The sequence below is a fragment of the Melitaea cinxia genome, chromosome 10, assembly GCF_905220565.1.
Source record: "Melitaea cinxia chromosome 10, ilMelCinx1.1, whole genome shotgun sequence".
NCBI classification, from domain to species: Eukaryota; Metazoa; Arthropoda; class Insecta; order Lepidoptera; family Nymphalidae; genus Melitaea; species Melitaea cinxia.
The window spans coordinates 1139333-1211421 of NC_059403.1; the positions used below are offsets into that span (position 1 = coordinate 1139333).

General features: G+C 33.5%; 2 long non-coding RNA genes across 2 annotated transcripts in view; both read right to left on the bottom strand.

Moving 5' to 3' along the window:
• Positions 1-6633: 6633 nt before the first annotated feature.
• LOC123656815 lies at positions 6634-24239 on the bottom strand. The gene is made up of 4 exons (XR_006743604.1): positions 24229-24239; positions 21614-21624; positions 12386-12390; positions 6634-6763 (listed from the first exon to the last, which is right to left on the bottom strand). It is a non-coding gene; the product is annotated as an uncharacterized LOC123656815 (long non-coding RNA).
• A 46632-nt stretch (positions 24240-70871) lies between these two features.
• The window catches only part of LOC123656832, a 2491-nt gene continuing 1273 nt past the window's right edge, over positions 70872-72089 (bottom strand). The window contains exon 3 of the long non-coding RNA XR_006743607.1: positions 70872-70939. This is a non-coding gene — a long non-coding RNA (uncharacterized LOC123656832). The remainder of the gene's footprint in view (positions 70940-72089) is intronic.

Sequence of the window (72089 nt, forward strand, 5' to 3'; positions counted from 1 at the left end):
CTTCGCCGTGATATGCATATCCTTTCTACTCTCTTTAACATCATATGTAACCCAAACTCTCCTTCTTATCTTCGATCCCGTTTCCACTTCCTACCCTCTCCTAATCGTTCCAGGCGCCCTGGCATTACACCAAAGCTGGATGTACCAAAGTGCATTACCAAATTCAAACTGAATTCATTTGCGGTACGCGCCTCTTTACTCTGGAACAAACTCCCAGAAAGCATTCAAAAGAGTCCTTCCCTTGTTTCCTTCAAACGTAAATTAAAGGAGCATTTTATATCTCAACTCAATTTACAATCATCTACTTAATGAATATGTAAGTATATAACCTATAATATTATATCATATATTTGTATTTATGTGTGTACGTATGTAACGTAAGTAGTGTGTGTGTGTATAAGTATATGTATTATATCTATATGTATCTATGTAAGTGTATGTATTTATACCTGTAAGTATATAATATATTACAGTCATTTAGCTTTTACGTTATTAATTCTTGCACTGTGTTCCCCGCTATATGACACTCTCTCTCATGAACACTGGTTGACTGGAAGAGATCTCTTCTAGAGATAAGTCCACCTTTGCCATCAACTTTTTGTATAATTTTTTATAATTTTTGTATAATTTTTCTGTACATTATTTTTAGTGCAATAAAGTATATAATATGTATAATTTTATATTCTATTGATAACAAACGGGATCGACGGCTTAACGTGCTCTCCGAGCCATGTTGGGGAGACCCACAAGGTCATACATCAAAACCGGAAAGAAATGTTTGTACAAATACAGGGTGTATTTGGGTGTATTCCCGATTGGGAATCGAACATGCAAACCATAGGTGTTTTAAGCGATTACTATCACGACTACTCTAGAGCGGTTGTTAAGTATTTTCAAACATAAAATACTTTATGAGAATAATGTGTTTCAGTTCGCAAATATAAACATGGAAAATTAAGTTTTCTCTACAAAATAATAAACTAACTAGCGCACGAATGAACACGACCATACGTGACCTTACCAACGTAGAATATATTTTTTAACATCGTTATTACATACCCACCGTAGCTTCAGTAAAGGTTGGAAATTGCTTCTCATAATATATAAAACGTCTATTATATCCTTGTCTCACTTCACGTTACAAATTCCCAGACTCATCAAATTAAATTGACAGTAACACACATGCGGGAAATTTCGTTTGAGAATATTTTGGTTACACTGCTTTTATTTTTTTATAACTTCCCTTTTTAACCGACTTCAAAAAACGGAGGAGGTTACTCAATTCGACCGTATATATGTATGTTCCGTGATAACTCCATCGTTCATGAACCGATTTTGATAATTCTTTTTTTTTTTTGTTGAAAAGGACATATCCCTAGTTTGGTACCATGATAAGGAAACCAGGATCTTATAATGAGATCCCAGAGAAATTGAGGGAAACTCTCGAAAATCCGTATAACTTATTACTTGGTGTACCGATTTTAATGATTTTTAATTTAATCGAAAGCCAATGTTTATCATGTGGTCATATTTAAATTTCATCGAGATCTGATTACAACTTTTGGAGTAATCATTGATAATGCGTATTTACTTGACTATTTTTTCGTCTACCTATGTTGTTACTTGTCGATATAATTGAAGTCGGTTTTTCTTCGTTTACCTGCAAACACAATTATTAACATATAAACTTCTTTACATAAATTGGAATATGTGTATGTATGTATAGAATAAAGGAATGACTTTACTGAATAATACAATAAAGTCGCTTTGTACTGACTGTTGCGCTGGCAGTCGCGGGTTCGATCCCCGCTCACGACATATATTTGTATTGACAGACATTTATATTTGTCGTGGTCTGAGCGTTTCCGTTTGTATATTGTGTGTGCCTCCGGACCTCCGACACAGGAGAAAATCCTACTGGGGACCGTTGCGTGCAAAGCATTTATTATTTATTATTTTATGTATCAAAGTACTTTTTCTGTTCTTCAATTACAATTATTATAAAATTTCATAATAATATTTGAGTCAACTCTTTGTAAAATATATACGATTGCTAGGCAACCTATTAAGGTCTACGCATTAAAGCCTCTATCATCCGAAATAGTGTTTATTATACCACTTGATGAAGTCGTTATATACTCTTATGTACATAGAGTAAATCTATATTTTTTTTTTGTAAAAATTACACCCCATAAGCCACTATTTGTCTACATCGATAAGTATCATAATATTAATATGCATAATTATGTTTAAGTAATATTACAGTTTGAAAGATAACATTAAATATTACAGAATGGTTTTGTTGCAAATGCTGCTTGCTCCTGTCTGGTCTTGTTTGCTCGTTAAAATTAAGATCTTTTTTTGCTTGGACGTCAATCCAGTTTTCTACGGAAAATTACAGTAACATAAATTAAATTTTGCTATAATATGACATTTATGCAACTAATTCATTAGTCAATGGCCTTACCGGTGTATTTCTTACTCATATCTTAACTTAAGTATTTAATTTTTCCTTTTTTTTCATTAATTAATTAAAACACTAAAAAATATTAACACAATTTTGTTTTTTTTTTTTTTGTCAAGAGAGTTGAGATGTTTTTTTTTTTTTATATTAAGTTTTATTATTGAATTAAAACTTCTTGTAGCACGCTTGACTTGGAGAGTAAGCTGGAGAATGAGTGACGAGAGAGTTACGAAAAGTGTCATCGGGCTAGGTGAATGGAATTTAAGAGGGAGAACAAGAGAGAGATTCGTGTCGTATATCGTGTGGTCTAAAGTGCACTCGTTTTTCGTCTAATGAAATATTTGATTAGTACGATTTATTTTTGTGTTACCCACACATGAGGAAATTCTAAACAATTTTTAGTATCATATCAAAAATCGACCGTTCCAGCGGGGATCGAACCTGCATCGCCGACTTACCGTGTCGGTGCTTTAGCCAATTAAGCTACGGAACGATGTAACCGCTACATCCAAATTTTTGATATGTTGATTTTATATTCGGTCTAAGCAACCGTGGCGCCGCTGGAACGATGCAACGGTCGATTTTTGATATGATATTAAAATTTGTTTTGAATGAAATATTTATTGAATTTTATGTGGTATTGAGTATTTGTAAATGTACGCCGAAATAGCTTGATAATGTTCTGCTTTGTAAATCGTAGTAATTCGAAGGCTACTGAAACCAGTCAGACACTTAGTAAAGTTGATTATCGTCGTCAGAACTTGGAGCGAGAGCCGAAAAACTTACAACGGTCTTTCTCAGATGGTACTAGAGAGATTATTGAATTTAACCAACATAATCCAGCAAGCGCCAGATGCGGCCGTCGCTCTTAAGGAAATGATCGTCCATTCCTCTATTTACTCTGGAGCGAGCCCGGATAATGGTGTATTTATTAAATGGAAAGATCTTATTAGCCACCTTTGAACCTCTGTTTTGTTTCGTTCTGTGTTATATTGGATTAAGACCTTTTATCGGGAAGGCTCTCTCAGTTTGACCACAGATATTTTGGGCTTTTACTCGCTAAGTTTTTGTTAATTATATTTTGGAAGCTTTCTAGTTATTTCAGTTATCTTAAAGTATAACAGAATTAGCCTTAAGCCTTATTAACTGATGAAAACGCCTAAGTGAAATATAAATTATTTCTTTATAAATTTGTATTCGGCTCTAAACTCACGTTTTTCCATTCACCCTTTTGTATGTTTTAGGTCTAGAATATATAGCACGATATATTGCCATATAATACATAATTCTCCTGTACTAGTTTTTTTTTCGTCTTGAATATTTTAAATAAATGCAAAAAAAAATAAAATGGGCTACGGGGACAAGATCCAAGAACTGTTACGCTGTTAATGAATATTTATAAAAAACATTACCAACAATTCAATACACTCCAACGTTAAAATTGATAAAACAATAACGAAAGATAAATTAAAGCTAACAAGTACCTATACAAGTGTACGTACAAAATGTGGAAGAAAACGATAATGTTAGACAAAGCTATATAATAATTTATCAAATCATGTTAAAAGTTCTGACAGCACAAATATTTTTAAATCAAAATTAAAAAAATAATTATATACAAAGTAAATGTAAATTTTCGATTTAGCGTTCGAGTGGTAAAAATTGTGAACTTTATGTTTTTGTGAGAAATAAAATTCTTTACACCCAAATTGACACAAAGTCTGTAAATGGTTTTAATTGTCAGTTAAGGAAAGGCTTATTCCATATAAGGTGAAATGATTGTAAGTTTAAATTGCACCTGATTTAATTGTAGCTTTACTCTATTATAATATTTTCCGAGACATGCAGATCTCTTCGCAATGTTTCAAATCCAACCATGTTATGAATTCATAAACACATCACGCACATAATAAGCTGAGAGAGATTTAACAGCTGAATAAACAAAAGCATATCATTCCTAACGTGACAAGCAAGAAAACCGAACTAGCTGTGTTGAATTTTCAGTTCCTAAATTGTGGTTTGAAGAGTGATCCATTTGTCCTGTTTATTGAAATGAAATGAAAGACATTTATTTGAGACACACAAAAAAAACAAAAACAGCATATCATTATAAATGTACACGTAAATGTACCTAATTGTATTAAACTGATGATAAGTTTTCCAGCTGTAAAGGAAATTATCGTGTGAAGATTTACATAAATATATCAAAACCAAAATCGAAATCAGCTTTATTCAAATGGGCCTAATCGTCATTTTACAAATTAAAACTTTAAAAATATATTTTTTTTTAATAGTAAAGCTACCACCGATCCGAAATCCTTTTTTAATCTCCACAGAGAACATATTTTTAAAAATCTAATTTCGATAATTCGAATTGATTCGAATAATTGGAATTCAAAATTATAGAATGAAGTGTGACGTCACTCGAACTTCCTACGTTTGCGACAGAAGATAGAAAAAAAACGAAATCATTTAAAATTAACTTCAGTTAATATTTAAAATTATAACAGTTTTATCCTATAAACGATGATTCCACTTCTAAATGTTAATATGGAATGATTGCTTTAACAAAATTATAATTAAAAGTAAATCTGCGGAAACATTACGCCATTGCTGCATTAACACTTTTATGCAGTAAATATAAATTAAATGAAATGCAGCGTAGACGATCCCCATATCATAGTACCATGTAACTCTTGTGTAAACATGTTTTTACTTGTTAATCCGAGTCGCAGTGAAAGAGCGAGATAGCGCTATAAGTGATGTATCGTGTTGTCTTGCTTCCATCATCTTAAACTAGATAAAAACGAGTATATTATATACTAGGTAGGCTGAAGATAGTAAATCGATAAATTCTATTCTTGTGATCTACTGTACTTAATACGATTCATTCTCAGATTGTTGTACGCTAGTCTTGACAAGGTCCAGTTAAAAGAAATATGGGACTGTAGCAAAAATTAATAACATTCTGTAAAATAAAAATATGTTATTATACATTCATGTTTTTATACCGTAGAATTTAAGTGTGTTAACAAAAAATTAAAGTTATTTTAAGCATTTTTTTTTAAATAAAACCAGTATGTACACCAAATGTTATAAAACAAGAAAGTTATGACTTATTTGTTTATTATTTGTGTTATCTAGATCGGAGAGAAAAAAGTCTAATGAGAATCCCAGAATACGATTCCAAACTAAAAAAATAGACTAAGGGCCTGTTTCACCTTTTGGGGATAACGCTATTTGACAGATGACGGTATCAACAGATAAAAGTTTTGATATACTATTCTTTTTTACGATCGAATTCCACTGTATTTAGAAGATATTTCTATTCAAAAATATCAATCTAATAGTTGTGTTTATTAATTGAGGAGTAACAGTTCCTATTGACGCATTCAACCTTCTGATGTTAAAATCTATTCGCAACTTATTTGCAGGATAAAATTTATCCACAACCAACCATAAATAAACCTTGTAAAATATCTACAATTAATTGTCAAATCTTTTGTAACTAGGTCTTACTCGTAATGTGGGAAACATTTCTATATCCTAGTAACATTTCTAAAACCTACATTTCATATTATTGTAGTTATTACTAGACGAGGTTGGAATTATAAAGAAAAAAAAGGGATTCGATAGGCCGCCCGATTTACTGGACCAGTAAGAAATTTAATATTGAATTGAGTTTCGAAAGAATCGTTATGTTGTAGTGATACGAGTTGTCACTTTAACAACAGCAATCGTGTATTCGATTCCCGCTCAAAACATATAAATTTGCAAACATTTGTTTCTGATCTCAGTAAATCCCTATGGGTTAACCGACTGTGCCTCAAAAAGCAAATAAAGCCGTCGATCTCGATTGTTATTATTGACAGCTGACAGCGATCATTACTCATGGGATGGAAATTATCCGCTAAATTTAGTGAAGCAGCGAGATGGATTAAGCTACCACCCTTCACTGTAACATAAAGATGAAGCTGTGGGGTTACAGGGTGATTTAGAGTTTTGATATTTGGCAGATAATTTAACATTTCTTTAACGTTACTCTATCCGTCCTAAGAGTTTTTTTTTGTTTTTCTTTTATTTTGGTATCGCAGGTTAACCCATTTACGGGTGATATCCAGGACGCCCGGGTAGGCAATCCTAGACCATATGTCGGCTTCAGCACTTGGGGGTACAGTACCGACCAAACCCTTGCGGGAGCCTTCAGCCGCTTTAATTGGAGGGTCCCGGATATGTAGGCAACAGAATCCCTCTAGCGACCGGCTGGTCTCGGCGAAAAGGCCAGACTTCTCCTCCGTCCTAAGAGTGCTATTATAGCCTTCATTAATAAACATCTCGTCTACAATAATAGTAATTTTCTAAATAGCATATCTGGATTACCGATGTGGATACTATATTTTATAATCGTCTCCAAAATTACCAAAAATATCTTTTTCCTACTAATAAAGACTTCTCAAGTCTGAGCTCGACTCGTAATTTCTTGAGTGATGAGTCTCTCACTTAAATCTTGCTCAAGTGATTTGCGTGAAAATACTTAAATTGATTTCGTAAACATTGTCGTTCGAAATGTTTGCATTCGGGTGTTATTTAAATTAATTTCAAACACTCAAAATGTATTGCTTATTAATTATGTATACAATTATATAGTCGTTTGTTATAACAATGAAGTGTTTGTAGATTTTATGACTAGCCATAACAGTGAATTTCCGTGTAGTTTAAATTACTTTTCGTTCATGAAATAGTTTCTATAATAATGTCAATGTTATCAGATATTCCTCGCGTTTGATATTTGTTAATCAATTCGATTCAGTTTCGTTGCTCTACATATCTATGTTTGGCTAGCCCGTTGGCGCAGATTGTAGTTGCCCTGTTTTCTGCTTCATGGGTTGTGGGTTTTTTTTTATATCACTAGGTCGGCAAACAAGCGTACGGCTCACCTGATGGTAAGCGATTACCATAGCTTATGTCTATAAGCATTTATTAGTTACGCTTGCAACACCAGAAGCATCGCAAGCGCGTTGCCGACCCAATCCTCAATCCCCCCCAGGAGCTCTGGTCACCTTACTCACCAACAGGAACACAATACTGTTTGAAAACAGTATTATTTAGCTGTGATCTTCCGTAAGGTCGAGGTACTACCCCAGTCGGGCTGCTCCATATTTTAAGCAGGGAATTCCTGCTGTGCCCTACCTCAGTTAAAAGTCAGTCGGTTTTATTTATATTTGTTAATATAATAAACACGTTTCAGGTGTACGGAAAAACTCTTTCGAGTTTATATTTACACCCTCAAACATAAACTGACACGTAAGAATTTTTATTGTCTGATGAATAAATTAAAAATAAATGATATATATAATTATGTATATTTATCGGAAAAAAATGTAGCCATATGATTCGGCTATTACTTACAACACAAGCATTAAGTTGCCTACATTAAATGGCTACAAAAGGCTACGTCTGTATGTTAAGGATATTTAATTTTAAAAAAGATATTAATAAAGATTGAGTATACTATTTTATAAATTGAAATTTTTGTAAATCTTATCGGTAGTTATCATTAACAGCAAATATAATTGTTTGTCAAATATACTAAGACGCTATTTTTACGATCGGTTATAACCATCTCTCTATATCACAGAAATGTTTGAGATATAAAAATAGACGCAATAATATCTTAAATATAAAATTCTCGTGTCACAATGTTAGTTACAATACTCCTCCGAAACGGCTGGACCGATTTTTATGAAATTTTGTGTGTACCAGTTAGGTCTGAGAATCAGCCAACATCTACTTTTCATACCCCTAAGTTATAGGGGGGGGGGGATTTAGAGGGTTAATAAAATATATGGCAAAACAACATTTGCGTGGTTAGCTAGTATTTAATAAAGTCGTCAAATACATAATTTTCTATATACCTATTAATATAAATATTACTTGTTAAGCATTTCTACGTTACTACGTGTATGTTCAAATGACTGTTTTGATGTAAATCCTTTAAATTGGCGTGCAACGATGTATATTCTATCTATTTACAACTATTATTATTTATAATAAATATAATATACATTATATTATATTTATTATAAATAATAAATATAACATCCAATAAAATACACACACGTTCGTCTGTTCCTACGGTAAGCAACTTAATGCTTATGTTATTATAGGTAACATCCGACTGGTATAGCTAAATATTTTTATGAATATACATGAAAATAACATATATAATTAAATACAAATATAACACCCAGACTCTGGCGGGAATCGAACCCTCAGGGACGAAAGCAGGGCCATTACAAACTGCGCCAACTGGCTACAAAAATCGAACTACTACATAAAATCATCGAATCATCGAACTACTAAATAAATACAACTACTAATAAATGGAAAGCCGGTTTTTTTGCTCGTTTATACTGCGCCAACTGCTAAACTGATCGGAATAACACTTATACCATAAGATGCAGCGTGTTTCGGAGAAGGTTTAAATATATGATATGTTGGTGATTACTTACCATGTAAAATACATGGACGGACAGAGATCGCTAGCATAAAATAAAATAAGATGACATTTCATAACTTGATTTAAAATTGTTTTGCAACCAATGTTCAAGATATATTTCAGATACCAATATTATAATATTGTAAAACACGGAAACAGTAACATTGTCATAACTTATATTCGAAAGATAATCTTCGAAATATAATGCAAATCTGAAAGCGGATACTTATTGGAAATATTTCAATTCAGATGGAAGAAATATTAGGTGTATGAATAAAATTTTTACGTAAATGAGACAAAGGACGTCGGATCCATCCGAAGGATATCTCTTGCGTGCTAAATCAAGTAAAGGATTGGAATATTTCCGCCTTTATAACCACTGCCTTATTTGCAATTGACACTAGCTATGAATTCTAAATGTGATTTTCGTGTCCGACTCAATTTCAAGTACACTGTTCAGTTTCAAAGGAATTTCTTCTTTACCTATCAATCACGTGTTAAAATTTTGATATCGTTTTTCAAACTTGTAATTATTATGTATTGATTGACTACTATAATAAACAAAAAAAAATCAAGTACTTTATCTGAGTACTCGTACCTCACAAATTTTCTCTTTTCAACTCCTGGAGGGGAAATGGGGATAGGATCGGCAACGTGCTTGCAATGCTTCTGGTTTTGCAGATGTCTATAAGCTACGGTAATCACTTACCATCAAGTGAGCCGTAACTGATTAATTTACATACCGAATCAGTGACTTCACTTTTAACTATTATTAGTTTATTATTATTATTACAATTTTAATTTTGCAAATGTCGATTGCTTTTAAAGTTCATTTAAATAAGGTTATTTTTGATTTTGATTTCTAAGTACGATATGTAACAAATTTAAACATTGTGTAGAATTAAATAAAACATAAAAACAGCTTAAAACATTTACGTCTTAACAGTTTGTAGTACATATACACTGTAAATAATATGAGATAGCAACAGTATTTCATCTACTCAAAAGAATAAATAATAATTTACATTTCTGTAGCGTTTCTTTAACTAAAAGAATATTTTTATAATATTTTTTCCTTGTTCAGTATTAAAAAAGACTGTTTATAAGACGACAAGTTTTATTTATCATCACTTTGACGCGAAGTAAGAAAGCTAAGCGAAATTAGATTGCGCCACCGCTATGCCGTTCTTCTGAAGGCTTTCTCTTTGAAGTGTCTGTATTCGATTTAATTTCTAACTCAGTCTCAGTAATTACGTAATTTATTACACTCTAGTTTAATATTTCATCATTCATTTTATTTAATAAATACTATAAAAATACGGGCTCATTTTAAAAAGAAGTTCGTGGTGCTTAAGTTATGATATACGAGTTCATTTAACAAACAAACAAGATTACGGCGCCTTTTCGAGCGTCAATCTAATGTCGGGTTACTATAAGTTTTTTCGAGAATATTGCGCGCTCTGTTTACTCGCTGGCAGCAACTAAATAATCCGTACATCCTCCGCAGATGTAATCCTGACATGCAATCTCCGGTGCCATCAATCAGGGAAGCGAGACAGATATACTCCGAGGGACAAAGAGGTAGAGCTACATCTGCTAAAGCTGCTCAAATATCAGTTGTCAATTGTAACGCTTTAGACTAGATAGCCGCGTTTATGAATAAGGGCCATTTTACTAATTGTAGTTTTGGAACAATTGGAGGTAGAATAAGGCATTAGGACCTGTTAAGCCTCAATTAAGATGCTTCTAAATTATTTACATTCACAATTCCTACATATGCCATAAATATTATGGAATTCCATGGTGAAAAATAATAATCACTATACTATATAAAACAAAGTCACTTCCAGTTGTCTGTGCGTTAAGATCTTTAGAACTACGCAACGGATTTTGATACGGTTTTCTTTAATAAATAGAGTGATTTGAGAGAAAGATTTATATGTATAATACAACATAATATAGTAGAGGAACACTGATAGTTCTATAGGTTTCTCATATAATATCGTAAATAAACACATTTTTAGGCATTTATATTATATGTATTTATTTTATATTTTGTATCATTGCATTAGCATTGCATCCGTGCGAAGCTGGGGAGGGTCGCCAGTATTTCGTAAACTATTATCCATTGGGTACCGCTACTGTCAAATAGGGTTACCTGTAATCAGTAAAACAGCCCCTTAGACTGATTATCCAGCAGATAACGTGCCGCGTTTCTGACTAAGTATTAATTCGTCGCACGATGATGAGTACTACAACGGCGTTTCACACGAAACAAACACAAGTGTTAGAAATTTTGGATTCGCTCTCACTTTATATATACGATTATAACTTTGTATTTTCTCTAACAATAAAATGGACGTTGTGCTTGTTTATTGTGTGTAATTCCGGACCCCCGATACAGGAGAAAATCCTACTGGGGGCCGTTGAGCGAGAAGCGTGTATTTATTATTAATTTATTTATTGTTATTATCTTTAAAGTAATTCGAAATGTGCATTAAATAAATAATAATATCAAAACCAGACGGTACGATCAGGTGATTTGTAAATGTGTTTCACGGAAATAAGGCAAAATTACATCTAGGAAGAAATATGTCTATGAAGTTCCACTCAAAATAAGTAACAGATATATGTATGTATTTTAAAAAAGAGTTTCACCAGTTGTCGATAAAGCTTATCCTGCAAATAAGTTACGGATAGAGTTTAACAGCTAGAGGTAGAATATGTCATTAGGATCGGTCACTCCTCAATTATAAAGTACAACTTTTAGATTCATATTTTTGAATATTAATCTATACTAATATTATAAAAGAGACTAATATTCTGAAGAGTTTGTTTGTTTGCTAGTTTGCTTGCTTAAACGCGCTTCTCTCAGGAACAACAGGTCCGATTTCAAAAATTCTTGCAGTATTAAATAGCCCATTTAGATAGGCTGTTTTTTTTTCATTCAAATTAACGCATGGGAAACCGCGGGGCACAGCTATCTGATAAATATAGTGGAATTCCACGGTGAAAAATGATAATAATTATACATATTATGTGTTTGTCGGATACCGTCATCCATTAAATAGCGTTATACATAACCGGTAAAATGGCTCTGAAATATTTTAATCCTCTAGTTAATCATAATCGAAAGATAAAGCATACACACAAGAATCAGTCACGAAAGACTAACATTAATAATGAGTAATTCTTAGACGATGATATTTCCAAGTCGGTCATACCTCCGTTGGCTCGTTACGGGGATTTCAGGCGTAATTAATAAGGATCGTTAATCAAACACCCTCTAAGCGCCGAATGACGAGTAGGACCCAAGTTAATAATGGTGTATTTTAAGATTAACAAGACACTGCTGCGAGAGTCAATTATAAAATACCAAGTTCCTGTGGGATATTTTTTTTGTAACGTATTTTTTACGCGACGGCCTCTGAATTCATTTTTTAATATTTCATAGTATGAGTTATATTTTCTGCATTTTTTGTAATTTAAAGAGTTTAGATTTATATGGGTAGGCACGTACATAATTCATACGTCCATGACTATGGGTGTGTATTTAATTTTGGTGTCAAATATAATTTTTAATATTTAAAATGATCTATTTATTATTTTTGTTGAAGGTGTTTCCAACTTTCTATTATATTTGTTTTGTATAAAATAAGAATAATTATGTTACATGATATAGTATTTCTATAGAAAGTATCCCACGCTATTCCCCATACCTTATATCTTCATCATCTTTTACTTATTTATAAAACTTAAAAACCCGATCTAATTTTAATAGATTTCTAAAAATATCGCTCAAAATTTTCAATGTCACTTGAAAATTTTTCTTATTCTTTTTTGTCAGTCAGTCAGTCAGTTCACTCTATTGCAGTCCACGGCTGAACATAGGCCTCGTCAAGTTTGCGCCGGACATCCTTGTTTTTTGTAGTATTCATCATCATCATAATCACTTCAGCCTAATACAGTCCACTGCTGTCTACAAATGACTGCATTAGGCTTCCCGTCCATAGGTCTTCCCAAGTTCGCGCCAAAAGTGGCGTGAATTGATTTGTGTTGCCCATAGTCACCACGCTGGGCAGGCGGGTTGGTGACAAAGAGCAACACGGAGGGGAGTAGCCATGTACAGGCGTTCCCCTCTGTCAAGGTATAAGGCCAAATGGCCATATGTGTACAATAAAACTAGTTGCAGCCGCACTGATCACTAGACTAAATCTAGTTGCGTGGTTGAATCAACGCCCTTTAAAAAATGCCTAATTGTTCTGTTTTTTTGCTGCAAAAAGAGATCTGCCACGTCAAATTTACTAAAAGACGGCCTTTCATACGTAAGTATTTTTTAATTACATTATTACTGTATACTTCTTTTAAACCTTTTTTAAACTTAAAAATTACAAATGTTATCGGTCGTGTTCACTCGATTTGTTTACCAACACAGGCCGCTCGTCCTCATACAATATGCGGATCGGTCGAGCGACTGATCGGAGTCTATTTCCGAGAAGTCGCAATCACCGAGCGATAGTGTTGCTACCGGTTTGTTTGTAGATAGTTATCGATAAAAACGGCAAAGGCAAAAGATGAGAGAGACATTTTTGAGATTTTAATTTTTTTTTTTTTTTTTTTTTTTTTTTTTTTTTTTTTTTTTTTTTTTTTTTTTTTTTTTTTTTTTTTTTTTTTTTTTTTTAAATATATAGACTAGCGCTTGACTGCGATCTCACCCGAAGTCAAGTGAAGATGCAGCCTAAGGTGGTGCGCGCTTGCCTAGAAGATGCCTATTCACTCTTGATTTAAAGATACCTAAGTTATAGTTCGTTGGAAAAACGGAAGCCGGAAGGGCATTCCAAATTTTAGCGGTGCGAATTAGGAACGAGGAAGCAAATCGTTTAGTGCGAGATCGTGGGATTTCAACCACATAGCGGTGCAGATTCATGCGATGCCTTGCGGTTCGGTGGTAGAAAGGTGATGGTGGAATCAAATTGTATAGTTCTAGAGCACACTCTCCGAAATATAACCTGTAAAATACCGACAAACAGGCAACCTTGCGCCGATGTTCGAGACTTTGAAGTCTAGAGCGAACCAGCGATTTGTCACCGATGAGTCTTCTGGCGCGTCGATCCACAGAATCCAAAGCAGCGAGCTGGTACTTGGCAGAGCCATCCCATAAGTGGCTGCAGTACTCCATACACGATCGAACTTGTGCTTGGTAGAGAGTAAGAAGCTGTTCCGGTGTGAAGTACTGCCTGACTTTATTGAGGATACCAAGTTTCTTACCAGCAATTTTTGCCTTGGATTCTATGCATTGTCCGAAGTTCATATTAGACGAAATATTTATGCCTAGAAGATCAATACTATCGGTGATCGGAACAGATACACCCCGGAAAGTTGGGGCTAATGGGAATGGACTCCGTTTAGCAGTGAAAAGACACGCTTGTGTTTTGGAAGCATTAAATTTGACTAGGTTGGCGTCACCCCAATCGGATACCTCTTTCAAAGCCAAATTCATGCATTCAACCAGGGCCTCTCTATGCTCATGAGTTTCAGCCCCACCAGCTCGGGGACCGGACACGTATCTCTCCGTAACAGTGCTGTCATCCGCGTATCCAAAGATACCGGGCCTGAGGAGGTCATTTATGTGAATCAAGAAGAGGGTTGCAGAGAGAACTGATCCCTGAGGGACACCGGCATTAACCGCCATCAACTCAGACGAGGAGCCATCTAAGACCACCCGAAATGATCGTCCACTCAGGAAATCTGATATCCAGTCACACAAGCTCGGGGGTATTCCGTAAGCTGAAAGCTTGCTCAATAGGCTCTCATGCCAGACCCGGTCAAATGCTTTATTATTATTTAAATATTATGTTGCGAGCTTTTTTTAATAAACATAGTTATATAATAAAATTGCATTAAATTAAATATAATACAATACTCACAAGTATTAACACATTTTACTAGAATAACTTAATGTGAACTTCGACCATAATGTTTTATATAAAAATTTAACAGGTTTCCTAAAGATCCAAATTTAAGGGATACATGGATTTTTTTTTTTGTAATAACAGACTAACCTAGACGCATTTCAATACCACTAACTTTCAAGTGTTGGCGAACACTTCTATTGTTCGCCAACACTCGAAATTATTCGAGGGACCAAACCAACACTAACGCCACGCTGTTTTTGTCCCGTAAGTTTTTTTTATCTCATGTAAAAGGTAATCAAGCGTAAATCAGTCCACATGATATAGTTCACCTCAGTCATAGTAGTGAAATGAAGCTTAGATTTATCAACTTTGAAAATTAACAATGTTAAATCCATCCTTTCAGAGTCATCAACAATCATTCAATCTAGCAGATGACAGGCTATCATCTTATGATGCTATTAGTGCTATGTCCCTATTCCTGATTTGTTGACATCACCGTGTACATCGTCAATTCCTCAAAATTTGGGTTAACTTTAAATCGTTTATTGTAGACTGGCATTGTTTGGCACAACAACGTTGCACCGAAAAAAAACCCTTGCGGGACCTTCAGCCGCCTTAATTGGAGGGTCTAATTCCCGGATCTAACAACTTTGCACCAAACGTATTGTGACATAATTATAATAGTTAGACATATGCTGTCGCGACACTTTTTAACCGACTTCCAAAAAGGGAGGAAGTTCTAAATTCGACTGTATTTTTTTAATGCATGTTACTTCAAAACTCTTGACTGGGCGTGTTATATAAGCTACCTATACCTAAATTAGTTTTAAAAAGACTATTTTTGCTCTCGCCACATAACAGGCGGACCGATTTTGATGATTTTTAATTTAATAGAAAGCTGATGTTTATCATGTGGTCGCGTTTAAATTTCATCGAGATCTGATAACAACTTTTTCAATAATCTTTATTGTATTACTTGTCGATGTAATTGTAGTCGGTTTTTTTTTGTTTGCGAGCAAATACAATTAATGTAGATATTATTGTGTTCTACAAAGTTTTACTACATTATATATTTCTATTATCATTAGTTTTTGTAGCGCACTCAATGTAAGGAATTTTTTAGGTATTTTTTTTATCCTTTGGGTTACATTATTGGAGTTTTAGTAAGGATCCCTAATATTTTTGAAAATATAGTATAACCTATGTCCATTTTGTCCATTATGTCCATTTTTATAATAACATCTTACCTTTGTATGAATTTATCGATAAAGCATATCGACAGTTGTTACAACCACGGCTGTAAGCAACTTGTCAGTGTAGTTGCGGCGTGTCATTATACTGTAATGACACAGAATGTATCTATGTGTGTGTGAAAAATGTAAATGTGTTTTTAATTTATAATGTGTGAGTTTCGTAATGACAGACGATTATTTTTGTGTGGGGATTAGATAAAGTAAGCATGTGTGTAATTTCCCCCCGCAAAAAATGCCAGACAGTTTTGTATCGGTAAAAAACGCCATGGCTACTCCCCTCCGTGTTGCTCTATGGTTTGTGACCGCAGGGCTGGCTTTGTCGCACCGAAGACGCAGTTTGTAGTATTAATTAGTTTTAAATGTCAATATCTATAAATTTTGATTGAGTAGAAGAATAATGTGTTGTCAAAATGATACATATGTATATATGTGTTTTATTTTCTTGCCTAGAATCTTTTTTCTCTCTTTCTTTCTTTTTCGAATTTATATTGTCTTTAAAAATGACACAAATCGAGGCCAAACAACGATGAATTAAAATGACAAAATATAGTACAAAAAAAATCTAAAATCTAAATTAAAATAAATACTACATAGCAAACATAAAAATGTTTCCAATAAATAATGTCACAATTTTATTCCTTTTATCGCGTTCAAGTTTTTAATATCAATGTCCCATTCACAGAATGCAACCCACACCATGCACTGTTAACCTGTAACTTTCGTATCTCAAATAAAATCTCGAAACGGAAATACTTTGCATAGATCGAATACGAGAGAATTCCCGCAACAAAGAGGTTAGAGAGTTGTACCAATAAAATAGGACGATTGGATCGCGTTTGATGGAAGGGCCGCGGTGATCACGATTTCAATTTCTGTTTTCCGTTTAAGATTTTTGACGCGGAAATCTTATTTAATATATGTACACATGTAGAATAAGGGAAAGGATTTCTTCTGAAAGTCGTCTTTTGTTTTAAAGAAAATAAAATGTATTTATTTGATTTTTTTTTTTATTTAGGAATTTCGTATCTTAATGGTTCAATTATGAGTAACTAATTTAGTCTAAGAAAGTCTGTTTATGGGCGAGTATTTCAGACTTAATGTTTGGTTTGATGGGTTCAACAAGCCAATGTAAAAGTAACACAGATGCAATAGCGTTAAACACAAAGGTAAACATGATAACACTTCTGTAGTCTAAATGTTTATCTTTATTAAGAGTCTGCTTTACCAAATAATATATTTACTAAGTAATATGTGACGACTCGTTAACTTAACGGTCACTGCACTGGTGGAAACCAGATCGAACCCGTTAGAAGGCCGTTGGCGGTTGCGTATTCGATACCCGCACTCGGAAAACATTTGTAGTGGCCATACAGATGTTAGCCGTCATTTGAGCGCTTGTGCTTGTTTATTGTGTGTTTTCTGAACGCATGAGATAATCCTAGTGGGGACCGTTGACTGAGAGATGTTTATTTACGGATATTTAATATTTTTACCATTTTATTCTACCCTTACAAGTGTCTGATTAAATTTAAAAAATGTTATAGTTTAAATAGATACTTTGAAATAGGATTTAATTTGACTTAAATAACAATACGGCCAATAGATTAATTTTGAGGGGTAGCAACAAAGTAATTTTAACACGTAAAGGAATAACAAATAAAAACGTTGAAACTTGCAACATAGCACAAATAATTTATTTATTGCGAACAGTTTGCAAGCAGAAGATAAGACTTAAGTATTTTTGGACATGTCATTTCTTTTTTATTTTAAAAAATGAATAAATTTCATGAAATTATAATAAGCATTATATGGCAAATTATATTTAATCTTTAATTCAAATTTTGAAAAATTAATTTATTTGAATATCGAATTTTAAATTGAAATTGGAATATTTAATATTCCAATGAAAATAAGCTTTTGAAACGAATGTTTTTTCTAGAAACATATGTCCACAGACATGTAAGATCTCTGTTCTGAAATATAAAAACTTACTTTTATAAATACTCAATCCTGGTTAAGTTAGTAAAACGGTCGTTAATTATAGTTGAATAAAGAGTCTCAAATTACACAACAAGTAACACAATCGACAGTCGTGATTCGTGTTCAAACTGTGCACAAAATGAGCACGCCACTCTGTAATCTGTCCTGGGGTACCGTGTGCTGCATAAATTAGCTGTAGTTAAAAGCACCCTTTTAATGGAATGGCCAAATGAATGGGCAGCGTTGGAGAGCGCTTTCCCGAATTTCAGGCTCAAATCGCACGAGACTAATAGTAGGAGCTGGAGCGCTCACCGCAAGCATTTAAAATCGACGCGTTGAAGCAAAGCGTGCTTCAACGCGTCGTAATCGACGCTCGAAAATCGATGTTCAATTTGACAAACGTCGGTTCGATAGAATTAAACTTACTATAAACTGTGTGCGGTTTATTTTTTATTATTTTCACTCTACAATAAATATGTAGGTTTTAAAAATAAATTGATAAGAAAATTTAAATGAAACTTTATGCTATGTTTACGTATAAATATTTCAGAGCATGATTAAAAATAAAAATACTGTTATTTTTTTTTTTTGGTATAATAACCCTCAACGATTTTATCTAATAATACTGATCTATGTGGACAAATATACGTAGGCAATGTAGTTTTTGGCTTGTATATTGTAATTAGATGATACCTAACTGTCCAAAATAAAATAAAATAAATAAATAACGAGCACACGATGACTGTCCTAAAATATTAAAACAAAAAAATAAGACTACGTGATTTCTAAATTTGATAGAAAAAGTCGAGAATATAGAACGACAGTACTTAGTACATTTATAACACTTGTATAACAAAAGCAGACTCATTAAAACTAAAGCATTTAAACGAAAACTTAGTTTTTATTTATTCATTCAATTGTTCAATAATTAACGTAGTATTAAAAAAACATAGAATAGCGAGGTTTATAATGTATTTTTATTTCTCTAAAGAAAATTCTACTCATTTCTTGAAAGATAACATTAATTTGAATCAGATAATTGACAGAATGTTGAAGTTCGTTACATTCTCTCTTTGATGTTTAATAAACAGTATTAGTAAAGGCCCGCAAACAGTCTTTGAAAAGAGGAAATTAGAAAAAGTTTTGCTCATCATAATTTGTTATCATAAATTACAAACGGTTGGCACCAAAAACAATTTTCTCGGAGCAGTAACTTTTATACGTACAATCTATTATACATCGTGTTTGAAATGAATGTAAACATCACCTAGTAATATTATATTTTGACATAATAATAAGATTACTTATTGATAAAAACATATTTAAAAAATATATTAACCAAATGCTGAAATGATGATGATGATGATGTGTTTAGGACCACATGACTGAAATAAAAAAAAAAACTTTTGAAACGTAGCTCTCTGTCTTTGTATCTTCATTAACTTATATCTCCGTCTCAACTTCCGCTCATCTCACCCGATCACACATTTCGTAACGCTTTCGTCACGTATTCACCAGCTTATTCCCCAAATGAAGCGTGAGTAAAAAAAATTTACTTCAATAAATCGTTATTTCTTCTGAGGATCATATATCACATTGAGCTATTATAGATCTAGTCCAGAAATGAAAATAGCAAAGCTAATTATTAAGTCCAATGGATTTCTTTAAAGGGGTACGAGTCAGAAGCGTTTGCAACAAAGCATTCAGGGAACGCGCTGCGGCATGTGAGAGCCGTTGTTTGAAATTACACGTTGACAAGACCGCCTTTTGTATTAAATTTCTTTTCATGTTATACATGGCGGTACTACCGCGGGCTTTGTTAATGTTTTACCTTTTATCGTTTGATACCGAAAAACACAAACAACAATTTTATTGTTTCAACGGATAATAACAAAGGACGTCATTTTTGAAATGGTTCGATTATATTTTTTTTTTTTTTTTTTTTGTAATGTGTCAGTGGCAAAATGTTTGTATGATGTTTGTTTCTTTGGAAATTACATAGTCATGTTTTATTGTAACGCAGAATGTATTGTTATAATGATAGAACAAACATTTAGTATGATTACGATAAATGTACAACTTTAATCTTTTGATGGATTGTCTAAGCAAACCACTGTAGTATGCTGCTATGATCTTTATCTTATTTTAGCCGTTCTAGAGACAGAAGTATAGACTTATAGAAAAATATTTTAAAACATTTTAAGTAAATAAATAAAAAATAACTATTAAGACTTGACAAAGCAAAGTACATTTTCGGTATGCAGAATGTAGTATTTTTATTTTATTTATTTATTTAGTGTTCATATATTTTATTTTATACATTTTTTTTATAATTTAAGATTTCTGCGTTTTTGGTCGCAAAAAAGTTGGTATTAATTAGATAAAAAATACGGTTTTCCTGATTTCTCAGGTATTCCTCCTCTATCTTCCAGTAAAAGTCCCATAAAATCGATTCAAATAGTGCAAATATTTTTTATGCATTAACTATAGATTCAAAAATAAAAACGGGAATATTCGCTGCTACGATCATTACTCTTAATTAATTTATATTAAGTTATCTAACATTTATTACATACATTTAAAGTAACTTCATTAGAAATCAATAAATAGTAATAAATTAATAAACTCCTCACACTCAATGACTCCCCGTAGTAATTTCTCTTGCGTCGAGGGTCCGGAAACACACACAATACACAAGCACAAAACGCGCAGATCATAGCAAACATCTGTATGGCTAAAAATGAAAATATTGCCGTGTGCAGGGATCAAATCCGCGAACAGCAGAAAACGCCAGTGACATGTCTTAAGTCCGCTGCTCCAATACGTTGTCCATCGAGTGATCGTCGTCCATGCGACCAATGTTTCCATAAGAAACTGAACTTCAGTCAGAAATTTTCTGTTGTGGTTATATTAACTTCTATTTGTAAAGTACTCACGTAATATTATAAGTATTTAATATAGAACGATCTTTTATTTCTCTCAATAAATTTCAATACAGAAGTGTATTATCCGTTACATTGTTATTGTTTTACTCGTATATCATATCGTAATGTTACCGCTACAGGTTCTGCCAGAAACGAGCGTTTTAGGCAGCAAATTTTTGCTGTCAAAAAACAATGCCTTGGCTATAACCTAGTTGTACTTTTGTTTTTTATTGCTGTCTATGTGTTCCTTGTCCTTTTTTACTCTTTTTTATTGTTAGATTTTATGTGATGTATAAATGTAATTATGATGATTATGTGGAGACTTTATTAAAATTAGTATTTTTGCAAACCCTTCTTTCTTTAAAGAAAGAATATAAGTCATACTGTGTACTTGGGTACAAGTTATTAAAGCGTAATTTTTTAGAAAGGAGATCGCAAAAGGAGGATCGGAGAAGAAGGAGAGAGGAAGGAAGAGGGAAATTTTTGAAAAAGATTTTTCATTTAAAAAATTACGTGTGGCGTAAGCAATATTAGGAATGAATAAACTGAAAATTTGAAATGAATACGTATCTTTAAACGTACGGCTCATCTTCATCTGGCTTTCATATTTTATCTTATAGGTAGGTACGAGTATATAAATGGCATCAAAACTTCACTTTTATCATTTGTTAACTGTTTATGTGAATGGCCGATAAACAAGTTTTCATTCTTGTTTTCTTTCAAATATACATTTATAACATTTGTAGTCCCCAATAATAATGAGAAAAAAAAAACCAACAAAAAAAAAAACGTTTGCAAAGAAAGTAATTTATGTAAAAAATGTCTTTGAAAACTTTATTTAACTTTAAAATTTCAACATTGTTTGAAGTTGTTATAAAAGTATAAGTTACGAAAATTTTTAATAAAGGGTTGTAATTTGAAATGTATTGAAAAGTTAATTTCAGTTATTTTCGAGGTAAAGAAAAAATTTAAGAATTTTAATTACTAATTTGCAATATAACATTTTAATGTGCTGTGTGGCTACGGCACTAAAGAATTTAGCCACCCCCTCTCTTCCCGTGGGTGTCGTAAGAGGCGACTAAGGGATAACAAGGTTCCACAATCACCTTGGAACTTAAGAAGCCGACCGGTATTGGGATAACCATCCAACCGCTGGCTTTGAAATACACAGGCCGAAGACGGGCAGCAGCGTCTTCGGTGCGACAAAGCCAGTACTGCGGTCACCAACCCGCCTGCCCAGCGTGGTGACTATGGGTAAAACACATGAGTTCACGTTATTTTTGGCGTAAACTTGTGGAGGCCTATGTCCAGCAGTGGACTGTATAGGCTGTAATGTATGTATGTGTGTATGTAATATAACATTTTAAATCACCTTCGAGATACGAAAATGTACAGTTTGCCTCGGGTAAGAATCGCTAACAGGGGATATCAGAAGAATGGTTTTAAGGTTCTCATCCACATACGATACACAACTGCAGTACTAAATTGTCCCAAAGGAGGTAGTAGTAGGAAGAGAGGAGTAGTAGGAGGAGAGTGGAATTGCGTTGCTATATCTTAGCCACAACGAGATTCTTCCATAATACAAAATAAATCATAAAACGTAAGTTATAATTAGTAAACAAATATAGACAACTTAAAATATAAAGTACTGAAGTAGGAATCTAAGCTCTTTTAATTATTTTACCAGTCAAGTCAGATCTAAAAAAAAAGCTAGCGCGTTGCCAACCCTTATCCCCAATCCACAGCAGCTCTGGTAACCTTACTCACCACAGGAACACAACACTCCTTGAAAGCTGTAATATACAGCTGTAATCTTTTGTAAAGTGTATGAAATGAATACGTTAATTTAATTAAAGTATAGTTCGTCAGACATAGTGGATCGTAGTCAATGATGACGAGGATAATGTGATTATAAACAAAGAAAACTCGCTGGCTCGCTGTCATCTCGCTAATCGCGATAATTCAGTCGAGTGTAACTTTGTAGAAGCGTCGATATACATACTTATAACCTTATATTTTATCCATAACAATCGCTCTGGTGTAGTGGTTCTTGTAGTCACCTAAAACATCGACGGTTTGTGGGTTCGATTCCCGTGGGGATGGGTATTTGTATTTTAAAAATATTTTTTTCCGGTTTGGAGTCTATCTTTGTATGTCACCCCACCGTGCCTCGAAGAGTAAATTAAGCAGTCGGTCCCAGTTGTTATCATAAATACCTGATAGAGATCGTTTCTCATAGTAGAGAATATATCCGCCAACACGCAGTGGATCAGCGTGGTGGATTAAGCTACAATCCTTTTCCTTCCCCTACATGACATGGAGAAAGATGTCTATGCCCAGTAGTGGGATGTGACAAGCTGAATAGTAATCGTATTGTTATCTAAAATAGACTTTTTTAATTTACAATTATCATTCTCAGGCTCTAAATTGTCCATGTCTTTTGTTAACATCACGCATTGCGCTTATTCTACAACCGATTTATTACTTAAAACTCCAAATCGACAACCCTGTGACTACAAAGTATAATATGACTAACAAAGTATAATTAACAAAGTTGTAGTAATGTGTTTAACGCGTCGCAAATACTATAATGTATGTTAAAGATTTTGTAATTAAGAACTTCATTAAACAGATACCTGATAATAAAAATGTCTTATGTATTTTAATAATAAAAAGAAAATTTTCTCAAAATTAAGTAAAGAGCGGTCAATAAAGTATTAAGTAAAAAGAACTTGAGCTTCTTCGTAACTTTTGTATCCTCTTAATAGTTTTGTTTGCTTTCCGACCAAAATACCGCTCCTAACATGCAACAAAGTTTAGTTCTCTAAAAATTCATAACAGTAGACGATACCGGTTATTTTGATGAAGAGAAAAAGAAGTTACTAAGCCATGATGAAAACAGAAGGTCCGTATCATAAATGAAAAAAAAGGAAAAAAAGTGCATGTTAACCTTTAAATATTTTTACAATAAATATAAATCAAGTTACAAAATCTTAGATAAGATCTCTTAAAATTTAACAACCTATGTCATCATTATTCTTAAAAGCTTCTTTTATGAAACAAGTAAAGTACACTTGACGATCGACTGTTGAAAACGCTGACCTAATCGAGTACAACAAAAAACAATATGACCCGCTTAATACACACTACCTTTTAAAATTTGTTAAAAATGAATCACCGATACGTGCAAAACTTCTGAACAATAAATTAGATAATTCTTTTCTTAGTTTTGTCAGGATGAGATTTATACAAAAGAAAAATTAAAACAAAAATCGATACATCTACAAAAAAAACTTGTATTTAGTTTTTAATTAAAAAAAAAATAGAGTGCGTGTTTGAAATTGCACGGCAGAAGTGAAAACTCCATTAAGAAATAACGCAATAAGACCCGAGTTCACCCGAACGAGCCTTACACCGTTCAGCAGCGTAGAACAGCTACCTGTATCTTCTTGCTCGGGTACACTCGGCAGTCCCGATTTCACCCGATCGAGCCTTTCACCTCAGAGCGTGACGGATCAGCCTAACTTAGTACCTACGAAAAAATGTGTGTGCGGTGCGTCAAAAGAAGTATTCACTTCAAAAATAGGTACACAAGATATTTATTCACTTTGAATTACAGTTTTAATAGTAAATATCCGTTTAGTAATTCGAGAGATATCCTAAATACAAGGCTAAAAGGTCAATACTACAAAATACCGTTGACATTTAATCCTGCTTTAAATACAAAGCTTAGTATTGCATTTGTGAATTTCTCTTCAGAAATAAATAGAAGCGGTTGAAAGTGCTCACTTTGTACAAATTGCCGAGTAAAATTCCCAGTGATCTTACTCTCTACTGTTGTGATAAAGGGGTTCGCTTGCTGCAGTATTCTCTGCATCCCGAGACAATTGCACAGTTCATTACAGAAATAAACAACACTAAAATAAGTACGATTTGTTAAAAAGATCATTACATTAAGCTAGTTAAAGTACATTTTGATGTTATTTCTGAAATAAGAAACATCTAATAATTAAGATTAAAATAAGAAACATCTAATAATTCTTAAAAAAAGGATAATAACTTAGAAGAACTGGTCTTTGTCTGATCGTGAGACATTAACGGCCTAGTTCACTTCATTGCAGTCGAAAGATTTCAAAATAGAATTAAAACAAAGAAAGACACATTTGTATTATAAACTAGCCGCCCGGACAGACTTCGTTCTGTCAAAAGTTAATAGTATTTTTTTTTATTTTTTTTTTAGTTTTAAAACCTTCTGTGGGCCTTAAGGAACATACAAAAAAAATTAGCCGAATTGGTCGAGCCATTCTCGAGTTAGGCGCTGAGCAACATTGATTTCTATTTATATAGATAATAGATAATACGCCATCAATTCTTTGAGACTTCTGTAGTTGAAAAGGATGAGACCGATTTAATGAAATATACCTATTATAAGAAAGATTTATCACCTATCTATTTAAAATAATAGCCATATAAATTAAGAAATTTGACGAGAACTTATAGTAAATTTACAAAAGGAGTAACTGAAAATAATATATCTTACGTGGTACGTTCGCTTGTACAATTTTTTGGCATTTATAAATAAACGTGCCCGCTCCTCAGTGGCGTAGCATGGTTGTCGGCTGCCCGGGGCGGAATTTTTTTTTTAATTTAATGTATACTATACATTACATAAATTAATTATTATAGAGAACTTTTCGGCAAGAACAGTCATCATTATTTTCCATTTTAAAGGTTTTAAATAAAAAAAGTTTATAAAGCTGTCCGTTACACTCTGTATGTAATAAAAGTCATTCTCGCTAATTACTAGACATAAACAGTGAATTCCCATAAGTCTAAACATTGCCAGTCGCTACAAAAGGGATTCCCCGACTTTGCCACAAAATAAGTAATGAAAAATTCCGTGCTCCTTTCAATCGGTCCGAATTTGTAGTTGTGAATGGTTCAAATATTTACTAAATATTTTTACTATCTAAGTATTGTTAAATTTTGCCGCCCCCTAAAAGTGCCGCCCGGGGCGGGCCACCCCTGCCACCCCCAATAGGCTACGCCACTGGCGCTCCTACAGAATATTCATGATAATTCAATATGACTCACATCAATTTACCCAATCTCTCTGTGCCCAGTCTGTATATAAAATACAGATAAGAACAAAGTTGCAATAGTCTCTTAAGATTCCATTAATCTCTAGGCGTCTGCCCAGCGAGCTATAAAACAGGTCATTGGAGACCTTATAACGTAGAAATTCAGCGTTTCTTGGACATATTAAGCGCTATCGGCTATGAATTGATGGGGTCAACGTAAAAATCGCTTTTTCGCCTGCTTTAATGTTAAAATATCTGCTCCTTAAACCTTTGAATCGATTGTGATAAAATTTTCGAAAAATCGTAATTTTTGTGAGTAAAAAGTTTACAGAATTTGATTGTTTCGGGTAATATAATAATTCTTTATCTATATCCTGCTACATGGCAATTTGTTCCTGGTTGAACAATGAGCCACTACTTTGTTCGAATAATATTTTGGGAGACTCAGGATATAATAATAATAATAAGCATTTATTTGCAAGAACATGGTATTGTACAAAGTTAACATTAGTATAATCCAAGCGGATTACATCTTACGGTGTGCAAATATTAAATATTAATGAGAATAATGGAACTATCTATATTATCCGCATCACAATTCTGTTTTTGCGATCGTGTTCCAATGGATAACTAATGACTTTTTTACGTAAGTCATTTTATTATATTTTTTGAATTCCATAATTACGTAATAATACAACATCAATTCATTTACAACGCCGTAGCTTTTGGACGCCTGCAACACGAGGATTGCTAACGTGTTGCTGTTATTTCCCCACTGTCCATCTTACTACCAAAGAAACACAGCACTATTTGAGAGAAGTGTTATCTAGCTGTCATCTGTACGGTTGAGGTACTTCACCAGATAGGCTACACCAAACTTTGAACAAGATATTTAGTGCTGTACCCTACACTAGATGATCTACTATTTTGTCACGAATCTAATTGTTGTAAAGGAGACAGAATAATTCATTTACATTACACCAGCAGCGTAATAAACAAAATATCAGTCAAGGAACAATAGTTAATAGTTCCGTACAAATAGCTACTTTGAAAGAACAAAACCGACACAAAGGTAGCCACGTCAACACAGTACTTCCATAACATATATTTAAAATTATCTTTTTATCTTTTTACTTAATATAATAACATAAGTAGGTCGTTTATATTAAATAAAATCTATAATGTATTTTCTTTCAAGAATACAATATATTACAACTATAAAATCTTACAAAAAAAGTTTGTAATCTTACGTGCACGTAAGAAGTTATACTTCATTGGCTAGCTAACTTCACGTTGCTAACTTCTCCGTTAACTAGCTACAGGGTGTAGGTTTTTTCGTGACGGTATGGGCGCGCATTGTAAAAATTTACTATCATAGTTATTTATCACAAACACGCCAAAAGAAGTATAACTTCGAAAACATTTCGTGCACAATTATCAAATATAAAACCGAAGTGTATTTGTAAAGGAGCAATTTAAAATCAAAAACTGAAAATTTTACGCTGCGAAACTAGAAATGAAAGCTATTTGAGTTACTCGGTAGTTTTATAGTATTATCGCCGGTACTGCAATATAGCCCATGCAGTGAACATTGACCCCCTACTATAGCCACTTTGGTGAAAAATATCGCGTACTATAATACCGTTCCAATATTCAAACGATCAGTTAAAAATGAATATTTACTCGGTATCTTTTATGACGACTTAAAACCAAATCTATTGTAATGTTCGTGTAATGTTAAGTTTAAAAGTTTCTCAAAAGTTTTTAGACACGTTTTATTGATACGACGTATTACGTTTTTCTCTTACATTAATTAACTAGTGATCTATTTATTAACTTCAAAAAAAGGAGGGGGTTCTCAATTTGATTCTTTTTTTAATGTATAAAACTTTAGAGTGGGTGGACCAATTTCAATGATTTTTTTTAAATTGAAACGTGTCATGTGGTCCATTTAAATTTAATTACACATCAGCCTTTCGCAGTTCACTTCTGGACATAGGCCTCCACAAGTTCACGCCAAAAATGGCTAGAACTCATGTGGTTTGTCCGCAGTCACGCTGGCCAGGCGCTTTGGTGACCGTAGTGCTGGTTTTGTCGCACCAAAGACGCTGCTGCCCATCTTCGGCCTGTGTATTTCAAAGCCAGCAGTTGGATGGTTATCCCGCCATCGGTCGGTTTTTTAAGTTCCAAGGTGGTAGTGGAACCGTGTTATCCCTTAGTCGCCTCTTACGACACCCGCGGGAAGAGAGGGGGGTGGCTATATTCTTTACTGCTGTAAAATCTAACTTAACTTTTACTTTTGTAACGACTGTCAGCTATCGTGTTTATAATAACGTAAAACACAGTCCATAAACAGTTTAAGGCGTCGAAACTTTCCAACGAGACGAGTATTCAGAGTTCAGGCAAACAACTAATGTAGGGGTAGACGCCAACTTGTACTAAATTGCACACAGAACACTATAGGGTAACTGCCAAACTGAAACTAAAGAGCAGATGTGAGTGGTTTTTGAATACATTATTTATGCTTTCTTGAGTGGAGAGTAGAGAAATTTGAAAGGAGTTTTATGTTTTGAATAAACAACGTTTTGAATACTTGTGCAAGGTGTGAATTTGGTTAGCTGAAATTAGTAGCTAAAGATGCCATTCTATGTACGCTTAATATTGTGTAGGTTATCTTTATTAAAAACAATTTATAGTTGTTTCTATTCACCCAACGTGACGATACTGGGTTCTCTGCATAAAGGCAAATAATATTGTAGTGCATCGGAGAAATTCGCTACGAATGAATCTTGATTTTTTCTTCGAATTTTTTTTTTTTTATTGACAAGTTGTCACAGAAGTTACAGCAAATACTATGCTTAAATAATATGTTTTACTAGTATTGGTAATATCCTGATGCTTTTAACCCCGTTTGACAAAATGACACAGGAAACTCACATTGTTGTGGTCTAGCCAATATCGTGACCTTGACGTGTTGTTTTGTTGGATTCGTTGAGCGTGAAGCGCTATTTTATTCATAATCACGTTAAGATCGTAGACTTAGGAAGACCTATACACTAGAATCTCATAATTTCGCAAACATTAAATTTATAATTGGTTTCTCCTCCTTAATTTGTGCACACCTTAACCGCTGCTACTGTATCGTGTTCAGTACCCAAAGGTTATCTGGAAGATATCGCTATTTAGCGATAAGATCGCCTTTGTACATCTTGTACTGTATCTTTTTTTATATGTGTCAGTATTTCGGTGTACATTAAGAATAAATAAATAAAAATAAAAATATTAAAATAAGAATTTATAAAAATAAATGATAGTAACTTTTGAGCTGCATTCTTGGTTTTTTTCCGAAAATAAAATTTCATTCCCGCCTAGAAACAAATAATTCTAACAAATACAATCAAATAGGATATCAAAAAGTTAAGAAAGATATTTTTTATACATACAGACTAGCGTTTGACTACGATCTCATCTGGTGGTAAGTGAAGATGCAACCTAAGATTATGCCCACTTGCCTAGAAAATGCCTACTCAATATTGATTTAAAGATACCCAAGTTATAGTTAGTTAGAAAAACGGAAGCCGGAAGAGCGTTCCAAATTTTTGCGGTGCGTATTAGGAACGAGGAAGCAAAGCGCTTAGTGTGAGATCGTGGGATTTCAACCACGTAGCGATGCAGATTCAGGCGATACCTTGCGGTTCGGTGGTAGAAAGGTGATTATTTATATGGCTAAAGCCGTATACCGTCGACATTGTGTCCTTTTAAATCTTTTTAAGAATATAATATACTATTTTGTGAACACTTAGCTTTACAGACAAAAATAACCAAACATATAAGAAAAGAGATAAGTACTTTTTATGGGAATTTATGCGATCACCGTTTCCCAGGCTAAACATCTTACAAAGTTAATTAAAACAAACACAGTAGAATGTAGGATTACTATTTGCCTCTAGGGTCTGGACGTCAACATTTTCTAGATTCGAAAAAATAATATACATTTAGGTTTTTGTTGCTTTAAATGTAACATTTATTAGACTTAGTTCAAGAAGAAATGTTATAATATTTTTAGTTTAACAATTAAACTATAAATAACTTTTTAATTTAATTTTGAGCAATTAAACTTAGGGCGATGATTTTAGGTTGAAATTATTTAACTTAATCAATTTGAGGAGATAATATTTTTGCAAGTTTTGTTTTCTGCACTGGATTAAGATATAAAATTCCTAATTACTTTATTTTAATTTTAAAACATTAAATATGTTACTTACAAATACAAAATCCTAAAATTATTATCGGCATAAATTTAAATGATAACAGTATTTATTGTGTAACTACCCTGCAAAACAGATAATAAAGAAGTGACTGATTAATCGTAAATGAATATTAACTATTCGGAAGATGGTGTCACCATTTTTGTTCTGTTCCGTTATTAAACGAATAAACAATAAGAGTAGCATCGGTATAAAATCCAATATTTTAATAATTGTCAGAATATAAATTTAAATGCTTAACACAAGTTGCACAGTGGCTGTCGCTTTTTCGATCCCAGCCTGTATAGATCATGTAGATATTTATCGGGGGATTGTTTGGGTGATAGTGATTGTGGCGCACTTTCCAATCCCCGTTACAAGAGTGAATCCTACTGGGAGTCGATCAGAGTATGGTTGGAAAATTCATCTGTAACAACTTCAGTGACATTAGATCATCTGTGTAACAACTTCAGACAACTTCGACATTAGAGATAAGTTTACGTTAAGACTTTAAATATATCAGCGTACAAGTCAATGTTGACAAATAGTTTAGCTTTACGTTTTATAAAACTTTTAAATTTTCTGCGTTATTATCGTAATTATTCATTAAAACCTTTATTTTGATTTCTAAACATTGAAAATAGCCAAAACGTTTCTTGAGTTTTCCGCTTAGCGACACATTGTTTAGGTATCAATTCTTTTTTTATTATTTATCCTAAAACATTACCAGAGGTGCTAAAGTAACCCAGCTGGTTTTTTTATATACCTACACATTTAAATGTACAAGTAATTTATTTTATTGGTCCTTGCTGTTTATTAGCAAGTCTCCATCCTCATTTTGTTTAATAAAAGGCAGTATTTTAAAGCGTTACTGCGAACTTCCTTTCCAAATCTAATCTGCAGAATCAACTTTCGAATCATTTGTAGCTTCACTTTAATTTACTTCAATCATTAAAATAACCAGAATTTTAATTTGTTTTATTGACAATTTAAATCTACCTGAATAAAACTTTTTTTTTTTTAAATTTTGATTTTGCAATTCATTTTATTTATACAGATATAAATTGAAGTGACAGTAGAAAGATTAGTTATACGTTCACATGGCACACTGTACGCGTGATTAACACCGCAGTTCATGCAATCTGTCAAGTCTCGGATCAGGGAGACAATAACCATTGTAGCCGATAAGCTCTCGAATAATACCATATAAATGATAGAGTATTCCGCAAAACCTATTGTTATGGCGATATTTTACAAATCTCCCCATAGTTCTATTTTAAAATCATATGTTTTATAATATTTATTTAATGAATGCTACTAGTGCATAAATATAGATTAGGTAAGCTTTTTCACACGTGATATTTATTTATTTATTTTATTTAACAATTTATGTACACTAGGATAGCAAAAGGAAATAGCTCGTATAAACAATGCCGGTACAAAGGCACTACTTATCCCATGATGGAATCTCTTCCAGTAGTCCTGCCACAGGAAACTTATAAAACATTCGCAAAATTAGCGTGTACAATCTAAACATATTGAGAATAAAAATATAATATATAATAAATACATAATTATACAATATATAAATGCACACATACATAATAATGTATACACATTATTGCTCCACTATTGCTCCACTATTGCTCCACTATTTTGGAAGTAAAACTTCTTTACATACGCTTGACTTTAGGAATTAGCTACTGAATGCGTGACGAGGGTGTTACAAAAAAAGTAATTAGGCGAGGCGAACGGAGCAAGAGAGTGAGGTGTGAGCACACATTTTCTTCCTCTCTTTCTCTCATAACGTAACTACGTTTCCTATATCTAAAACACAGAACAGGCCTATTGCTAAAGAATTTTTAGTCGTGTGGTCTAAAGCAATCTCGTTTTTTTCTTTTTTTTTATCGATATGTCTTTACGTTATAGTCTTCTAATAAACAGATCGATTTTTTATTTGAAGGATCATATTCATAAACATAATTTATACCAGTCAACTGAAAAGTAAAAGATGGTGTCTATTTTTGCCTTGGTAAGACACAGAATTCTAACACAACATATGGAATATTTATTTTTGACGTGACAACGTCTAATAAATCGATGAACGCTGGCTGCATGAACGAAAAAAGGATGACTCATTGTAGCGTTACGCTCATTGTACGCTTGCGCCACATCTATCTCTCTTCCATTCGGTTGGTCTATGCGTCTAATGAGATGTTTTGTTATGACGTTGTCACGTTAAACTATAGTCCGTAAACCAACTTTACATAAAACCAATTTTAGTTAAACTTAATTAAAGTAACTTTGTGTATATCACTGAATGTTCTATATACATTTCTTCCTTTAAAAATGTCTCTGTCTAAGTAACTGGTACTAGCAGCGCGCGCGACTTTGTCCGCGAGGAATTTAAAAAAATGTATTGTTCCGTTCGCAAATACAATAAGAAATTACAATAAAAGTAGCTTAAGTTATTATTACATCAGCCATCTGCCAGTGAAAATCCTGTCAAAATCGGCCGAGCCGTTTCAGTGATTAGCCAGAACAAACAGACAGACAGACAAAAAAATTAAAAAATGTTATATTGGTACATGTACCGTGTATACATCCATATGCATTCAGTAAAAACCGGTTATTTTAATATTGCAAAAAGACACTCCAATTTTGTTTATTTGTATAGATATCAGCGATTTAGTAACAAATATCTAATAATATTTATTTATTTTTAAATTTATGATTATTTCCGTTTAACATTATAAATAATATACATTGAAACTAGAATTATATATCTCTAATGCTGCAAAATAGAATGCAAAATTGTTATGCATTCGCTTACGTGCCGTACGATCCAATTACAACAATGCAATTCTAACGATTACACGTGACTGACTTTCTGTCTGTCATGAAGCATTTAAAAGCTATATTATTCACATCTCGTTTGACATTCGAATTTCAAATGTAATGATAGAACAATGCAATAGTGGTTTTGAAATTTCGATAACGTTAGTAAGACGATAACATAGCGATAGTGTTTTCTAGTGTTTATTGTAATTTACTTTAACAAAAATCTAAGTTTGTAATAAAGTTTCAATATTAAAAAAAAAAGTTTGCGGTGGTGTTGCAAAGTTATTTTTGTTACTAATGTCATAGTGTTCTGAATAAGCAATTTTTAGTGCTAGCGAATGTTTATTTAGTAAACAGTAAAAAATTACAATCGATCGAGTTTTGAGGAATAATTTTTGAGTTATCGCTAATAAAATTTATTTTATTGATTATTTTTTCGACTACCTTGTATTAGTTGTGTGTGTAAATTAAAGTCGGTTTTGTTTAGTTTACGAGTAAACACAATTGACTATATTCTCATCAAAATTACACTTTCCCACGTGTTTTTTTACATCTACCCTCAATCAAACGTACCATAACTTATTTTCTAATATTTACCCGTATTTCACTCATTATAATGAATCATTTTTGTTTGCATTTTATCGCGGCTTATTAAGTTTTTAAAATGCCGGCTACTTTCCTTTCGGATACTTTACGGCAACCATGGTCACGGGAAGACTGTAAAGTATCCAGAACGTCGGACATATTTAAGAAAACTTAATAAGCCGCGATAAAACCCGAAAAAGTTTTTAACCGACTTCCAAAAAAAGAGGAGGTTCTCAATTCGACTGTATTTTTTTTTTATGTATGTTACATCAGAACTTTTGACCGGGTAGACCGATTTCGACAAATTTTGTTCTAATCGAAAGGTGGTGTGTGCCAATTGGTCCCATTTATTTCATTATAATGTAACATAACTTCACTTGTGTTCTAACTTTGTGATATAAATTACATTAAAACCAAATACCATTGCAATGTATCAAGATTACTTATTCATTCACATTGGACGTTATACGCACGATTAACATCGCGGTCCATGCGATCCGTCAAGTGACGGATGACACACACAATTGTATCCACCTAACGATCGTATCCACTAAGCTCGTATAAAGCTATATAGGGTAACGAAGTGATTGAATCCATTGCATATTTACCTCTAACGCGGATTTTTTTTTAAATGCCACGTTCAAGTATTAATGATTTGTAACGAATTTAGGTAATATCACGAATCGATTTCATATATTCACCTCTTTCTCGCTATTTTACATCATGATTTTTTTAATACTGCAGGTTTTTAGTATTTACAAATTGTAATTAGTTAAAATTTAACTGAGGTAGGGCACAGCAGGAATTTCCTGCTCAAAATATGGAGCAGCCCGACTGGGGTAGTACCTCGACCTTACAGAAGATCACAGCAAAATAATACCGTTTTCAAGCAGTATTGTGTTCCTGTTGGTGAGTAAGGTGACCAGAGCTCCTGGGGGGATTGGCGATTGGGTCGGTAACGCGCTTGCGATGCTTCTGGTGTTGCAGGCGTCTATAAGCTACGGTAATCGCTTACCATCAGGTGAGCCGTACCCTTGTTTGCCGACCTAGTGACATAAAATAAAATGTTCATTAAGTTTATTTTACACACTTTGTTGCTTTTCTGTGTAATTCTTAGTAGCCATTTCAATTAGGGAATAAGTGAAACCACAATAGTCGATGCGTTGAATTCCTTAATAATTGCTTATTAATATCATTTTATGAAAGATTTGGTTTGCATTGAGCCTACTAAGCAAACTTTACTCTCAATAATTCCTCTTAATCAACAAAACACAATTATGAGATATTTCGAATGTAACGTTATATGCTGATGCATTGGTCCGCATGTCCTGTAAATTTACATAATTTTATAGTTCCTATTTTAGCCAATATTCACGCTGGGATCAGTGAACTGTATTTGTAAATTAACTGTTAGAGATAGGTACAGTTACGCGGGTTTTGAGCGCTGACCTTCAACTTTATATCAACATTTTATGAATATTGAAATAGAAACAGAGATCTAATGAGTACTAATTACTTTTGCAATAATTTTTTACTGAACAAAACTATTTTGTAACCTATTTTTTCGGTCGGCTTTATAAGTTTCAAGTTGGTAGTGGAACTGTGTAGCCACACAGCCCAAACAATAGTTACATATCTAATTTTAACTTTATTACTTGTAAAATATACTTAATAATAAAATTTATTTTTATATGTTGCTTCTTAATATTTCATTGTTTTTATTACGGCGTAGTTCATTCGCGTGATAGTTTCATTTACGTCACGGGTTCTACTCCCGGTCAATTTTGACTTGTGTATTAGTATATTTTAGTTTTTTTTTTTTATTGTAACCGTCTTTTATTTATTGTAACCGTCTTATAAATACTTGAAAACGATATTGATTATAATATTATTATCCAATATATTTTGTTTTCTACAATAGTTCTTTGCCAACCTATGGGATATCTTCATAGATTCGTATTGGCCATACAAATGTTTGCCGTTGTCTGGGCGGGTTTTTGTTTGTGTATTGTGTGTGTTTACAGAATTTTAACCCAAGAGTGAATAGAGGCCAATGAGTGTGAAGCGTCAAAAACTATCGAAGCAGTAGATATACCGTATATAATTATTATACTGCTACGTAAAAAGCCTAGGTACGTCTTTGCCCAGCTAAATCATTTGAAGCCTTTTTAATTACAACTGATTTTATCGAATGGACAAATTTATAGTATCAGTAAATTGACTGATACGCATAGGAATATGAGTATTCAATTTATCACCAATTTATAGTAGTATTACGTCGGTAATTACCTAGAAAGGGTTGGTAAAAATCTATCATCTAAAAAGTTTAATGGCATAAAATATCCTTGCGGAAGTATTTTTCTTTTTAACTAGAAACGGGGAAATTGTTATTCTATTACGCTTGTGTTAATAAATAAGAATCAGATGTATCAGCATTTTCGAAATTCATTCCCTTGAGGGTATATTAAGGGACGATATATGTTGGTTTTGTGTCGATAGGAAATTCCCATAAGACACCGTAATACATTCCTGTAGAGATTACTTCTTTGTATAAATTGTGTATATATATAATAAAGCTGAAAAGTTTATTTGTTTTAAAGCGCTAATTTCAGGAATTGCTGGTTCGAATTAAAAAAATCTTTTTGTAGACGAATATCCCATTCTGCGAAGAAGGTAATAGGTTATTTTTTAAATAAACGCGTGTGAAGTCGCGGGGCACAGCAAGTTTATTGTATCTCTTCTCATGATAAATACGCCAGATTACTATTGTATTGTATTTATGATAGTATTACTGTTGTGGAGTTTTAGAGGGATATGAGGAACATCGCTGTAAAGTCATAAATGACATTTATAGAACGATGTAAAACGAACGGAACGGAATAATTAGGAGATAGTTACAATAACTTATAAGAATATAGCCATCCTCACTCTTCCCGTGGGAGTCGTAAGAGGCGACCGATAGCGGGAGAACCATCCAACTGTTAGCTTTGAAAAACACAGGCCGAAGACGGGCAGCAACATTTTCGGTGAGACAAAGCCAGCCCTGCGGCCACCAACCCGCCTGCCCAGCGTGGTAATGAGCAACTCACCTGAAGTTCACGCCATTTTTGGCGCAAACTTGTCTATGTCTAGCAGTGGACTGCGATGGGCTGAACTGAAGATGATGATGATGACATAATTGCTTGCTTTGCTGGAATCCACAACTAAAAATGTATTATTGCTTTTGTTTATGTAAGTTATACATTTAGATACAATACAGCAATGCTGCCATCTAACGGCTATAATTTTGAATCAGCGTTAACATGATTGACGGTCGATCTACACTTCGAATATCGTTTATAAGGAAGTTTTGCAATAAAGAATTTAAAAAAATCGTAAATTTGTAAAGTGATGATTTTTATACTTATTTAGTGCGAATTATTTGCACAGGTATTGCTAGTTATCAACATTGTCTCTACTGAGACAGGTCTGTAATATAACTCAAAATGTGCAATAAAGTAATAAATAAATAAATTTAACGAATAAAAATACATACTCGTAATCGGTATATACAGTCATCGTGTCGTCTCGCATATATTATGTATATCGTATCATATCGCTACCTTAATCGGTATAAAAAATATGGTTGAATTCAAATTAAGAATCTTTTCATTTTTTACTCGGTTAGAATACATTTGAAATTGAATACCATTCAGAGTTGACCGGCAAACATTTAGGAATGTTTATGTATGAAGTTTGTTGTGGAAACTGGAGTACTTTATACAGTCACTGAACACTAGAACCGGCTGCCTCTGGGAAATCTTGCAGTCTCGACTCAGCAGCAAATACAAACTGATCAAAATATGAGTTCGACTTTACCTTACAATAATTTACTGGGAGCCTGTTAATTAGGAACCTTTAGGAACTGGAGTGTTCAATTACTTATTAGAAGCTAATTACTTATTAGAAGTGCTGGAGTTTTGATAATTAAAAACTAAATACGCAACAGTTTGAATTATTATATCATGTTTTAATGTAATATGTGCGAATTGAAACTGGAAGAAGCTTGTTTTTTAGGCGGTAACCGAAATATAGTTTAAATAATGTGGAGGTATTCAACAATCGGCTTTACTAACTTCTAAAGAGGTTAGAAATGTATATAAATTAGTCCTGATATATTTAAAGATATGTTGTTGATTAAGTTAATAACGACGGAGGTGATATGGACACTGTGTGACAAAACTTCCTTTTTTTAGGAAAAAAATAATGAAATATATGTGTTCGAAGTAAGTGTTGCTGTGGGGTTACGGCAGTAACAATATAGCCAACCTCTCTCTTCCTGTGGGTGTCGTAAAAGGCGACTAAAGGATAACACAGTTCCACTACCAACTTGGCACTTAAAAAGCCGACCGGTGGCGTGGTAACAATCCAACTGCTGGGTTTGAAATACACAGGCCGAAGACGGGTAGCAGCGTCTTCGATGCGACAAAGCCAGCCTTGCGGTCACCATCCTGCCTACCTAGCGAATTTGTGGAGGCCTATGTCCAGCAGTGGACTGTATTAGGCCGAAGCGAAGTGAAGTGATGTGTTAGAAGAAACTTTTATAATAATTCTGAACACACTTTAGTACGATACGACTTAGCAGACGCGAACGACATTGTCCTGTCTAACGAAATGTCAAAAGCGTGAAGTAGAAAATATTTGTTAAGATTTCTGACAATTTTGTCATATTTCTATGGAATTTTCTAAATTCTTCATATTTATATTATAAATGTGAATGTAAGTTTGTTTGTTACGCTTTCAGGCGAAAACTAGTTAACTGATCATCATGAAACTTTATTCACATATTCTTGAAGGTATTAGAAGTACGTTATAGGATACGTATACGTAGTGTATAGGATACGTTTTACTTAAAAAAAATTCAATGCGAGCGCAACCGCGGGTAAAATCTTGTTTTTCATATGGAACCCTTTTACAAGGTATCAGAATATTTCAGAAAAAAAAATTCGCTAGAACTGTCACAGTAATAATCTAGTTTTGCGCTTAGCAATACATTTATTTTTACCGTTTCATTTTTATATATGTAGAAAATAATAACATAACAATGCCGCCAGCACGTGCTCTCACTCCGATATCATTGCTAATAAAACAATACTTTAAACTAAATTTTAGATTCCCATTGTCGGCAACTTAACCCACCCAAACGTTGCTGGCATCACGCCAGTTGTAGGAAAGCTGCGCTCTGAATGACAATTTTCTTTAAATTACACATAACTATTTAATACAATAGTATAAAATTTATTCATGATCATAATTAGGCAAAATAACTCAATGGCTAACTACTTGGTGACAATTATTTCCTCAAAATATTTATTTCGGGCTCAATCAATATTTACGGTTTGTAGAATATATTTTTATTTTCTAAAGAGTGTAGCAGTATAAGCACGGGTCAGATGCCCCTGGGGGAATTTATGTCAAAATTTTGATGACGAAATCACCGTGTTAAGAGGAACATTTCCCTAGGTTACCACACCTCTGAACGCGCTAGTTTTTCAAAAAAAAAATTTTTTCAAATTTTGAAAAAAAAAATTTTTTTCTCTTGCAATATAATATTTATTTGTAATTTTTCTACCAATCGCTAGATACACTAAAGAAGCATTAAATAAGGTACTTTTGAAGTCTTCGCAGCAATTGATATATCGGAATATCACAAATTCAAAATTTTAAAATTTTAAATCTCACGTATTTTAAGAGACACTATCACGAAATTTTTTTTATAAATAGCCCTTACTACGCTCTATAAAATATATTTTTTTCAAAATTTTCTCTAGGGTAGATCAGTGTTAAAAAAAATATTATTACTATCCTCATATGAATAATTAAGCATCTGAGCAAGTAATACTGCTATAATTTTTAAATGTAATTTTAATATTTACGATATTAATAATTATAACAGTAAGAAATTGATGTGCGATTTTTGTTTTTTATGTTTAAAATTTTTTTATAATTCTTAATGATGAACTTTTACTTGTTTTATGCATTAAGTTGTATTTCTACTCAAGAGGCATGAAAATTAAAAGATTATTTTAGCTACGTCTAAAGAAATTCTTTTAGTTTGTGTTTTATTTGGGAATGTTTTATATGAGGTTAATTTATATGTATATTGTTACTATTTTAGTTCTCGGTTTATTGTTACATTTGTTTCGAGCGAGCATCTAGTCGTCGCTCCCAATACGCGACAAGTTGATGCGTGTTTGTTTACTTTGTTGTTTTCTTGAATTCGCGGTCTAAACGTATGTTTCTTTTGTCTGCTGATACGAAATCATCTTATTACGAAGTTGACTGCCATATAGTTCAATATTAGTGATTCTGATATAGTGATTCTAATATTTTTATACTGTGATTTTGAATAAAAATAATTTTAAATAAATTATTTAAAACTGACATTTAAAGGCGAAAACGCAGTAATGTAACATAGTGACATTGTATTTAAATAGTAACATTTCATGTGATCTTAGCTATTTATCTTCGTTGATAAAAATGCAGAGTGACAAGAATCTCAAATGTGTTGTGTGTGATAGATCTGTGTTTAAAGTGAAAGGTCAAAAAAATATTTTAACAACCCCGGAAGATATCAAATTATGTCAAAGTGTGCTAGAAAAACCAAAAACTATTTTTCCAAATAGTGCAGTATGTGGAGCCTGTCGTATAAAAATGTATAAGCGCAAAGCTTCAGAAGCTTTCGATGAAACAGAAATTGAGCCGATTCCAGATTCGGACCCATCCGTTACTTATAAAGTACGGAGTGATTCTAACGAATTTTCAGAACATTATGTAGAACTCTTCATACCAAGAACTATATCTACACATAGATATTGTTTTATTTGTTCAAGCACTAGAGATTTAATTACTGTACCTGACAATGCACGCTTACACTGTTATTCAAAGAAGTCTATTTTCATTCCTACAGGGAACCGTTGTTGTTCAACCCATATAATTAATAATCAGTTTTATGAAGACGATTTACAGTTTATTAAAATATATTCCTATGACACAAAAATTACAGCGAAAGATGTGAAAAATATTTTACACTCAGTCGATTATTCTCAAAAGACAATATCACAGTAACGATTGAAGACAGTGGCGAAGATTAATTATTATTATTATTATTATTGTTATTATTATTGTTCTTATTATTAAAATTACATTTAAAAAATAAAAGCAGTATTACTCAGATGCTTAATTATTCATATGAGGATAGTAATAATATTTTTTTTAACACTGATCTACCCTAGAGAAAATTTTGAAAAAAATATATTTTATAGAGCGTAGTAAGGGCTATTTATAAAAAAAATTTCGTGATAGTGTCTCTTAAAATACGTGAGATTTAAAATTTTAAAATTTTGAATTTGTGATATTCCGATATATCAATTGCTGCGAAGACTTCAAAAGTACCTTATTTAATGCTTCTTTAGTGTATCTAGCGATTGGTAGAAAAATTACAAATAAATATTATATTGCAAGAGAAAAAAAATTTTTTTTTCAAAATTTGAAAAAAAATTTTTTTTGAAAAACTAGCGCGTTCAGAGGTGTGGTAACCTAGGGAAATGTTCCTCTTAACACGGTGATTTCGTCATCAAAATTTTGACATAAATTCCCCCAGGGGCATCTGACCCGTGCTTATACTGCTACACTCTTTATCCTTAGCTTATCAATAATAAAGACTAAATTTTATCAACATACTTTGCAAGTATAGTACCTTCAAGTTTCTGTAATATAAACAATTCAATAGAGAGATAACATTATTTTACCATATAAAAGAAAACCTTTTCTGAAGACACCGTCCCCACACTCGATCACAAATAATTTCATAAAAACTTGACAAAGAAAATATATATCAAAAAGAACATTCAATAAAATAGTCATTTATTTCGTAGCTAACATTGTCGCCTGTGAAGGATATTTTATTAAAAATTGAATATACATTTCATATAAAATAACGGGTACTTCACAATGAAATTCTTGCCGATCGGGCAACTGCTTTGTCTTGCTTCCTTTTCTTCATTCCACTCGCATGATTTGTGTTATATGAAAGTTCGGCTGCAATCTCGATGCGCCTCGGGTAATATTGGATATCTGTCATAAGCTGTAAGATACATACAGACTTTATAATGCATCCCATATAACATGTGTCCGTCTGGAAAATAAGAACAATTTGTTTCGGCAATTCAACTTTGAGTTTTCCATTGGATTTGACTGTCTTAATCGTATTACGGTTCAAAAATGTTGAAATGGCTCTGTGATTAAAACATTTGAATTGACAAAAGACAATCGTGGATATAATGGATACGTGGATGCCCCCTCTCTTCCCGTGGGTGTCGTAAGAGGCGACTAAGGGATAACAAGGTTCCACAACCATTTTGGAACTTAAGAAGCCGACCGATGACGGGATAACCATCCAACTGCTGGCTTTGAAATACACAGGCCGAAGACGGACAGCAGCGTCTTTGGTGCGACAAAGCCAGTACTGCGGTCACCAACCCGCCTGCCCAGCGTGGTGACTATGGGCAAAACACATGAGTTCACGTTATTTTTGACGTAAACTTGTGGAGGCCTATGTCCAGCAGTGGACTGTATAGGCTGTAATGATGAATCGTGGATATACATCCAGGCTAATTACATTGAGTCGTTTTAAAATGTGTGTCAAAATCAGTTTGCGTATGTTTATACATTAAAAGTCACGTATCAAGAGACAACAAAAATCAATTGTCCGACTTTGTCTACTATAAATAAAAACTTATGATGTAATATATAAACCATTTTCGGAATAATATTATTTTGTGTTACCGGAAATATCATCGAGTTGGAAGGGATGTAGATACGTAATAATGTCTTTAATATCGTCTATGAGATGGTTGTGTAAACATTCTTAGCGGTCCTGCGGGCTATTATCAGTCGGTCGAGCTATGAATAATAAAATAAATGCCAACGTTCCCTCGAATGTGGTATGCGATTGAATAATAAACGCATATTACGTAGATATATTTTATAGGAAAGCTGTTATGGTTGATCGTATTGGTGTTATTAAAAAGCGTGCAGTAGCTACCAATATTATCATAACAAACAGTACTCTGTACGAATTTTGTATTCCATTTTAAGCGTTTTATTGGTTGTGCTTATTTTATTGTAATATTTTTTTATGAGAAATAAATGTCAACAATATTATATCCGGTTATCATGTAATTAGCTAATAAAACTCGTACTTGGTTGCAAATGTAGTTTAAAATATAATAATGTTTTATAATAGTAAAATAACATAGATGTAAGCTAATTTTCCTTTTAATAATTGAACACGCAGGCATGGCGCCATCCCCACCCTTTCTATATAAAATGGAGATGCCGCCATTGCCTCGTGTCAACAATATTGTTTCCATTTATTATGAGGTTAGCTAATGAAACTCATACTTGGTTGCAAATGTAGTTTAAAATATTATAATGATTTTTAATAGTTAAATGACATAGATACAAGTTAATTTTCGTTTGTATTATTAAACACGCGGGCATGGCGCCATCCCCACCCTTTGTAAATAAAATGGAGATGTCGCCATTGCCTCGCCAGTTCGTTTCGGACGTTCGAGCAGTGAAGACTTAAAAAGTGTAAGTGATTACTGTTTACTGTTAATATATTATTATTTTATTGCTGTGCATAATGTTTTTCTATGTAATGGAATATAATTGTGTTTTTCTTGATAAAATTGTATACGATCTGACTACTTATTTATTTACAAACAAAGGCAATTCATGAACTAACAGATTTAACTTAAATATTATTGCATTCTATTTACAAATAATACATAAACAAATAGATTATAATCACTAAAGTCTTTTATTTTCACATAAAAAAACAAAAACCGGAATTAAATATTATTTATTTTAATATTTTCTGAGAGCTTGTACCATAAATAAAGTTGTTAAACTAAGAGGGTGAGTTATGTCAGACGCTATTCGAAAGAACCAGACAAAGAATGGTGTTTGAGAATCTAAATGTAGACAGTAATATATCTGGTATTTACTTGACATTTAACAAATTATAAGGTGCTGGCCCAAGTTGCTGACTTTGTATACTTTTGAAAATAAGATAATCACTCTGTACTGAAAATGCCCTTAAAAAGAACTCCACCATCCACCCCTCAGCAGCTCACTGAATCTGACAAATACCAAAGTTCGGCACCAGCTACCGATACAGAAAACGAAGGTTCCAAGGTAAACAGTCGGCAACGGCCACGTAAGCGTCAACATGACGACGAAATTACAGTTGTTATGTCACAAATGAAGAAATCCATAGAAACCTTAACTCAACAACAAGATGCCCTGCACGAGAGCATCAGAAAAATTGAAAAACAAAACAATGATATCATAAGCTCTATGGATTTCATATCTAAGCAATATGAAGATGTGAAAGATAAGCTAGCTAAAATGGAAATTGACAGGAAAAACAATCTAGTCTACATCCAGAACTTAGAACAAAAAGTCGAAAGCTTGGAGAGGGCACAGAGACAAGCCAGTATCGAGATAAGAAATATTCCAGTAATAAAAAAGGAGACCAAGCAGGATCTTATGCAGCTAGTTAAAAAAGTCGGAGAATCTGTAGATTTTTGTGTGGAGGAGACTCAAATTCGTGACGTTTTTCGTCTTAAAACTAAGAAGGAAAACAATCAGCCTATTATTGTTGATTTCACTACGGTAACGCTTAAAGAAAACCTCCTAACATCAGTTAAAATTTACAATAAGTCGAAAGATATTAAATTAAATACTAGTGATCTGAAAATTGACGGACAACAAAGACCTGTTTTCGTCTCGGAGATGCTTACCCAGTCTGCAAGGAACCTATACTTTCACACTCGTCAGTTTAGTAAAGAGCACGGATATAAATATTGCTGGACTGCTCATGGGAAGATTTTCTTGCGCAAAGAGGAAGGTGCACCAAGCCGTCGCATCGATGCTGTAGCTGACTTGAGTAAGCTGCTTCACCAAAATAATAAATGACTGCCTATTATCCAAAGCCCTCAACGCTATTGTTTTTTTGTGTAATAATTTTTGCTACATATTAATAGTCTACGTTACTTTTTTCGTATTTTTGTTTATAATTAATTACTTGGTATCAAAAATCATTAATATCGTTCTGTTCCTTTATATAACAACAAATTTTGAAATTTGTCTTTCTTACATATTACGGTCATGTATGGGGTCCTTAAATAAGAGTTGTATCTTGTTTGTGTACACTAAACATATCCTACTAAAATACACAATCACCGTTCATCTAATCACACTCGTCCATCCAATCAGTACAATTATGTCCACCAACACACACAGCAACATAATTTCAACACAACACACAATCTTTATCTGGCAGAGCAGTTTTTCCTACCAACAAACTACACACCGCCTCTCAGTCTTCTCTAGCAACATACACAACTGTATAATTCTCGCTACATTACATAATCTTTATCTGCCGCAACAGTTTTGTGCCATAAATGCACAAGGGATTACTATCATTTCCAATGGCTGATCAGATAGCAAATATATCCAGAGACATTGATTATTTTCGTGTATCGAAGTCTATAACATGTAGTCCAGAAGCCATAACTGATTACATTAGTTCCCCTCGAAGTTTTATTTCAGTTATGCATATGAATATCCGCAGCATAGCATGTAACTTTGATGATTTTACTGTCCTTTTGGAAAGAATCCCCATATCATGTGATGTTCTTGTGTTGACGGAGTGCTGGATAAGTAAAATGTCAACAACTCCAGTGCTATCAGGGTATGTGTCCTATGTTTCAACTTATCTAAAACAGAACGATGGCGTTGTCGTATATGTAAAATCAAATCTGAAACATAGTTGTAAGCTTGAAACTAATATTGGAGATGCAAATAGTTTAATCGTGACTATCTCCAACGGAATTGTTATTTTAGCAGTATATAGATCCCCTTCATATACTAATATAGATAATTTTTGTGATGGTTTGGATAAGTGTTTGACGTCCTTAGCATCAGAAAGATCGGTTGTTCTGGTTGGAGATATTAATGTAAATATTGCCTCAAATAGCACTGATTCGAACCGACATAAATATTTGGACCTTATTGCATCTTATGGTCTGATACCAACGCATGAACTTCCAACTCGTTTGGACAGTTGTCTTGACCATGTTTTATTGAGGTCAGACAGATATTCCAAGACTTTTATTCTCGATTCTCTGATAACCGATCATGCTCCTACGGTATTTGTCCTGGAATGCAATATAAAAAGAAGTCAGGCTAAAGCTACTATCAGAAGGATAGATTACCCTAGTTTGTTACAGGAGTTATCCTGTACAAATTTTAATCAAGTGTACGAAGCTAAAAACGCGAATCAGGGAGCTAATGTTTTCATACATTTAGTATCGAACGCCATTTATAAACACTCCAAGTTAATACACGTCCCACATCGATTGCGTGCTATTAAGCCGTGGCTTACACCTGGCCTTATACGTTGTATTAGAAATCGTGATAAACTACACAAAAAAGCAAAACAAAACAGTGCTAATGCTATACTAAAACTTACATACACCAGATACCGTAACTTTTGTAATAACCTTTTAAAAAAATTAAAAACTGAATATGAAGCAGAAGAATTTAAGAAAAATAAAACTAATCCTAAAGGCATGTGGGATACTATAAATAGAGTAGTCAATCTGAGGAACCCACAATCAGTCCCAACAGAATTGTTAAGTCTTGATGAGGACCCTCATATTTCACTTAACTTAGTAAATAATTATTTTGCAGAAATAGGCAAGGCTCTTGCGGATGAAATACTATCTAAAAGACCTAATTGCCTTCCTAACGCAGTGAAAACAACCGCACAACTCTCTCAGATTGACTCAATGGCTTTATTTGACGTGGATCAGAGTGAGGTTGAGACCATTATTAACAACCTTAAAAATAACTGCGCTACAGGTGTGGATGAAATTTCAACTCAAGTTATCAAATTATCAAAGATATATATTATTCGTCCCTTGACGCACATTTTTAATCAATGCTTTTCCACGGGAACTTTTCCAGACATTTTAAAAAGAGCTTTGGTGCATCCCATCCACAAAAATGGCGTCAAAGATAGTGTTGGTAACTATAGACCAATTTCAGTACTGACAACAGTCTCAAAAATACTAGAAAAACTTCTAAATAACAGGCTTATCAAATTTTTACATAAAACTAATGCCATTGCCGATAATCAATATGGTTTCGTAAAGGGTAAATCTACTGAAGACGCTACCTTAAAACTCACTGAGACTGTTGTCAAGCACCTAGATAATAGAAATAAAGTCCTGGGAGTCTTTATAGATTTATCTAAGGCGTTCGATACTGTGTCTATACCATTACTCTTGGAAAGGCTGGAGTCAATTGGAATACGTGGAACTGCATTGGATATTTTTCGTGATTACCTTTCGAATCGTACCCAATGTGTCAAAATAGGAAATTGCACCAGTGGTGACACTAAGTTAACATATGGAGTCCCACAGGGCAGTGTCCTTGGTCCGACATTGTTTTTGGTATACATTAACAGTTTGTGTGGTCTGCGATTAACTAACTGTGAAATAATTACATACGCAGATGATACAGCGCTGATTCTACATGGGAAAGACTGGGCAGAGGTACACAATCACACAGAAAATGCATTGAAACAAATTATAAAATATCTAGACGATAGCTTGCTGACTCTTAATCTGAATAAGACCACATATATGACTTTTTCACTTCGTGCAAATACCCAACCCTCAAGTGATTTTTGTATAAGAGCTCATCATTGTGATAAGTCAGACGACGATTGTGAATGTCACTGTCCCAGCTTAACTTCTACACCCAGTACAAAATATCTTGGTATTATTATAGATAAACATCTCAACTGGTCCCTACATGTTCAGGCTTTAACAGCACGTGTAAGAAAATTGATTCCTATTTTCTATAAACTTAGGATGTCTGCAGACCGTGACATACTAATGAATGTTTATTATGCACTTGTTCAGACCTTGCTTCAGTATTGTGTTGTCACATGGGGAGGCACTAATATTACTACGCTGCTACCACTGGAGCGTGCGCAGCGTGCAATTCTCAAAGTTTTGTCTAAAAGACCACGAAGATATTCCACAGCACTCCTATATCGTGAATGTTCTGTTCTCACTGTCAGGCAGATATTCATCATGCAGTCAATACTTCGTAAGCACAAAAGTTTAATATATAATCCCTCTCAAAAGCGCAACAGAAGTAGGGTGTGTACAATACCGTCACATAATACATCTCTTGCAAAACAGCAATTTTATATCATTGGCGCTCACCTCTATAATAATGCAAATAAAGTGAACAATATTTTTCCCCTTAAAACAATGCACTGTAAAAAAGTAATTCGCGGCTGGCTTCAATCACTTGATTTTGTCGAGACTGAAAATGTAATTCATTATTAAAAAAAAAAAAAAAAAGTTTCTTCTAACACACATGCGCACACGCACGCTCACACGTATACACATGAACACAAACACACACACACACACACACACACACAAATACACACACACACACACACACACACACACTCATACACACACACAACACACACATATAGATATGGAGTAAAAATGAGCACACCCGCACACACTTTATTACCCCCAAAAAAGAAAGACAATATTGTTTAAATACTATTTTTATAATATTTCTCAAGTAGATTTGCACCTGTTATGTACGTAATGTTTGCTATGTCTTATATCTCACAGTGGAAGACGCAGGCAGCTGTATCACAGTTTATACTATTACGGCTGCCAACGTTAACTTGTATATGTTTCTGTTTAAAATGTGAATACTTAACGTACTGTAAATTGTTTTGTTAAAAGGAGTGAATAAATAAATTATTAATTATTATTATTATTAATTATTATTATTAACAAATAATTTACTTCATGACATTAGATTTAATTATTGACACGAGTGACAATGGTTTTACTTACAATTTTTCAATCTTGCTGTTATATCAAAACGTCTGAAATCGAATTTCTATTAATATTTTCTTTTTTAAATTATTATTTTTTGTAACAAATAGAATCGTTTGAATCAAACGAATATTTGCAAATTAAAACTATTGAGGATTTGACTTTTTACGTAATTATTATTATAATTATACTGGATGTCACTCCACCCACTTAATATATAATAGATACATATATTATAATAAATACTTATATAAATAATATAGTAAATTTACTTATACTTACATATATAAAAATAAGCGGGTAGAGGAATACGCTTCGGCGGGGAGATCAAACGGCCGGGGGTTAGGGCTGTAGGCTGAGAAACCTTGTCCACCAATCCTAGCCGAGTCAAGTAACAACGCCTTCGGCATCCTGGCTGCGAGCGAATCGTCCCGGATCTTCAATTGCCTCAGATGGTGAGCGAGGCTAACCGGGATCAAACCGTGTGCAGATATTACGATAGGAATGATTTCAGCGGACCCCACACCCCACATATCGACAATCTCGTGCGCCAGATCCAGATTATTATTATTATTTTTATTAATATAGCGCCCAGCTGATAATTTATTTTTTTTGCCATACGTGAATAACATAGGCGTTATATTTTAAACACGTTTTCCGATTTCCTCAATTTCAAAATTAGTATTTCGTTGATTTATTTTTTTTTTATTTGGTATTGCTATACGCATACGCATTCGGCCTGTAACATACCACTGTTGGACCTCCATGTAGGAGAAGGATTGGAACTTAATCCACCACACTGCTCCACTGCGGATCGGTGCATATATAACCTATGCGTAACGATCGCTATCAAGTATTTGTGATAACAAACGGGAACAACAGCATAACGTGCTCTTGCATACCTCATGTTTCGGAAAGAAATATTTGTACAAACATAAATATCCATTGCGGGAATAGAACTCGCATACCGTCGGTGTTTACGCATTTACACGCACAACTACATCAAAATGATTGCTAAGTGAGAGATTAAATAGTATAAAATTTTGTAACAATAAGTCGAAATACTGATCATTACACGATTGATAATATTCAATCAAAACTAATACATTTTCTAATTTTGTTAAATTCTATTAGTTTTAAGGCGAACTTTTATTGACTCGTCAGGTTCCGCTTCGAGCAGAATGCTAATAAAAATGCTTCATATCAAAATAATTTTTTATACAAATTACATATCTCGTTTCTAGTACGAGAACAATAATAAACCTTCAACCAGCATAAATATCAGGTAACGGTCTAATTATCTACATTTTTTACATATAACTCTTATAAAGAACCAAAAAAAATATAATTATAAGAGAAATAGAGAAATAAAATGTGTGCTCGCACCTCTCTTGGTCCGTTCGCCTCGCCAGATCACACTTTTCGCAACACTCTCGTCACACATTCGCTAGCTTACTCCGCAGGTCAAGCATGCGTAAAAAAGTTTTACGTCAATAAGTGAATACATTAGTACATTTACGCAAAAATATGTCCATATAATCTTAAAAATATAATAATAAGGAAAATATTTAATAAACACATACGAGTAAAACAATAATTAAATGAGTAACGAAACGGAAAAATGGTACATATTTGTTCGTTTATATTATTTTCATTTCCAGTAAACATTACGAGGCTTCATTAATTTTAATTTCTCAGAAATTCGATATTAAAGAGCAGACACGACGAAAGCTCACGACGTGACATTCCAAGTGAAATATTTAATTACGTGTATGTAGATGTTAATTTGATATTTATTATGCTTAAGTTACTATATTATTTCACAGAAGTTATCCTTAATACTGACAATATGAGAAAGAAATTAGTATCTTTGCTCGCAAACGAAAAAAAAGCCCGTCGAAATACAAAGAAATAGTAAACTAAATATGGATTATTAGCTTGCTAAAAAAATACTTAGCAGATCTTGATAAAATTTAAATTAAACTACATGACAAGCATCAGCGTTCGATTATAATTGTATTTGCTCGCAAAAGAAAAAAAACCGACTTCAATTACATCGACAAGTAATACAACGTAAGGCGACGAATAATAGTCAAGTAAATACGCGTTATCAAAGATTACTCAAAAGTAGTTATCAGATTTCGATGAAATTCAAACGTGACCCCATGATAAGCATCAGATTTCGATTAAATTAAAAATTATCAAAATCGGTACATCCAGTATAAAGTTATGCGGTATAATACAACGTAGGTCGACGAAAAAAGCGTCAAGTAAAAACACAGTATTAGATATAACTTGAAAAGTAGTAGTTAGATCTCAAATAAATTTAAATGGGACCAAATAACTCACACCACCTTTAAATTAAAAAAAAATTATGTTGAAATCGGTCCACCCAGTTCTGAAGTAACATAAAAAAATACAGTCGAATTGAGAACCTCCTCCTTTTTTGGAAGTTGGTTAAAAAAAGAATGATCAAAATCGGTCCACACAGTAAAAAGTTCTACTAAATACAACGTAAATCGACGAAAATAGTCAAGTACCAAAAAAAATGCTATGGTCAAAAAAAAAATATCAAAATCGTTACCCATAAAACAGTTATGAGGTTAACACACATAAAAATACAGTCGAAACCAGTGGTTTTTTAACCGACATCAAAAAAAGAGGAGGTTCCTCAATTCGACCGTATATATATATATATATATATTTATAAAAAAAGAATATAGAAAATAAAACTTATTTTAATTTCTTTGTGCCTATAGTAAATAGCAAATTTTAGTAAATCCTGGATAAATAGGATTTATTTTAAAATAAAAGTTACGTAATTTCGTCATAATTGTAGAACAAAATGAGATTTCTAATAGAACTGTTCAATTTGAACTAAAATGGTATGAAACAACGTCGAAATATCCAATTGTTAACTTCAATGAGGACATTGTAATTGCTATATCGTTCTCTATGCATGAATTTCTAATATATATACAAGTTTCTGTACTAACTATATTACGAATGCCCGCGTTGCATTGCATGGGATTTAAGGGGTATTAATTCGGGATATGGATTAGTGGTGTCGATGGTTTTAGAGATTATACATGTTAAACTATATTTTATTGACCTTCAATTAAAATGTTTTTTATAATATAGAAATTAATTGGTAAATTTATAAGCTTTTGGTAGCGATAGGAACGTGTGAAGAATCACGTCCGCCATCGAAATGGGAGGATCCTCCAACCAGACGGGTGTTGTGTCTGGTGGGCTAACGCCCCGACGGTTGTTGTCGGGATCTTGTATATATACTTAATCACTTTGAAAACTCTGATAGCGCGATGTAGCATACGTCAGTTTTCTCTAATTACGTAGTTTGTAGTCGTTCGTATTTCGCGCGATAGATGTCGCCACAAGCTTAACTAGTTGTGCCCCGTTCGGTCAAATTACCATACAGATTTTTGCCGATGTCTGAGCGTTTGTGCTTGAATAGCGTGGGTGTTTCCTGACCTCAGACACAGAAGTAAAACGGGCCACAGAAGTAAGGGGGCCGTTGAGAGGGGTACGTTTATTTTTGAAGTAAAACTTCTTTTACGAGTGTTATGAAAAGGGTAATCGGGGGAGGCGAACGGAGCAAGAGAGAGGTGCGAGTCTTTTAATGAATGCAATACAAGACTTTCACAAGAGTAACGGGTTATGGATGAATTTCAAAGATGAATATAAAATACCCTTTTCAAACTTACGACACAGGCAGTACAATAGGTATCTTCAAACAAAAGTTTCAATGGTTCAGATAAAAGTTGAAACACTGTATAGAATAGAGAATTAAATAACTTTATAACACCATTTCTATATCTGATCTCAAAAAGATAGCTTAATAGGTAAATATTAGTGTGCGATTATTTCTAATATATCGTTCATATTTAAAAATGTACTATATAATTGCGTTGCAGGCAGACGAAAAAAAAACCGACTTCAATAATATCGACAAGTGATACAACGTAGGTAGACGAAAAATTAGTCAAGTAAATACGCATTATCAAAGATTACTCCAAAAGCTGTAATCAGATCTCGATGAAACTTAAATGTGACCACATGATAAACATCAGCTTTTGATTAATTTAAAAATTATTAAAATCGGTACACCTAGTAAAAAGTTATGCGGATTTTCAAGTTTCCCTTGATTTTTCTGGGATCCCATCATCAGATCCTAGTATCCTTATCATGGTACCACACCAGGGATATCTCCTTTTCAACAAAAAAACAATTATCAAAATCGGTTCATAAACGACTTAGTTATCCCCGAACATACATAAAAAAGATTCGATTGATTCGATTCGGTCGAATTGAGTAACCTCCTCCTTTTTTGAAGTCGGTTAAAAATTACATAAGAAACGCTTGGATAGGCAATATCAGAAAATCCATATCCTATTTTAATAATTGTGTTTGCTCGCAAACTAAAAAAAAAAACGATCTCAATTACTTCGACATGTAAGTAGATGAAAAAATAGTCAACTGAATACGTATTATTACAGTGGCGTAGCGAGCTTAACTTGCGCCCGGGCACAATACCTTTTTAGCCTCACATCACCTTCAGTGCTCGAGTTGTCCCTCCCTACCCTACTGTCCCTACTTAGCCAAATTATAGATCGTCATATAATATGTAACAATTAATTCGTTTGCACAAATTAATTATTTAAAGGGTCTAGGTTAAGCTACTAGCAGGATACAACAAGTGCACCGTGCCAGGCCAGAGCCAAGACTGCTTTAGCCAGGATTGCACCGTTCGTTTTATACACGTCAGAATAACTCGAGTGATATAGTGAGTGAGGGTAGGTGAGTATCGAACGATGTGCTAGGTGGCGTGCTTTGTGCATTTGTTGTTTATAAATTCCTTGCTAATTGCGTACGACAGCGCAGGTGCCGACACATTTATTATTTTCGCAAATATTGACTCTATATGATTACTGGTTTTTTTTATTATTAAATTACTATAACGATTTCGTAACGTTTTGTTATTTTAAGTGACGCATTTAAATTTTGAAAACGATAAAATGTTTAAAATTCAAGTTTGATAAATATAAGTAAGGATAATATCAGTTTAACACGGCTTGGCAACGTAGAGACTGAAAACATTTACATATAAAGGGGCTACAGTATAAGTGTAATCATTATATTACAACCGCTCATGACCTCTGCGTACCACGTTATTTCACCTTTCGTACGTTAGAACTACCAGACTACTCGCAAACCTCGCTCTCAATTACGCTTCGTGTTTCTCAAGCCATTTTAGGTAATTTCAGTAATACGGACTGATCTCCTATTTCGCCATACTGAATTTCTGTAAACGCTGGGTTATATATTTATGTTACATGCAATCAAAACCCTAAAAATAAAGTTATGTGGTTCTAAAATTTCTACTTCCGATATGACAGGAAAACATTTAAGGTCTATTTTGGCGTAAAAATTACATAAAGACTATAAAATAAAGGTTATCTGGAAGAAATCGCTATTTAGCGATAAGATCGCCTTTGAACATCTTCTATTGTATCTTTCTTTATATGTGTCTGTACTTTGGTGTACATTAAGAATAAATAAATAAATAAATAAAAATTACATTTAATTATTTTATTTATTTATTTATTTTTACCAATACCTAGCCAAGTCTAAAAATAAACAGTAAAATAATATTTATGCAAAGATAAGACACAAATATATATATACGAAACGTCAAGTGAGTGATTTTCTCACAATTCCAAAAATGTTGATCAAACTCCAAAAATATCAATGGAAAAGTTTAAACCTCCAGACATAACAGATTTCCATGCAAATTTCATCCCCTATTTCACCCATTTAAGGTTAGAATTTTCACAAAAACTAAATCACGTGTTCAGTAATTTTTAATTAGTAGTGCATAACTATTATTTGATATGTTCAGTTTCAAAAATAACGAATTTCTCATTTAAACTCGGAAATCCCTTTTTCATACCTTTAAATAAATTTAGGTCAATCAATTGTATTCAAATGCTGAAATGTATTTTTCTTCTTTTTTTGTTAATAATGATATAATAGTGCTAAAAATTAAGTATAAAACGGTCGGTTGAATTTTACGACAAATACAAATTCTTATATTTATCCCTATTTGAAGCCCTTAAATACCTTTACCCTTACTTTTCAAAATCTGTTCTTATTTTACGTATATTATAAAAAAAAATATTCGTGCTACAAAGCACGGAAAATTCACAACCTTCATACAAACTTGTTAAAGCCCTAGACCTCGTTAATGCGGCCCTAGTCTCAAAATCCTTTCTGAGAGGATGTCCATGATGATACCAACTATTAACTATATCTATGCCTTTCATCTTCATGCTTCTAGCTTTTAGCTATTTCCTGATGATGATATATAGATACAGGTACTTGTAAATATAAAATAAATATGCTGGCATTCTTCACCAAGCCGTACAACAAACAAACATAAACAATATTACAACAAAAACACAGCAAACAAGCAAACAATCACAATACGAGAATACACCAAACAATTAACACTTTAACTTATACACATTAACACAACAACTCATTACTTAAAACGATTATAAATATTTACATTTACAGTTGTAAGTATAGATAATCGTGCCTCAAGATTTCAAGAATTATATTTATAATATTATTGTATAAAATATTTGTGTTTCAAGCACTCTCCAATAATAATTAGAAAACACAATATCGTCTGTTTTGTTAACGTTGTAATAATAACAACAATGCCGCGAGCGCGTTTCACTGAAATCACAACTAGCAAAACATTTCACGATAATAATTAATAATATTTGATGTAATTGTTTAGATTTTAAAGCAAAATAGTAACTTTAATTAATTCAATCTTATATATATATAAATTTCGTGTCACGATGTATGTTCACGATAAACTCCGAAAATACTAAGTGGTCATACTAAACCAATTTTTATCAAATTTTAACCGTATTTTAACAGTATTTTAACCGTAAAATAATTCTTAATTTGTAGTTCACAAAAAAAAAAAAAAAAAAAACTGTTCACTTAAACAATATATTTTTAACAATAGTTGTTTGAGGTAGTCCATTAAGCAAATACAAATAAATCATCATAACAAATAGAGTCCAACACAGCGTATAACAAATAACATATCGAACAAAATAAATAATCACTTACATCCTCGTTCACTTATTCGAGTCTGAAAGATATTGTGTTAAAAGCCGAAAACATTTTTCATCAGTAATAACACATAATTCACAATGAAATTCTGGCCGATCGAACGTCCGTTTCCCGCTTGCCTTCTTTTCTTTATTGTCTCGAATGATTTGTGTGTGTTGAGAGTTCTGTTGCAATAAAGAGCACAGACGGATACGCTATATACCTACTAACTGATTCATTTTGAAAATATAACTACCACTATACTAATTACGTGACTCTATCAAAATACAAAGTGCATTCAAAGATAGGTGTATTTTTATGTTTTAATTGTTATAAAATATAATATAACTAATATAAATGAGGTAATAATAACTAATATAACTAGGATAACTGAGGTAGGGCACAGCAGGAATTTTCTGCTCAAAATCTGGAGCAGCCCGACTGGGGAAGTACCTCGACCTTACAGAAGATCACAGCAAAATAATACTGTTTTCAAGCAGTATTGTGTTCCTGTTGGTGAATAAGGTGGCCAGAGCTCCTGGGGGGATTGGGGATTGGGTCGGCAACGCGCTTGCGATGCTTCTGGTGTTGCAGGTGTCTATAAGCTACGGTAATCGCTTACCATCAGGTGAACCGTACGCTTGTTTGCCGACCTAGCGACATAAAAAAAAATAATAAAGCTTAAAGACTTGTTCGTACACGCATAACTTCAGAATCCACGATAACACGGTTTTAATAATTTATTTGCGTTTGAAGATATGTTTATTGAGAAATATTATACATTTATTTATTTATTATTTTACATTTTATTGTACACCACAAATATATTACAAACAAAGTATAAAGATAGTTACAGACAGTGAAGTACAATGGGCGGAATATAGCTAATTAGCCATATTTTCTTTCAGACAACCCAGACGTAATAAGGAAATTTATTATATAAATTCTATATACCCACACAAAAGTTTCAACAAAATTCAAATTGTATTAAATAAATAATTTATTAACATGATATATTATTATGATGTTATTATCTTACTAAGATTGGCAACTGAATTCTTGTATTATAGATAACATAATTATATTCATTCTATTACTGTCTACTCTTTGACTTTTAAACTTTCATTTATTTTTAGTTCCAACACAGTAAAATATCATGACGTGATGAATCAAAATTTGAATGAATCCGAGCTTATATGTGAAGAACCAAATCAAGTGTACGAACTTATAATGGTCGATCATTAGTTCATAGACAAGTTACTAGAGGGCGCTGCTAAGTATAGCTGCAAATAGTTGTAAAGGAGTGCGTGGAGAGTGGAGGCGTTTTTCCAATTTTGAATTCTCCGAACCTTTTCCTTTTTCAAAAATACGTATAAATAAACATAAATTACATCATGTCTACCTTTATTATAAATAAATTTATATTTCTTTAACTTCTTTATTTTTTATTCCAAGATTGACTTTGACTTTGTCTCCATATACTCGTAAAGTGGAAAATTACGTATGTGATATATTTTTAACTCGAAATATACGCGTGAAAAGGTAGAGAAAAAGAAAATAAAACATAATTATATTTTAACAAAAAAAGAGGCAGAAATCCTTGGTTAACGTCGGTTTTAATCAAAATTATGACATTTTTTCTAAAATAAAATATCTTTTTCCTTAAACAAAGCGCATTATAATTTTAATAATGTGATTATATTGTGTTTGGTACAGGAAAACAGAGAGGAAAATAGTCAGCGAAAGGACATTAATATCCTTACGAATTGGAGTATTGTCGTAAGCTTGTAAACCTCTTTAACAAAAAGTGGTGTCATCGCTGAAAGCGTATTAACAACGAAAAAAAATCAACTTAGTTAAAAATACCCTATTAGCATACATAAAAAATCAACTACTTTAAAGATATATATTAGCATACATAAAAAATTAACTGAGTTCAATAATAGCTTTAAGATATCAGTATTAAAATCCTACCGCAATATTAAAATACTAACACATTTAAATAATTTTAGAACATTTCAATTTAATTTTACGTAACGTAACGATTCAGCCTGTAATATCCCACTGCTAGGCATCTTTCCCCATGTAGGAGAATGATCAGAGCTTAATCCGCCACGCTGCTCCAATGCGGATTGGCGGATATATTCCCTACTATGAGTAACGATCGCTATCAGGTGTACATGATAACAACCGGGACCGACGGCTTAATGTGCTCTCCGAGGCAAGGGAGACCCACGACACACAGACCACTGCAAACATTTGTATGGCCAATACAAATGTTTGTCATATGCGGGGATCGAGCCCGCAACCACCAGCGCAACAGCCACAAACCATTGCTGTGACCGTTGCGCCAATGCGCGTCAATCTAAACAAAATGTAAAATTAACAATAATACAAAGTAAGTACAATATTTTAAATTATTATTTATGTTTGAAAGTAATTCAAGATTCGAATTTTAATGACATACGTCTACGTCCGAGCTTGTAATATTTTAAATTTGTATAACATTAAATATGCATAACTTTACACGGCACAACGCCGTAGGTGTTTCGTATATTCCTAGAATAATTCATTCATTAACTAGCGACACGAAGCGCCCGGGGCTAAAGTACCGGGTACCTAAAACTATGGCATTAAGAGATACGAAAGGGAGTTTCATTACACGGAACTGTTAGCCCCTTCAGTAAATGGATGGCGAGCCCGGTCTTTGCCTTGATGCTTTAATGATTAAAGAACAAGTGGGCTAAATTGGGTTATTGAATTTGTGTCCGATTCGAACGATCTGATGTTTTTATATAGCTGCAAATTAAATTTATGATTAAAAATGAGACTATCCGCGAGAGAACGAAAGTAAACGACATAGTCCACTGTATTAGCAAGTTGAAGTGGTAGTGGGCTGGTTATCTGTGTCACAGGATCGATGGCCATTGGAGCAGACGGGTCCTGGAGTGAAGACCGCGTCTTGGCAAACGCAGTGTGGGACGTCCTCCGGCCCGTTGGACCGACGATCTACGTAAGACCACCGGTGTAGGCTGAACGAGGAAACCGGAATGTTTGGCGCTAACTTGGGGAGGCCTATGTCCAGCAATGGACTGCAACAGTCTGAGCTGAGCTGATATAGTAGCAATAGATATTTGTACTCTTATATGTACAAATATTTTTATAAAAATATTTTTTTCCGGTTTTGGTGTCTCCATTGTGGTCTGAGGTGTGCAATTGTAGGTCTTCCCACCGTCCCTCGGAAAGCACGTTAAGCAGTCGGACACGGTTAGATATTAGGTTACTGATGGCGATCGGGTTTTTTTTTACACAACTAGATCGACAAACAAGCGTACGACTCACTGGATGGTAAGCGAATGCCGTAGCCTATAGACGCCAGCAACACGAGAAGCATCGCAAGCGCGTTGCCGACCCTATCCACAACTCCGAAACTGTTTGAAAGCAGCATTATTTAGCTGTGATCTTCTGTAAAGTCGAGGTACTTTCTCAGTCGGCTACTCCAGATTTTTAGCAGGATATGTTCTGCTGTGCCCTACCGCAGTTACTCATAGTAGAGAATATATCCAACAACCCGTAGTGAAGTAGTACCGTGAATTAAGCTATGACCCTTCTTCCATAGAGAGACAGAGGCCTACGCACAGAATTGGGACTTTGTTGACTAAATCTATCAGTCAATATAGCTATCAATCAGTATAACTATATCAGTTAAAGATCCCTCACATATGATGTTACATAACTGATTTAGTGTTTATAGTTTAACTGTGCACAATATTATTCATATCGTAATATGCAAAAAAAAAGTTCTATATAGTAGTAGTAATTATGCAAAATGTAGAAATACATGGTGTATTATGACATAAAAAATTTTGTATGATTATTTTCCTATATTTTTTCAATACCAGTTGGGTTACAAGCTCCTACAATGTCCAAATTAAATTTATGATGTGACCACAAAATGAGGCTGTGATTTGACAGAACTTTCACTATCTGATGATATAAGATAAACATAATATTACATTTATTTTAAAAGAATAATTTGTTTTCGATACAAACAATAAAACCTATTAAATTGTGAACAAATACGGCATAATGATAAAAAAAAAATCATGAGTTATGAAGTTGGTAAGCCTAGTGTAGTCTGCCGCTTTGTTTAAAACTACAAATTTCAAACAACATCGTTTTCATTTACTTATTTACTAGCTGTACCCGCGACTTCATCCGCGTGGAATTTAACAATAAAGTTATTTTTCAGTTCGCATAGTTATAAAATAAATAAATTTCTAAATTAAAAGTAGCCTAAGTTTCTCCTTACTATATCAGCTATCTGCCAGTGAAAGTCTCGTCGAAATCGGTCGAGTCGTTTCAGAGATTAGCCGGAACAAACAGACAGACAGACAGACAGAGAGACAGGCAAAAATTGTAAAAATGTTATTTTGGTATATGTACCGTGTATACATCCATATGCATTTAGTAAAAAGATGTAATTCTATTTCTATTCTATTACAAACAGACACTCCAATTTTATTTATTTTTATAAATAACACTTTAATAATAAATATAAACTCAGACGTACTAAGATAACAAAATTAAAATCCTGTAAACACAAGAAATTCTTTAAAAGTCGCGGTCAGCTTTTACCTAATTAAAAGTCTAATAATAATTACAAGAAAACAATTTTCAAGCTACATTTATGTATAGCACACATTGCAGGTGCTACATATTTCACAGAGCGTAGCCAGACCGTAACTTCATAAATTTTATTTACACCGTTTTGAATACAACAAAGATTAGACTACCCGAAGTAGCGTCTTCGGTGAAACAAAGCCAGCCCTGCGGTCACCAACCCGCCTGCACAGCGTGGTGACTATGGGAAAAACAGATGAGTTCACGCCATTTTTGACGTGAAATTGTGGAGGCCTATCTATGTTCAGTAGTGGACTGCGAAAGGCTGCTGTGATGATGCTGTGATGAGTACTACAAATATTCGTACTTGACGTATTCCCATATTTGAGCAAACGCACATTCGTATAATGACCACCAACCCAAGGGCTGAACAATACATAGATCATTAAAAGATACTGAAGGCTTCGTTTAACTTACATCAAAAATAAATAGAACGGGGTCTTATTACTAACATTCTATATGGATTGTGAAAACCTTCATTACACGCACGATTAATAATTTACTATCATTCTCTCTTTAGAACTATTAATATTGTATATTAGATGCTCAGATGATGTATAGATGCTGATATTTTGTACTTATAGCTATGGTTGTTAAACAACTTAACAACTGCGCAGAGGGGGCAAGGTAGATAAATAGCCTTGTTTTGAAATTAATTTTATCCTTTTCCTTATTCTTCCTTATCCTTGAATTATTTGAGAGAAATGGCTAAATAGCCATAAGTCTGCCCATTGTACTATACAATCTGTTGCTATTTAAAACTAGGTTTAATATGCATTATGTGGTCAGATGTATAATCAGATTTATTATATATGCGAATATCATAACCCAGAAAGATGACTTACTTTGCGCTGTCGGAAACATGAAGATATAATTTTGACAATTTTGCTCGTGTTTGTATTGCCATTATTACTAATTATATCAAAAGAATCGATATTCTCGTTAATATTCATAATGTTATTGTAAACATATTGGGACGTAATCATCATACAAAGCTCTCTTATTTAATCATAACTTGGATAGCTCATTCATTTTTTCACTGTCATGTTTCATTATTATCACTTTTTGAAGATGTTTTATTGCTATAAGTCTTCAGACTTAGAAGAATTTTTGACTAATTGTAAACATATTTCCCGAACGCTGCATAGTTAAGATAAATTCATCTCGGAGGCTAACCTCTTCGTCAAAATTTATCCTGTTTAGTAACGATCGTTAATTCGCCTACTAACTAGGCTGAAATAAATTCAAATTTATTTCAAGTTACCCTACAAAAAGCCAGATCCTTGTACCAAAATTAGTATCATCCTCAGCACTGACACGATTTTGACTTAGTTAAATCTCAAAACCTTTAAAAGTTAACTATAATTTGATTGCCTAGTACAAAACTAAGTATTTACAATATAACGGACATAAAAAATGCAGGATTTTATTGAATTGATCGCATGTAGGATAAGCTTAATGCGTGGTGTACGAACAAATGGCACGGGCAGCATAGAGCCCGTTTATGTTGTTTGCAAAAAAAATAGAGTTTATTAGTTTTATTTTATTTTTTTAATTTTTGAGTTTTGTTCAATTTTGTTTTTTTTTTTTTTTTTTTTTTTTTTTTTTTTATAGAAGAGGGGGCAAACGGACAGTTGGCTCACCTGATGGTAAGTGAAAACAACATCCACAAACACCCGCTACATCAAAGGATTAGCAGGCGCGTTGCCGGCCTTTCAAAAAGGAGTATGCTCTTCTTTTGAAGGTCCCTAGGTCGTATTTGTTCGGAAATACCGTAGGTGGTAGCTGGTTCCAAAGAGGGGTCGTGCGTGGCAGAAAATGGCGCAAAAATCGAGCTGTCGTAGACTTCCAGAGATCGAGGTGATGTGGATGAAATTTTGAATTTTGACGAGATGTCCGGTGGTGGAATTCTGCTGTAGGTATTAGTCCGAACAATTCCTCAGAACACTCCCCGTGGTAAATACGGTAGAAGATGCACAGTGACCCGACATCTCTACGCAGCGCCAAAGAATCGAGCCGATCGGAGAGAGTCTTGTCGCCAACGATTCGAGCCGCTCGGCGTTGAACACGGTCAAATGGAAGGAGCTGGTACTGGGGCGCCCCAGCCCATAGGTGAGAGCAGTATTCCATGTGGGGCCGTATCTGTGCCTTATATAATTGTAGGCGGTGGCAGGGCATGAAATACTGCTTCGCCCTACTGAGCACACCAAGTTTCTTCGAGGCTAGTTTAGCCTTTCCTTCCAGATGACCACGAAATCGCACATTGCTCGATATGTCGACGCCTAGTATCCCAATACTGGCTGAGGCTGTTAGGGGAGTGCCTTCAAATTTGAGAGGAACGACGAAGGGTGATTTTTTTGCGGTAAACGCGCAAACTTGTGTCTTAATGGGGTTGAACTGGACCAGATTATGTCGTCCCCATTGCGAGACTTTGGCTAAAAGAGACTCGATTTCAGACACAAGTTTGTTCCGACACTCATCGACTTGTTCCCGAGAAATATTAGGACGGCCTGTGTATAAGGCGTCCCCGGTGCTGTCGTCCGCATAACAATGAATGCCACTAGTTTGTAACAGGTCATTGATATGCAGAAGGAACAAAGTAGGTGATAGTACACAGCCTTGGGGAACGCCAGCATTGACAGACTTGAGGTCCGAGCATGCACCGTCAACAACGACCTTGATGTTCCTGTCTGTAAGCATATTAGCCATATATTCATCCAATTGTCGATACTTGAAGGACGTCAACCTTTATCTTTTGCTTATGGACACTAATAATACTAATATATAATATAAAGAGAAAAGATATGCAGCTTTGAACGTTTATAGAGAATAAAATCAAAATATACTGTACCATAATTAAAAATTGTTTTATCAGGAGGTGCTACGCTTTTTTTATTCTATAACAAACATATGGCTCACCTGATGATAAGCGATTACCGTAGCTTATAGACATCTGCAACACCACAAGCATCGCAAAGGCGTTGCCGACCATATCCCCAATTCTCCCCAGGAGCTCTGTTCACCTTACTCACCAACAGGAACACAACACTGCTTGAGTATGCTGCAACAGTATTATTCAGCTGTAATCTTCTGTAAGGTAGAGGTACTACCTTAGTCGGGTTGGTCCATATTTTGAGCAGGAAATTTCCTGCCGTACCCTACCTCAGTTAAATATCGCTATCTCTGTAGTTATCACAGAGTGACATAGGCTATATTTTAATGGGCGAAAACAAAAAATCCACAAGTGTGTTATCCACGAAAGCAAGGCCGCGAGCGGAAAGCTAGTCATTTATAAGAACTTAAAACTTTAATGGTACTTTATGTATGTGTGACATAAATAATTTTCTGCGGACGGAATTTTCTAAGATTATATTTATGTGAAACACTGTTGCAATTTAATTTAATATTTTGGCTTTCTGATATTTAAAATAATTAAAAAAAACAAAAAACCCGCCTGCGTGAAGAACAACTAATAGAAAATCAACTGAAAAAGCTGGAACAAGGTAAAAATTCAATATGCACACAAAGTCAGCGAAATAAATAGAAACAATATCAAACATTTTGTGCTGTACGTTTAAAATATATTAATACGGTAGTCCTTCGAAACTTTATGCAACGTCGTACATAACATGAAGCGCAACCTGCGTGAAGACGCAGGCGGGTTTTTTGTTTTTTTTTAATTATTATTTTATTTATGTCTTTTTAGTCAGACAAATTACGTAATCGGTTCGATTCATTAAAACAGTTTACATCATGTGGTTGATTAAGTAATTTTTTAGGGTCAAGAGAACTGATAGCAAGCCGGGAAAAAGATCTCACTCTGCTCAAAGCAACGTAAGCCTGACCTTTAGCAAATAGCTGACTGCTTAAGTCAACAACTATTAGTTTTTTAATATAATGAAATTATTATTAAAATTATTTGTTTGTATTTGGTATTATGTATTTGTTATTGATTTTATTAATGTAATTGTAAATTGGTGTGACATTTATTAATTTTTATTTGTAATTTTAATTATATGTTTCTTTTAACTATTGTATTTTATTAGAAAGGCTACACCCCGAAGTTGATCGTCGCCTAGCCCGCGAGTGGGCGCGCGTGGGTCGAAAAGACCCAGTACCTCGATTTTTGTTCAATAACTTTTTAAATTTTAGTTACTTCTAATGGTCGCTCCCAGTACCTTCAAGTTAGTATAAAGTCTACCCACAAACCCCGCCTCAGCCAGTTTGCGTTCGGTGCTCGGAGTATAATAACGTCTAAAGTGAGTATGGGTCATTTCGACCCACGTGCGACGTCTTGTGTACGTAAATTATTTACTATCGTCATATTACTATTTATTTTATTTTTGCTTGCAAATGTTGCGAAATCGTTTAGATGACCAAAGAATAGCAGAAGTTTTGGAAGAAGATGAAATAGAAGGAGAAATTTCATCCAAAAAAGAGGACAATTTGGAAGCCTTTAAAAACGACTCGGATTCTTGCCAAAGTGGTGAAGACCATATTGCTGAACCTGTTCCTACTAGAAGAGGAAATATGACTGACGGTTTATTACATAGAAGACCTAATCTCGTTGATATACCTCTGAGTTACATCCGGCAAGGATACTTTCTAGGCAGGAACGGCACTACTTACTGGAATATTGAGGAGCCTGCAAGAAACGTAAAGGAACTTTCTTTGACCCTCGTAAAACCAGACAGAAAAGAGGACTTCTGTAACATTTTTACCCAGACACCTACGAAACAGAACGTTTCAAGTATTGGGCAAAGAAAATAATCCAGAGACCTCTGCAGTCCCAGGGCCTAGTGGTGTTCGCGGGCAGCGTTCAATCTGCCCTACTAGAAAGAACACAAAGTCTAAAACCCAATGCAAATATTGTCATACTTATATTTGTGGGGACCACACTTCATTTCTATGTAGTAATTGTAGTCAGAAACTAAGTAATAATTAACATTAGACTGTGATAAGATTAATTATATAATAAATAATAATTTTTTTGATCTCGATTTTTACGATAATTTGAAGCCTTATTAAAAAAAAATATTGTTATGTAAAAACTTTAATTTTATTGCTCTATTTAAGGTAATGTTGATTACTTTCTATAAAAATAAAGTTTTTTTTTACTACTACTATAGCAAAAAAATGTTTCTCTATGATAATTGTTAGTACATGTTAAAAATTATGTATTTTCCGAAATATTTAAACTTTTTAAAAAAATGTTGAAATTATTTATATGAGAAATAAAGATTTATATCTCAGCATTGTATCATTACATTCTTCTTTTATTAATAAAAAAAAAAAAAAACGAAAAGTCCTTTAACACATAGTAAAAAATATTTTGGAAGTACGGGTCTTTTCGACCCACGCGCGACTGTTTGTGTCACAAAAAGTTGCGCGCGCACTGGAGGGCTAGGAGGCGAGTTTGGCATGGCATAGGCGTGGGAAAGAGCAAAGTCCACATTTTTTAAACTTTAATATTGTATTTCTTTATTAGTATTACGGTAATAATAATCATGATATACCTTTTTAAAATCCTTGTATTGTGCCCTTCAATTTGATACCCATATTGTAGTATTCGAAAAAAAAAATTTTTTTTTCATTAACTACAATGGCTTCGCGTAGCCGCCATGTTTGATTTTTTTTAAATGTCACCTATCTAAGAACACTTGGGCAGCTAAGACGAACCTAACGACACCTCAATTATGTAAATCCGTTCAGTTTTTCTGGAAATATGAGGTAGTAAAGAATATTACATACAAACATACATACATACATACAAGATACGCGCGAAAAACATAACCCTTCCTTGGCAGTCGGGTAATAAATATGTATTAAAAGATATATTTTTTCATTGTTTATCTAGTTATTCGTTAGTAATTTATATTAGCAATAAACAATAATGCTATTCGATTTTAATACATTATATTTTATAATTATTAACGTATTAAAAGTATATTAATTACATTTATTTCGAAATTTTACAATATTAATAATTTTTATAATTCACAACTTAAGAACTAAATATTTACTGATAGTTATGGTACTAGTCATGTCCGCGTGGAATGGTGCCATGGTGCTGGCAGCATTTCCCCGTTAAATCGCTATGCTGATTATCTGGGCGAAAAATGTACTAGCCCTCTCTTGTTACCAGGAGAGCAATAAGACGAGGAGTTATTTCTTTTAAAAAAGAATTAGCACTGCTACTCCAAGGGCCAAGAATTTGTGACAAATATTTGTGCCGTTTAGTCGTTTTAGCTTTTGCCGCAGAGGTTTCCGCTCTTAAGGCTGTTTCCCTGACATGAACGGAGCAAGTGTGTCAACGCAGTTTGCGTCCCACAAAAGCGCCCGTCCCCTTTCCCAGGGAACCAACGTCAATATTTAAAAAACAGCGTTAAATTAATTATTGTGTTAATTACCATAAATTTTATTTTATATTTTAAAATGGCTTATTATTATTAATTCATCTATCTCACGGAAGTTTATTTTATATTGTTAATTAAGGGTAATTAAAAGTGTAATTAAACGTAAAAAAATTAACACAAGGTTCAGAGAGTAAAAATTCGTACGACCTTTGGAATATTTTTCATTAAAAATGATCACGGCTTAAGTTTCGTCAGTAAATTGTAATAAATATATTGAATACGATATCACATACTGTTCGTTGTTAATCTTTGATATATCACGACGCGTTAGTACCACGGTCAGAGCTCCGGCTTAAGGGTCATTCAAGTATTACGTAAGTAGAATTTCAGTAATTTTTAACCCCTTCCTCCCCCTTGTCAGGGAAACTCAGCAAAAACCTCCCCCCTCCCCCTATTCTTACATAAACATTGGTTCATATATTTCATTAGTATATATATTTTTAATTGATTCAGAATTAATAATAAATAAATATTGCTGACGTAGCCACCGTCTAGAGTTTGTATTGGTCATACAGATTTTTGCCGTCTGGGCGTTTGTGCTTGTGCATTGTGTGTTTCCCACAGGAATTAATCCTAGTGGGGGCCGTTGAGTGTGACGCATTATTATTAATTTAATTTTACTGTGAGTTATCAGAATTATTCGTTATTAATTTCAGATGAAAATTACCCAGTTTTTCAATATCCGTATGTACCTTTTGATATTCAATTTCCTCTCACCGGTTCTCTTAAATATTCTTCTGACTAAACCGTTGGCATAGGCAAGTGGCCGTGCTCTCTGCTCCAGGGTTTGATTTCAGCCTGTTATGTCCCACTATTGGGCATAGGTCTCTTTCCCCATGTAGGAGGAGGATCAGAGCTTAATCTGTCACGCCGCTCCAATGCGTCTTGGTGGATATATTCCCTACTATGAGTAACGATCGTTATCAGGTGTACATGATAACAACCGGGACTGACGACTTGATGTGCTTTCCGTGCAGGGTGGGGAGACCCACAATACACAGACCACGGCAAACATCTCTATGGCCATTACAAATGTTTGTCACGTGCGGGGATCGAGCCCGCAACCGCCAGCGCAACAGCCACAAACCAGTGTGGCGCCAATGCGTCGTATGAAAATTAAAATAATCAATATTTGTATTTAACTAATAATGTTGCAATGAGCTTGTATAACGTTTATATATCGATATTATTGTTCACAAATTATTACTAATATTGTGTGACGAAATCGACATTCAGGACGCTTAAAGAACAAAAAAATCGTAATTTTTTGTTTAAACAATATTTTATTTAAAAATAAATGAATAAAAATAATTTGTAAAACTTATTTTCTATTTAATGGGTATAAATTACAAAACGAAATTTTAACAAGAAAATATTATAATATCAAACATTCCTACAATTCTAAGGCTTTGTTGATTTACTAAATACATCAAAGTAATTCAAATTTTAGTATTTCATAACAATCTCTTAGAATTAATATTATTCTCAGAACAAGATGTTGCAATATCAAAATTAAATCAAAATAAATCTAAATAAGACATCAAATATTAAGTTCTCGAGAGGTTAAATAAAAACCTCATTACAAAGAAAACTCTGTCGCGGACAGTAAATGGATTAATATCCAGAGATAAACTTAACGTCAAAAACACTAGCCTCCAGCGGATCCCGTCTTAAATAAGATTTCGACAAGTTTGTGAAAAGTTTGCTTAAAAGCGTAGTTCCTTCTTTAAATCTATTAAAAATAAAATTTTATAAGAAAAACCTATAACAAAACACAAAGACATTAATTAACCGACTTCAAATATTCACACAATTTAAAGTAGAAAACAAATGACATTCAGCACTTTTTTATCATAATTTCGGGACGATAATATTTTGATGAAATACCTATTTGTTTATATGTGATGGTATTTGCCACACTTTCACTTCAGCTTATCACAGAATAGAATGGACATAGGTCTCCAAGTTCATGGCAAAATGGCTCGAACACGTGTGTTTTGCCCATAGTCACCACCAACGGCTTGGTTGGTGACCGGCCTGTGTATTTAAAAGCCAGCAGTTGGATAGTTATCCCGACATCGGTCGGCTTTTTAAGTTCGAAGATGGTAGTGGAACTGTGTTATCCTTTAGTCGCCTCTTACGACACCCACGGGAAGAGAAGCGGGTGGCAATATTCTTTAATGCCGTAACCACACAGCAGATGTTTTTGCATTTTATATTTATTATTGCGATTTTAAAGATGTAATTAATAGAATAAAAATACGAAGCGGTTGTATTAATGATAATCGTAATTATATTCGTTCTATTTTACGTATGTAACTATTATTTCTATGACAACTTATTCATGTTGATAAAAAAACTTTACAAACAATTTTACCGCTACAAATAAATACATATAATGAAGGCTATATTCATGCAAAGCGTTACAGTTCGATACATGATAAAGAAAATTATAAATTCCTTAAAATAAACTTTAGTAACTCTTGCTTCTAACAAAAATTTCGAAAAAAAAGCGATTTCGTACTTTGTTGTCAGTTATGCTCAGCAGAAAATATATTCATAACAGTTGTTATTCATTGACAAAAAGTCTATCATTGACTAATAATTCAAATGGAAAGTCAGCCTTCATCAGATCGAATCTATGTCAATGGGTCTCTTTTCAATTTTAAGTACATGTGATAACAAAAAGTTATATAGACATTTGACTTCGAATCATATATGTATAAATCAGATGTAGTTATGTAAACTAGACCTGTTCTTTACTTTACAGCTGTCGATAAGCATCTTTAGTTAGCGACTGGTCAATTTTGTGGTCAATAATTAATTTCTTAAGAAATTCTGTTACATAAACAAAAATTTACTTGCTTGAAAATCTATGACTTCTTGAAAAAAAAAATAATAATTAAACTGAAGTCGTTTCGTGCTTAGCTTTTCACACCTCATTAGTATTTTAGTATTATTATTTGTGAATACTAAATTCGTCAATTAATTGACTTGTATAACTTAACGGCCATCAAAGCTGACATTTACCTAATCTGCTTACATTTTTTTTCTGATTCAACAAAACCTCAATATGACTGACGAAAATAAAAAATAAATATATTTTCAATTTATATAAAATTTATTCATCACAAATGAAATTCAGATAAAATAACGTGAAATTCTACTATTGAAATGACATTTCAAGGGAATGGTTAAAAGTAAATTAGATAACAAAATGGAGTAATATATTTGATTTTCCTTTATAAAAATAAAATGAACTAAAAAAACTCTTTTGATATCCTTACTTCGAACGCCTTTGAAGTTAACATGTGTGTGTGCTATCAAAAGATTCGATAGAAAAGTAAAACAAATTCTAAAATCACGTTTTTACGTCGTAAATGACAAATTAACATAAATTTACCCCATTTATAATAATTGTGTTTACCGGTAAACGAAAAAAAAAACTATTTCAATTACATCGAAAAGTAATACAACGTAAGTAGACGAAAAAATATTCAAGTAAATACGGGCTATCAGAGATTACTCAAAATGTATGTAAAGAAATAGATAAACTTTTCTTTGATTTGAATGTTATGTACTGGCCGTAAAACAGTGCTGTCAATGAAAATGAAGAAATTATAAATTGATGGATTGGGAAAAAGATGATATTGCGGTTAAGACTAAACCTTATTTAATTTGTTTAGATTATTAAAAAAGATTATTATAGAAATTGACACTGTGAATAAAAAACGTTAAATGTCGTTTCTATGTTTACAGGTGAGTTTTACTTAAGTTTAGAGTGAAATAGTGTGTAAGTTTCTCATAGAATATAACTCAGGCAAATAAAACTTTGTTTACAGAGCAACACATCGTTTTATTCCATTGTCAATAAGATCCGTTCATTATATGTATTTATCGAATCTCAGTCGAATTTGAATGGGATCACAAGACAAGCATCAGCTTTTTATTAAAATAACAACCGATAAAAATCGGTATACCAGGTGAAAATTTATGCAGTATAAAAAACATATGTCGACGAATAATTATATTTGCTGGCAAACGAAAAAAACCAACTTCAATTACATCAGCATACTCCAAAAGCTGTAATCAGATCTCAAGAAAAAAGGTGCAGGTTACTCAATTTGACCGTATATAATTTTTTTTATGTGTGTTCGGGGATAACTCTGTCGTTTATGAATCGATTTTGATAATTCTTTTTTTGTTGGAAAGGAAATATCTCTAGTGCGATACCATGATAAGGAAACCAGAATCTGATGATGGGATCCCAGAGAAATCGAGCAAAACCTTCGAAAATCCGCATAACTTTTTACTGGGTGTACCGATTTTGATGATTTTTAATTTAATCGAAAGCCGATGTTTATCATGTGGTCACATTTAAATTTCATCGGGATCTGATCACAACTTTTGGAGTAATCTTTGATAATGCGTATTTACTTGACTATTTTATCGTCTACCTACGTTCTATTATATCTAAAAAAAAAACTTCAAATGATATTTAATATTTAACAATAATAATATTTAACAGTTTAGGACGTCCTCCGGCCCGTTTGACCGACGATTTACGTAAGTTTCCAGTGTAGGCTGGATGAGTATTGCGGAAAAATGAAATTGTTGAAATGTATCAAAAAAAACTTTTTTATAAAAATACTAGCTGACCCTGCAAATGTTATTTTACCATTTTTTTTTTTTTGCACTAGGTCGGCAAACAAGCGTACGGCTCACCCGATGGTAAGAGATTACCGTAACTTATAGACGCCTGCAACACCAGAAGCACCGTAAGCGCGTTGCCGACCCGATCCCCAGGAGCTTTGGTCACCTTACTCACCAACAGAAACACAAAACTGCTTGAAAACAGTATTAATTAGCTGTGATCATCTGTAAGGTCGAGGTACTGCCCCAGTCGGGCTGCTTCATATTTTGAGCAAGAAATTCCTGCTGTGCCCTACCTCAGTTAAATATGATATTAACCCCGTAATCCCCCGCCCTCTCTTATAACTTAGAGGTGTGAAAAATAGATATTGGTCGATTCTCAGACCTACCCGATATGCAA